Source organism: Cupressus sempervirens, chromosome 7, assembly GCF_028749045.1.
Source record: "Cupressus sempervirens isolate cs-2001-9-10 chromosome 7, ASM2874904v1, whole genome shotgun sequence".
NCBI classification, from domain to species: domain Eukaryota; kingdom Viridiplantae; phylum Streptophyta; class Pinopsida; order Cupressales; family Cupressaceae; genus Cupressus; species Cupressus sempervirens.
Window position 1 is genome coordinate 228,793,091 of NC_143124.1, and position 72,089 is coordinate 228,865,179.

General features: G+C 33.5%; 1 protein-coding gene across 1 annotated transcript; it reads left to right on the plus strand.

The window, feature by feature from the left end:
• Positions 1–26,294: 26,294 nt before the first annotated feature.
• Positions 26,295–43,454, plus strand: LOC149546335 (flavonoid 3'-monooxygenase CYP75B137-like). The gene is made up of 2 exons (XM_089793958.1): positions 26,295–26,681; positions 43,383–43,454. The coding sequence occupies exons 1-2, from the start codon at positions 26,295–26,297 to the stop codon at positions 43,452–43,454; spliced, it is 459 nt and encodes a 152-aa protein (XP_089650084.1).
• The last annotated feature ends 28,635 nt before the right edge of the window (positions 43,455–72,089 follow it).

Below are 72,089 nucleotides of genomic sequence, written 5' to 3' on the forward strand. Positions count from 1 at the left end.
CCTAGCTTATGCATTAGTATCTCTTTGAATCACTCCTCACCTTTAGCTTTAGGAATCCACAATCCTAGTCTTAGGGATCCACCAATCCAAATCAATCCACCAAGCCTCATCTTTCGAGATCCACAATCCTAGTCCTAGGGATCTCCGAAACCCATCTTCTGCCAATCTGACTCTTTGAAATCCTATTGCATCAGCTTTATAATCCCCTCATCCATCTTCCTATCCTGGATTCCTTTTTATCGCGCTCCGCTCCTTCATCCTCCTCCTTCCCTGAGATCTTAAGCTTGCTTCCTCTTGTGCCTCTGATTCTCCCTTTATCATTCTCCCGTAGTGAGAGTTTAAGCTAACTAAACCTCTTCTCTTAAGAATATCTAAGTCTTCTTGCTCATCTCGAATTCTTCTACTTTTCAAGAAGTCGTCGAGCCTCGCTTTATCTCCCCGCCTCCTTCTTGAGGGGGCATCTTGCAGTCCATTCTCTCCTCTTCTGCTCTAGCCTTGGGCATCTTATTTTCTTATCTTTGATGCCATGCCACTTGTGGCATCACATCAAAGAGGGGCAAAATGTAGACACCTAAAACCTTTAGAAAATAAAGTATTTTTATTTTTTGAAAAAATTCTGATGACATCATCATTAATTAATTAATTAATTATTTAATTAATTAATTTATTTTTATGCCATTAAATCCCTTTATCTTTATTAAAAATATTTAATTAAGGAGTCCCTCCCAAAAATGTTTAAATCTTATTTAAGCATTATTTCCTTATTTATTAATTATTTAATTAATAAATTGACCAAAAAACTCAAAATAAATAAAATATTTATTTTTTGCCCAAAACTTGGCCAATTTCTTTAAGACCACTAACCTCTTCCAAAATCTTCTAATCCTTCTTTAGTTTTGATTAAAGGCTAATCCCATCATTTCCTACCCCTAATCCCAACTCAAAATATTTAATTAAGATTAAATATTAATCCTCATGTTTATTAAAAAAGTTTTAATAAATATCTCCTCAACCCAAACCCTTGAAATAAATAAAACTTTATTTATTTCCTAAAAATCTAATTTATCCTCATCCGAAGAAGTTCTAGACTCTTCTAGAAAGTCTTCATCCTCATCCTAGGAAGTTCTAGACTATTCTAGAAAGTCTTTATCCTCATCCAAAGTCTAGACTCTTCTAGAAGATGTCTTTAAACCTAATCCTAATCCCCTCCTAACCTTGTCACATTCTCTAAACATGGGTTAAGACTTACTAACCCAAGCCAAAGTTAACAAATATCTCCTCCTTCACCCACCCTCATTAAATGCCATCCACTTGCCTATCCCTAAGCTAATCCTAAACCATCCTAATCCATCCTCTAATCATTTGCACAATCCTAAGCAAGCTTTTAAAACCCTCCTAATCAAGTCCAAGTCAAAATTGCTCTCATCTCCCTCAAAATATCTCAACCATAAAACCTTATGAAGCCCACTAGACCATAAATGACTCTTCCAAGCCCTTTCATTGCTCTTACAAGCCATTATGAGGGTCTTTATGAAGATTTTATCCCTTGAGCCTCCTTTGTTGACTCATCCTTCCCCTTTCCTCCATCCTCTCACCATGTGACATGTGTCACTCCTTGATTGGCTGTAAGGAAGCGAAATCCATGTGCTCTCCTCTCATGCAATCTGAGCCCTCCATGAGCTTTTTCCCATCCTTGCATCTTAGCCCTCAATCCCTCAAGCCTCTTGCCTATAAATTGGATCCTCTCCCAAGCCATTTTAACACAATCCATGAAGTAAAGTCATAATGTCATTTTAAGAAGCCATTTTACATCAAAACCATACACTCACACCCAAATTCCAACTCCATTTGAAGCCCTTTTTGAAGCATAAGCTTGAGCATACATCCTATCTATTTAGACAAAGCCACTCAACAAGAGAGCTTCTCATTGAGATAGCCCATTAATGGCTCATATTCTCAATTGAGAGCTCATCTTAGTCTATCTTGAAGTTTATGAATTTTGTTTAGTTTGTAGAAGCTTTATTTAAATTTGGTTTCTATTAGCATACTAACATTGCTCATATACAACAAGAATGTGTTGAAAGATAAAGAATAAATTTTAAGAGGAGAGTTTGATGAAATGAGAATGCAAGAAGGTGAGACTATAGTCTAGTATTTTACAAGAATCAAAGAAGTTGTAAATAAAATAAAAGGATAAAATAAAATTATTGAAGATGAGGCTATGATCAAAATGGTGTTAAGAACCCTACTACCTATCTATGCTATTATAATCTCTACTATACAAGAACTGAGGTGTTCTCTTGGTAGTGATCTAAACCTTGAAGGACTGAATGGTAGGTTGATTGCTTGTGAACTTTCAAATTTTGATAATTTCAAATTTGAGAATATTGATTCTTCCTTCAAAGCTCAACTCACACTTAAATAACCTAAGAATAAGGAAAAAGAAAAAGGTCAAAAATATTTTTGGTGATGGTGATATAGATGATGAAGAATTACGAAAATAATCTGCATAAGTTTAAGATAATGGATGATCCAATAAATGCATTCAAATGTTAAAGTACTAAAAATGTTTATCTATACATTTCGACCTTGGATAATTGATTCACCGCCCTTTCATCTTTTCTAAACATTCCAATATCTAGTGCCTTTATTTGAGTGTGCATGTAGGTTATGCGATTTGAGGCTCTTTTGTCCCCCACGTGGGTTTGGGTTCCATATATTCCAAAATTTGCTATAGATTGAAATCCAAATGTTTATGGATGAATTCTAATTGTGGGAATTATGGGTTGGCTTCTTTTTGAAGTCAACATACTTGTCTTGAGTATATCTATCCTCCTTTGTGTGCCCTCTCTACCTCTACTAGCAACTCCACTATTGTTGTCAATAGGTTGGATATAAGGATGACACAATCTTGTCCCCATCACATCTTTATTAGTTCAACAAGAGTTTCCTCCTATGAGATGGTGTGTAGGTGGATTGGAGATTTAGTTACCCTTGTACTAGTCACTAATATTTGCATGGATCACTTTTTTGAGGGAGTTTGTAGACCTATAATATAGTTGCTAAGGCTGAGCATTTTCTAAATTATGAGCATCCACAAGTTCAACAACACCCTATTTCAGAAGAAACTAACTTGTTATTGGCTTGGACTACTATGCCTAGAGATGAGGAAGGCTCTATACTCAAATCTTTTTTTAATAATATTGTTAAAGGCACTATGCTTGGAGTAAGGAATATTTGTCAGATAGTGTTGTGAAAGATGACATTGTTCACATGAAGTCATTATATACCTTTTTTGCATTACTATCTTTATAGCCTTGCAATCAGGTGAGTGTACCCTGGATGGATTATCATGAGGGAGAGGCCCAATTTTTTATTGTTAGTTTTTCTCATTGATATGCCTTTTTTTTAGAGGCTTTCGCTGTCACAAAAAAGCTTGTGTGGTGTGATATTTTACTAACTAGTCTTAAGATGTGATCTAATAGTTTTGTAGAAATCTATTGGATTATCCCCTAATTAGGGTAGGCTTAAATACAATAAATATTTTTCTCTTCTTGAGTCATGGAAATGATGCATTTTACATGTACTCTACTTTAGAAATTATTTTCTCTTGCTTGGCCCTTTGTTCTTTGTTGAGATTTCTTCATCTTTGTTATTGTAATTTGTGTTAGTGAAGGTTAGAATTTTGGAAGAAAATTACAATTCATGTTTCGTATGGTGTCTTTATGGCTTTTTAGACATCTCCTTAGAAGTGATAAAGTTTCATGGAATGTGCCCTCTCTGATTTAGAGATGGAGTTCTTTCTTGTTGGTGCAAGGTTCTTGGTCTTTCACATTGTGGTGGTTGGCAACAAATTGGATCTCCTCTTTAGGGTGTTCTTGGTGGTGGTACTTTTTTTTTGGTTATATAGGTGTTTATGGGATGGTGATTTGGTTGCTCCTTTGATGTTTTCCCTATTATTTTCAAATAATGGGTGATTTGTCACCTACTTCTTTAAGGTGGTTGTGGGGTATATTGGTCGCATGTTTTCCAAAGTACATGTTAGGGACTTGTGGTTTCCCTTGGTGGATGCTTTTGTGGTGATTGGTGGTGTGACATAAATAAGGATAAAAATGGAGCTTTAATAAGCCTTGAGAGATGGGACCTAGAGAAAAATAGAGGACTTAAAGAATAATCTAGACAAAGAAAGATTTCTAGGGAGTGAAAATGTGTGCTCCAAATCATCGAGAAGCTTGGGAAAATTTTTCTAATCTTTAGTGCTTCTCCACACTATGAGTTTGAGAAGGTTCCCATCCTAGTTTCTAGTGCAAAGTTTTATGCCCTTTAAAGATGAGTTGATAGAACTTGTCGGCTCTTCTAATTTTCTTGTTTGCCTTTAACTTGCACTATTCATCTTAGCTTTTAATGAAAACAATTTTGACTTTTTTATTGGCTAGTTAGCTACTAATTTTTTTTAAGGGCTTGAACTTCTCTTGGTTGTTTTTTGTGAAGGATGGATGCTAATTTTAGAGTTCTTGCAGCTATTGATGTGGGGTGTGTTTTGTTGGTCAAATGCCACTTCACAAAATGACTCAGAATTGAAACTTATCATCTTGAGACACATGCATATTCTAAATAAAAGGTTAGGAACACTTCAAACACATCGTAGGCCTCAAGATGACAACTAAGAACATATGCAGATAAGTGCACCAAGATGGTGTACAAAAAGTGGTGTATAAGTGGACACATTTTTTTTGAAATCTGGTAAATGTGAACATTGATGAGACTTTTGAGGGTCATCCTCTCAAAATGACAAAATATGTAAAACATATAAATTTTTGTACTGAATCTACTTTCTAAACTACTATAGTTTTTGTAAAATGGATAATATTAGGTGGGTCAAAATTGGCACACATGAAAAATAGTCCTTGACTTTTTTAGAAAACATAATATACCTTTTTTTGTGCAACACAAAAGATAGTTATATTCAGTATTTTGAAAATCCATTTTATAGGATGATAGGTAAGAGTGATAACATACCTATTTGTGTGTTCAACATAACTCACATCAAAATAATAAAAAATAGAAACTATTTTCGTAAAGTGTATAAATCAAGTGTAGAACAATAATATGCAATTTATTTTGAATTGGGTTAATTATATCAAAAGTTATTAAAAAGGGGTAGGCATATATCTATGAGGACTATCAAGACTGGTAAAAATAATTAAAGTGTACAATGATAATGTTGTCCAAAAATAGAAAAAAAATATGGTTAGAAACCTAAGATGACATGTAAGATTATGGTGGTGATTTTAGAAATACTCACTTTACCATTAGTAAACTTGATGAAGGTAAAGAAGAAAATTTATTTGAGAATATGAAAAAATGTGTAAAGGAAAAAAAATGGAGGGAAAATAGTCTCCCAAGCCTTTGGGTCATTTCACTTGGCTTTTACCAAGCCATAACCTGATTGGGTTTCAAAAATCATAAAGTACATTCAAAATTGGATTGAGTTTTGCAAAAATAAAAAATAAAGTATGCAAAAGCTGATCAAGTTTTGAAGTAGTAAAAATGTGCTCTATTCTAGGGGTCATAAATTTCACATATAGAGTTCGATTGACCCATTTCAAAATACTTTGCAAATCTATTGAAGAGGTCTACAAAATGATATAGATAAACCAATCCTATGAAATCACAATTTTATTTTCCATCAATTTGAATTAAGTATTTTCTAAAATAGGTAGTTTTTGTTTCCCAAATATGCAACCAATAGGTAGACACAAATGCTAACATATTTTTAATTCTCTCTATCTTAGACACAAAAAAATACATACACACTCACTAAATCACTAAATAATTCATAAGATATCTATCTTATGAATTCTTAACTTTGAAGATTCTCTCACTAACTCCTAACCTCTCTCTCTAACTTGTTACCCTTAAGTGATGTCTCTCTCTCTCTGAGTACCCCCTACCCCCCCCCCCCCCTCTCTCTCTCTCTCTCTCTCTCTCTCTCTCTCTCTCTCTCTAACTCACACACACACACACACACACACACACACACACACACACACACACACACACACACACACACACTCACTCACTCACTCACTCACTCACTAACTCCGAAAATATTTTTCTTAATAAAACCCAACTTCTCTCATTCTCTTCCCAACTCCTAACCTCTCCCCCTCTCTCTAATATTTTAACCTTAATTGTTGTCTCTCCTTGAGTAACCTCTCTCTCTCTCTCTCATAACTTTTGAGCTTTCACCTTTTTTGTCTCTAACTAAACTATAACCCCCCTCTCCTCCCCCCCTTCTTTCTCCTAACCTTCTCTATCTATCACTAAATAATAACCTCTCTCTCTCTAACTATCTCATAATTTAACCCCCCCTCTCATACTAACCCCTAACCACCTGAAAAACATCCCCTCTCTCTCTTTCTCATGAACTAATAACCTTTGTCTCTAACTTGTAATACTTAAATTCTATGTCTCTCTAAATAAGAGAGTGATAGAGAGAGGAGAGAGGGTTAGGAGTTAGTAAGATAATTAGAGCGATTAAGAATTAGTAAGAGAGAAATATTGGAATTTAATGAGTATGTGGGTTTATGGAAAAGAGAGGTTTTTAGAGTTAGTAAGAAAGAGATCTTAGTATTTTTTTTTAAATTTATTTATTAATTTATTTTTATTTTATGTGTTTGTGTGTTGAGAGAGAGAGAGAGAGAGAGAGAGAGAGAGAGAGAGAGAGAGAGAGAGAGAGAGAGAGAGAGAGAGAGAGAGAGAGAGAGAGAGAGATAACTTAGGGGTTAGTCATGGAGGGGATAGGGCTTAGTCAGGGAGGGTGTAGGGCTTATTCACAGAGGGGGTAGGTGTTAGTTAGAGAGACAAAGGTTATGGATTGGACATTATATATAGAGATGGATTAGGAGTTATTAAGAGAGAGATAGAGGGAGAGAAAGAGGGGGGGGTAGTTGGAGATAGAGGTTTAAGGATTATGAGTTAGATAGAGATTAGTAGTTAGTTTGAGAATGATAGAGCTTAAGAGTTAGTAAGAGACAAATTAGGATTTTTTTGAGTGAATGAGTGATTGAGTTTGTGTGTGAGAAAGAGATAGAGGTAGTGAGAGAGGGAGACAGGTAAAAGAAAGATAAAAACTATGATAATACTCTTACCTACCTAATCACTCCATGTTTGGAAAATAATGACTAACTAATTTAGACCATGATTGATTCTGATGGATGGAAAAGAAAATTTAATTTCCTACTATTTTTTTAGTTGTGTTATGTTGTATATCTCTTCAATAGCTTTCCAATGTACTTTGAATAGAGTCAATTAGAGTTTGGATGTGAATGGTATGGCTTCTAGAGTAGAGCCTATTTTTATTTCTTCAAAATCCAATCAGGTTTTGAATAACTTGATCGAGTTATTGAAATTTTTGGTTTTTTTCATGTGGTGTCAACTAAATTGTACACCATCTTGGCACACAAACTGATAGAGTTTCTTTCAAAAACAAAGACCATATAATCCAAGATCAATTTAAAAGAAATCAGTTAATAGGAAAAGTTCAAATGATGAACAATAGAAGGTTTTCCTTAAGGACACCAGATTTAAGGGTTAAATTTGCACAAGAAATTACTCAAGATTCATCACAAGTAGCTTTTCAATAAGAAATAAAAGATGAAAATTGGCTTTGGTATTTAAGATTTGGACACTCAAATTTTAGTGGCTTAAATTTGCTACATAAATAGAATATGGTAAAAGGTTTTCCATTGATAGAGAAAATAGATAAAGTGTGTGAGGGATGTATTATGGAAGGCTACAAATAGACCTTTCCTATTGGCAAGTCAATTAGAGAAAAGGCACCCTTCGAAATAGTTTACTTTGATTTTTGTGGACCAATGTAGACAAACTCAATTGGTGGAAGTATTTATTTTATGACATTTATAGATGACTACTCTAGAAAGACATGGGTTTATTTCTCAAGCATAAGTCTGATGTTTTTGATGTATTTTGTCAATTCAAGTCTTTAGTTGAGAAGCAAAGTGGATATCATATCAAAGTTTTAAGAACTGGCTGAGGTGGTGAATACATATCAAATGTGTTTCTCAATTTTTTCAAGGATTGTGGAATACAAAAGAAATTTACTGCAAAGTACACTCTGTAAAAAAATGGTGTTGTAGAGAGAAAGAATAGAACTATTATGTACATGGCCAAGAGTATGTTGAATGCTAATATTATGTCAAATGAGTGTTGGGAAAAAGTTATAGCATGTGCAATATACATAATTAATAGATACCCAACAAAAAAATGTTATGAATAAGGTTCTATAGGAATCATGGAGTGGAAACTAGTCTAATGTTTCTCATTTCAAAGTATTTGGATGTATAAGATATGCTCATGTCCCAAATGAGTTGAGAAAGAAATTGAACAAGGAGGGAGAAAAATGCATATTTCTTGGTTATAGAAAGGATACAAAAGCTTATAAGTTGTATTTAATAATATAATAGAAAAGTGATAATAAGTAGAGATGTACAATTCATAGAAGAAGCAGATTGGGATGAAAGCATGGAGAAAATAGTTAATATTTCAGTATGGTTTTTGCAAGAGGATACCAAAGTTATAGTTCCAACAAGTGCTCCCATATCAACTCCTTCTGTACCAACTCAAACTCGACAAAGTGGTGCACAAGAAATACCGTCTTCAATAAGAAGTCTTGGTGGAGGACCATCAAGCCCACATCATTCAAGATCTAGTCCCAGTGAAATATTATCAGTCTCAAGGAGACCAAGAACAAGAAGCTTAAGAGACATCTATGATCAAAATGAAGGTGAGAATAATGCTGATCCAATTTCTCTTTTTGAATTATTTTCACAAGTAGATGATCCAATTTATTTTGAGGATGCAATAAATGATGAGAAATAGAAACATGCTATGGAAGAGGAAATTGATACTATTGAAAATAATCATACATGGGACTTAGTAAATATTCCATAAGGAAAGGATAATATAGGAGTAAAGTGGTTTTATAAAACTAAGGTAAATGCAAACAAAGATATACAAAAGCATAAGGAAATATTTTTGGTAAAATGATTCTCACAACATCCTTGAGTTGACTACAATGAAACATTTTATTCAATGGCTCATCAGGAGATAGTGTGGACAATATTAACAATTGTACCTTAGAATAGGTGGTTAATATATCAAATGGTTTCAAAATCTTTATTTTTAAATGGTTTTCCAGAAGAAGAGGTATAGTTGAAGAAACTACAAAGATATGAGGTTTTGGGACATGAAAATAAGGTTTACAGACTCAAGAAAGCACTCGATGGACTCAAACAAGTTATTTGAGCATGGTATAGAAGAATTGGTTCTTATATCATAGAGGAAGGCTTCAATAGGTTCAATAGAAAGCCTATGCTACACATTAAGATGAATGAACAAGGTAAAATTCTAATTGTATATTTTTATGTTGATGATTTGATATTTATAGGTGATCTATTAATTGACTTGTTCATAGAATCTATGAAGAAGGAATTTGAAATGACTGATCTAGGTCTTATGAAGTACATTCTTGACATTGAGTTGAAGCAAGATGAGAATGATATATTCATCTCACAAGCCAAATATGCTAATGATATATTGAAAAGGTTCAATCTGATTAATAAAAAATCAACACCAACACCAGTTATGACAAGTTTGAAGCTAAGCAAGGATGATAGGGGATCAAATGTTGATCCAACATTGCAAAAAAGACTTATTGCTGGTCTAATGTATTTAATTGCCACAAGGATAGATATAATGTATGGCATGAGTATCATTTCAAGGTTCATGAAGTCTCCAAAAGACTCTTATTGGCAAGAAAGGAAAATTATTTTGAGATATTTGAATGGAACAAGAAATTATGGAATTTGTTATTCATGATTGGATGAGATCAAAATCATAGGATACACATATAGTGATTGTACTAGTAGCATTGACAATATAAAAAGTACATCTAATTATATATTTCATTTTGGAGTAGGTGCAGTATCTTGGGCATCCAAGAAACAACCTATTGTGACTCTTTCATTAAAAAAGGTAGAGTATGTAGCAGCAACAGGAGCAGCATGTCAGGCAATTTGGATGAGAAGAGTGCTAGCGGATTTGAGGAATAAATAGGAGGAAGCAGGAAAGATCTTTTGTGACAATAGCTCAATGATTGCATTATCCAAGAATTGTGTATTTCATAAGAGGAGCAAGCATATAGATACTAGATACCATTTCGTCAGGGAACTAATTAACAATGGAGAGCTATATTTGGATTATTGCAGATCTGAAGTTCAATATACATATATTTTCACCAAACCACTAGAACATGAAAGCTTTGAGCACCTACGAGATTATTTGGGAATCCTGAGTGGTGGTAGTTGTGATTAAGGGGGAGTACTGGAAATAGTAATCCCAATACACAATGCACTTATAGAATCAGATTTGAATTGCCTTATCATGTGGTCGCCTTCTCCAAGGTTCATCTTATCTATTATTCAATGTGATGCAAAATAATTTATTATATTACTAGTTATCCAAATGCAGCCATGTGAAATTGCAGAGCTGGACTTAAATGTTTGGATAAGAGTTTTCACTATAAATAGAGGCCCTTGAGCAACGTAGAAGGCATGGAAAAAGAAAATAGTATATCTATTTCTTATGAACTGCAGCTCATTCAAATAAGAAGACTAGGTTTATTTATTTTGTAATAGCACCAGTTTAGTTTCTTTTTCTGTCTATTGTATGAGCAGCAGTTCTAATTTGTAGAAGTGTACTTTGATTTGTAAGAGCAGTAGTTCTACATTTTTAATAAGCATTGAAGGTTATGGTTGAGTAATTTTCTTATGTGATAGAAAGAGTTAAACTATTCTTTGTAGATTTTTTTGTTTGAATTGATCAATATATGTTTCTCATAGAATGAAAAGATCTAAGCTCTATATTGATCAGCAAAGCCCGTATGTGTGTGTGGTTAATTTTTATATTTTCTATATCCATTCTATTCTTAATTTCCTTCAAATATTTACGTCATACATCTGCCCTTCTCAGAAACAATGCTCTCATGTCCTCGAAATACTCCACCGCGGTTTGGTTGGAACTAATGTTAACAGCTACCAGAATGAGGAAGCGTATCGATTTCCGCCTTTGAGCAATAGCATACAGATCTACGTAAGGAAAGGCTTTGATTCGATGAAACTGGCCGTTTGTGGACGTTGGCATAAGCTGTGTCTGTGCTTTCCTTCGTCAAATACAAGTTCCAGAAATACTCAGCCAACACTGTTTTCGTCTCACAATCGTATTCAGGTCTTGTTTAAACGTGGAGTTGGTTCGATAAGGACCATTTGTGGACGTTGGTGCAAACATTGTTTGAGCTTTCTCTCCTCAAATGCAAGCCCGGGTAAATTAACCGAGATGGAATTTGTTAAGCTGCCAACAGCTTCTGAACTCACACGGGCAGGCGCTAGGATTCTACCAGTGACCGGTGCAAATCGTCCAGAAAATAAAGGTTCAGGCATTAAATGGATAAGATTTGATGAGAGAACAGCAACACTCAACAGAACAGAAATGAAGGTAACACAACAGTATATTCAGTAATGAGCAATTTAATTGCAATGGAAGTGAGCACAAAAGGGAGGTACTATCCAAGACCAGTGACACAATATGTTATACTTATGGATGAGTTGATTGACAACGAGGAGGATGTTTCTATGTTAAGGAGGACAGGGGCGATTCGCAACTTTCTTGGAAGAAATCAACTAGTGGCGGACCTCTTCAACTCTCTAGGTTCAGGGACGACACCTTATCAATGGTGCAAAGTAACAAATGACGCCAGACTAGGGTTGCATAAGTACACGGGGAGAAAGTAGAAAATCCTGTGGAGTGAGTTCAAAAGTGCTTACTTCTCCAAGCCATGGCTGGTTTGTGGTTCTATTGCTGCCGTGTTGCTACATTTGATGACAATGGCGCAAGTGCTTTGTTTGATTATCACTTACAAACCAACGTCTTTTACTTTAAGTCCATCTGCCTTCCTCCTTTTCATTTGTGTTGTCCACTTTCTTTAATTTGGACATTTTCCATTTAGTCTATTCCATGCTTTTCTCTGATTCGATTCATTGCTGTTAAACTGGCCTCCTGGTCCGGGTCGATGGATTGCTATGTGAAAGCTTGTACATTTTTCGAGCTTGCTTCTCTGTCTGCAAATTTAATTATAACTAATGGACGTAGGAACTGTTAATGAGTCACATATATAAACTACGTAGCTGAATCTTCTTCTTTCTTTTATTATAAATTTATTTTCCACATATACTACCGCCTACCGTTTGCAAAAAGTGATCCAATCCTTTCATGATAAAATTGACTAAATTCTAAATTTTTTTTTTTTTTTGAAAATTTCATTGTATTCTTGTGAATCTGAAAAAAATCATATTTGACTTTGTTTTGTTTTGATACATTTTGTCTGAGATTAAGAGTACCTTAAAAAATAGCTAAATAGATAAGTTGCATGCCCATTCCAGGGCTTAGAGTTTATTTCGTTAAATTTGGAGTCCATTCAAACCCATCCATACATTGGCTTTTTTCAAGAAATTCATACTAGAAGTGTGGCGAAACATTCAGGTTTCTACTAAGGCTTTATTGTAAGGGTTAAGCTTTCACTATTTTAATTCCTATTTTATTTTTACTTTTGAGAAAACAAGTTTATAAGTATAATATAATTTTACCATTATCATTGGCCTATATCTATTAGAAATTTTGTCAATGGATAACATATTTCCTTGCACATTTGATTAAAATAATACATTTTAAAAATATATTTTATTTTTCTGTCTGTAAGATAGTTTCTCAATGTACTTCTATTTTTTCTGGAAATTGAGACTAGAGATTTATCCTTTAGATTATATTCTAAATATTTATACATAGAGGCTATAAACTTAATGCGAATATATTGTCGTAAAAGTCAAACATGTATAAATTGTTTGCCAGCACAAAAGTTTGCCATAAATGTTTGAAATAGCAACTTTGTGTTTTTTCATAGTAAGAAATATCATATGAATGTACTTTAAACACAATATTTAGAAGATTTCTTTTATTTTCATGAATACATTTGCATTCAAAGTTTGAAAGATAATAAATCAACTTTTGAAAAAACTAACTAGTTAGAAGGAGAAGAAATAAATTTGAGTATTCTAATATTAAGGACTTTTAAGAATCCTATTCTTTGTTTTGATCATATAAATTTTTAATTTTTTCAAAATGAATTAAAAATAAAGATAAAAAATTAATTGAGAAATTTAAGTGATAGAATGCTTCTAAAAGACCTTTGAACCCTTTACAAACTTCATGTCATAGAAGCAAAAAATTTAATATCTATTTCAATTTAAACTTGATGACAGATAAATTATATGATGAAGCAATGAAACCAAAAAGTTTTACAATTTATAATACTTAATATCAACCCCAACTCTTAAAGAAGAATTTGATTTATCTTATTTTTGTATATTTAGGCCTGTTTGGTTATCGAAATTAGAGAAAAATTGACATTTGTACTTTCAAAAATTTTCTAATCGACTATTTGAGTGTGCAAAATTGGAATTCGAATTGGGAAAAATTAGAATTTGATATCCCCATTTACCTCCAAATTCGGAATACCATCTTCCATCTAAATAGGTTAAATTAATCAAATTCTAATTCTAATTCCAATTTGATAAAAAAAAGGATTGGAGAATCAAATAAAATGAAAGTTAATTAAGTTGGTGGTACCATTTTGGGACAAAATCAAGATTCATAAGTCTTAGTTGCATACCTCACATGGGTTCATTAGTCTCTTCATGTTACAATCACATATATTCTTTTGGTTCAGTTTGTACAAGTTGTGGATATTGATTTCTCAATTTTTTCATTTATTGTTCTCTTGTCAAAGCTCCGTAGATTTCATTCTCTTCTCAGTCATCCCACTTCTCATATTTGTAGCTCTAGACTTGAGAAAACTACTTTTGGAAATGCTTTTGAGGTCAATGCCAATCTTATCCCTACCATCTTTCATCTTGGCTACCTTGACCATTAGCTTCTACTCCTCTTTGTTGTACTGCTTCTCAATCAATGTAGGCCTAGATAGGGTTTGCAACACATACTAATTGAACCGAGACTCTTGAATTCAATCGAAAAAGGTACTCACATAAAACAAGGAAGCCCAAAATTTCAGTAGCAGTGCTCTAATAATCCATATAAATTTATCACCCAACATACATATCGATACCTTGTTAAACTAATGTAGGAACATACTCTTGGTCACCCTCTCTACCTTCTTGTTGAAGAGATAGTGCCAAGTCAGAAGAACAAGCCCTAACTATAGAAAATTATGCATAGATTTCCCCAACCAATAGACAAAATAAAGGACCATTATGATCACTAAGGAGTATAGCACTGAGAATTTCTTCTCTAGTTAGAGTGACCAACTTGGAACCATTGTGAATTTCTGATCAAATTTGATGATATCACTAGCACAAATCTCAATTTGATGGTAATATCAGATTTTTGGGTTTGAACCAAATAGTTTCAGAATAACTAATTTGGAATATAAAATATTGTTGGTTTTGAACCAAGTGGTCCCAAACTAATTTTTTACAACAGTAATCTAGATTTGAAGTTCTAGAATTCTAAATTCCAACTCCCAAATCATATTCTAGCAACCAAACAGGCCTTAGTGCCAATACTTTTCTTAAACATTATATCCTTACTAACTTCTAGTCCCCAAAAACAACATGCATTTAAATGGTAGCCAATATGTAACTATGCATTCTAGTTGATAGATCTCCAAATTAATGACAAGATAGAGTAGAGTTAGATCTAAGAAATAAAAAATGAAGAGAGCCTAATCTACCATGCATTCATTTTAATATAAAAATTAGAGATATATGTGGTTGATTGAGAAGAATATGATGTTGACTTTGGTACTCAATTAGTGATAATGAATTGGCTACCACTAATCTAATTAGAGAGCTATGATAACTCTAAATACAATAAATCTATTAAAAAGATTGAATTACCCAAGCCTAAAATATAAAAGAAATGCTAAAAGATAAATAAATAAACATTAAATATTTGTAAATAAAATATAACTAAAATATACCCCTAATAAAATATAAGTCAATCGACACATTGGGTGACATGGCTAAAGGATGTGACTCCTAAATGGGGACGCAAATATTTATAAACATGGTGTTCACCATTCAAAAATTATCGAAGATAAAATATATAAGAAACCATACTATGACAAAAATGAGACACATGGAAAATATAGCCCAACTCATCGTGCGCAAAAAGGAGGATAACACAATGAAAGTGACAATGTGGCTTTATTAAAGCTTATAAGTTGTAAATACCCATAAAAGAACACAAGATAAGAATGGGACAAGACTTAGTAACTAAAAAATATAGAATAAATATAATCGGGAAATAAGGGAGCACTTAAGTGTTCGCATGAATACAAATCAGATTCTAAGGAGTGGTTAAAGGAGTTTGCAACATAGGAAAAATAATGAATAGCGTAATTAGATAAGAAATCCTTCCATAGTGATAAAAGGACAAAATTATAGGAGACCATATGCATGCAAGTATTTGGAATATTAAGTACAAAAGGTGGCTGAAAAAGTAAGGAAGTAAGGGGATCAATTAAGTAATATAAAAATAAGACTAATTTTGTATAATAGGGTGATCTATGTTAAAAACAAGTGGGAAAAAAACAAGGATATGTTAATATTAAGTACAAAAGGTGGCTGCAAAAGTAAGGAAGTAAGGGGATCAATTAAGTAATATAAAAATAAGACTAATTTTGTATAATAGGGTGATCTATGTTAAAAACAAGTGGGAAAAAAACAAGGATATTTTAATAAGGAATAAATTAAAGTATATTAACTAAAAATTTCATAGTATTAGGACAAATTTAAAATATTACTTATATTTCATACATATATATTATTCAAGAACTTGTATATCTTCAAAGTGAATATAGAATTCATCTATTTTTTTAGAGTAGATATACTCAAAATCATTGGGAAGTCAAAGAAATTAAAGATTAAATATAATAAGGGACATTACAATTGGTATCAAAGCATGATATTGCCATCCAATAGTGTGAATATGATTATAAGAATTCAAATCATCAAAAGATAAAACTATTGAATATATTTGATAATTTAGCCCAGGGACATGATTGCATAAATAATTTCATGAATACAAGTAATTTATTATCAAGATAGGAGAGGCAGAGTAAATCCTCATGAGATAGGTAGATTCCAAGGTAGGTAAAGACATAGGTTCCAATGGCTTGAGAAAATATTCCAAGATGGGTAATGATGTACCTTTCAAATGCCTTGAGAAAAGAGTCCAAGATAGGTAAGACCATGATTCCAAAGCCTCAAGGAAAGATTCTAGGATGGGTAGGAACATGCACTCTTAATAACTTAAAGGAACACACTCAAATGATTATCTAGTGCCCTATGACATCAAAATTTCCATTCTTCTAGAAGAGTTCATGTAAGAAGCAAAAAAGGATGTGAGTTTAATGTACTAACTATTAGGGTCTATTCACTATCCCCTTAAAATTGATTTAGTTTTAAATACATAAGTCCACCTTTCTATAGGTGACAATCACCATTAAAGAGTATACCATTGAAAATATTTATTACAATCAGTTACATGTTCAACTTTGACTATGAAATCTATCAATAAACCTATGATTCAAGTTAGTGTAGTTATTAAATCATCAAACACAATAAATCAATAAAAAATCATGTTGAATCAATTACATAATCTTAAATGAAGATTGATCTCGTGTACACCAATCGAATTAGCACATAAACAATTAAAATGATTCATTTATAATATTCAATACACTTAATCTTTAAACTCTTGATATATCCGGACTTGGAAATTCAATAAGAGTCACCAATTGATCATGATCTCTCTGATCAAATAAAGACTTGTAATTGCTTGAGAACAAGAAGATTTGAGAGGGTAGGACCATAATATCCCCTCTAATAAAAAAACTTAATATAAGATCATAATGGTTGAGTATAAATGAAAAAATACATTGTAAACGTCTCTATAATAATAGAAATTGTAATAGATAATATTTACTAGTTAGAGAACTATGATAACCCTAAATATGATATATTTATTTAAAATATATTAAAGCCCAAGCCTAAAATAAAAAAGATATGCTAAAAGATAAAGAAATCAATACTAAATATTTGTAAATAAACTATAACTAAAATATACCCCTTATAAAATATAAGTCAATCGACATATCAAGTGACATGGCTAAACGAAGGGACTCCTAAATGGGGATGCAAATATTTTTAAATATGGTGTTAACCATTCATAGAAATATTATCAAAGGAAAAATATATAAAAAAAGCATATTATGATAAGAATGAAACACAAGGAATATATAGCCCAAATCATCATGCACAAAAAGGAGGACAACCCTATGAAAGTGACAAAGTGGATTTCTTAGCTGATAAGTTTTAAATACCCATAAAAGAACACATGATAAGAATGGGACAATACTTAGTAACTAGAAAATATATAGAAGAAATGAAATTGAGAAATAAGGGAGCACATAAATATTAGCATGAATAAGAATCAAATTCTAAGAAGTGGTTAAAGATACAAGAAAAAAGAGTTTGAAAAATAGAAAATAACGATGAATAGTGTAAGGAGATAAGAAAGCTTTCTGTAGAAGGAAAGAGTCTACAACACAATCGTAAATTGTGAGCTTCTTATCCAGGAGATCTTTGGCTTGAATCTACTCAAGATTATCTAATAATCATAATAATTAATGACAAAAGATAATAATTAACCATGGCTTTGGCATCTTACCAATCAAAAAGAAAGAAAGCCTTCCATAAGGTTAAAGGCTAAAGTTATATGACACCATATGGATGTAAGAATTTGGAATATATAAATACATAAGGTGGCTGAAAAAGAAAGGAAGTAAGGGGATTGATTAAGTAGTAAAATAATAAAACTTATTTTGTCTAAGAGGTTGATCTATGTAAATGACAAGTGGAAGAATAAAAGAAAGAAGACATTTATAAGGAATAAATTAAAGTATATTAACTCAATTTTTCATATTATTAGGAAAAAATTATAATAGTAAATCAATTATCCTTAGGTCTAGATGTACCAATTGAACTTTTAATCACTTGAAATACTTTAGACCTAAACATACAATAGCTTAGTCTCTATAGAAAATAGTCAATAGCATAACCTTGTCGTCCACTATCCTAATAGTATAAAACTTGGAAAATGTAAACCATTAATAGTAAAGCATCTCAAATTACATCCACACAAGTATAAAATTAGGATTTAACATGGAAACCCAATTTGGCAAAGAACACTATTACCATGTCACCAATTTTGCACTCTCTTGAAGTAAGCTCTGTTAGGAGCCAACCATATTAAAGATTACAAAGAACACTATTAAATGTGCCCTTGTTCAAGGATTTAATCACCCTGTTAGGAGTGGCTTTATTAGAGTATTTAAGAACATTTGATTAGAATGTCACCTTGATTAAATGATTTACATGTGATTGTTAGGACAACCTTGACTAAAGGATTTCAATACTAATACAATGGTTAGAAAGTAACAACATGTTGATCTAACAAATACAACTCACTTTGCAAATTCAAATTACAAATTGATCCAATAGTTGACTCATTGTGTCATGACCCACTCCTTAACATATCGAATAAATCAGTACTAGACTGCCACCTGGACTAAGCCATTAAATTAATTGCTTGAATTAGAATAAACAATAACCTCCAAACTGTTATAATCGACATGCATATACAAATTTTTTGGGGGGTTGGGATGAGTGTGAAACTATTATTGGAGAAGTTGGGTCAGTTACAAGGGAAGAAGTTCAAGATTGCTTTTGGGAAAAATGACTGTGAACCCGCATAACCGAGATAATATCCCACTTGCGGGAATCTCTATCCTATAATAAACGAGAACTTATCAGAAAAGACCATGAAAGATAGAAGATTTTATTGGTATTCAATATATGGGGATATGATCTAATATTTTGTGGGTGGTGGTGCTATCGAAAACGTAATCCTGTATGGGCATATGGACAAGACCAACGAAATTAAGATGGTGATGTTAGGAGCATCAGGCACTACTCTAGCAGGAAAGAAGAAGAAGCTTCTTGCAATTGCCATGAAGAGAATAACCGAATGCATCCGTATAGTTCAACCTACCCTTCTCTCACAATGAATTGTTTAATTCAAAGAGGGACACACAGCTGAGAGGAAGGAGCAGAAGCAGAGGTAACAACTGGCATGGCCGGTCATCGACAACCTTCCCCTATTGGGCACCATGCGTCATAGCTTCCTCTATCATCTATCCAAGCAATACAAGCTTCTCATGTATCTGAAACATGGGACTATTCATACTGTTGTGGATTCTTCTCCTAAAGTTGTGGAGGCTTTCTTGAAGACTAATGATCTCAACCTTTTTAATATACTAAGAAACGCTTGTGCCACTTACATTGCCTATGATTCCAATGATCTCGTCTGGGCTCCCTACGATAGCTGGACGCATACGCCAAGGAACATATGTAATATTGACTTGTTTACCAATAAGGCTCTTGAAGATAAGCAGCCCGTTCGCTAGGCTGGGATTAGCCTTCTTGTTAAACTCCATACTTGCCCATGGGCAGCGTCACAAGAGGAGATATTGAAAACTGCAAATATTACCAAGTTCTAATCTTTTTGTTAAAATTTGTAACTTTCCTTTGCAAAATGATGAAATGCGTGTTTTCCAATACTAGATAAATGATAGTGTCTTTCATTTCTGGCTATGGGGATGACTAAATTTATGGTTTTGATTGAGAACATAGAACATTACCATACCCCAACTATTATCATCAAACAACTAAACACCATTCTTGAGGATCTTTTTCCATATGACTAATGGATTGGATATCATTTTATAGAGTTAGAAATTGTTTCTTTATAAATGGCAAAATTTGCAGTGTGCATGTAACTTATACTCTAGTCTAGTAAATGAAATTGATTGTGTGGCCTATTAATCTACAATACTTGTTATAAAATGTTTAATTGAACAGAAATACATTAGGGAAACGGTGAAGATTCTATACCATAACATGAATGTTCCTTTTCTTCCCCTTTAGCCGATTATCTATGAATAGGATATGCATCATCTAGTTCAAAGAGTATAAAATAGGATTATCCTAGTATTGTGTGTGTTTATCCAAAATACTGTGACCATTCTCTCTTTTATCAGCTGTCTCATTCGATGCATAGAAGCAAGTCTTTTATGCATATGAAGTCAAATTCCTTGTTACTGATGAGTGGATTTATTCTATTGAAACAATCTCTTCAAACTATTCTATTCTTGAAAGAAAGGATCACCATTAACTTGGTATCAATAAAATATAAAAATCTAAATTTAGCATTGAAGCATGGTAAATGTTGGATTTGATCTCCAATGTTGTTGTTAATAAGTTGTAGCTACCGTCCCTCTTATTCACTACTTATAACAGTTTAAAATATTTTTTTATAGGAAAATCTCCTTATGTTTCATTTCCTAGATGGAGAACTTCATCACACACATTTAATTATTATTACTTGTTGGATGTGTCAATGAGCTTCCTATGCATGAACAATAGAGAATAATTATTATTGAAGTCATCGATGTCTAAAGGCAACTCAGACATAGAGGAAGTGAGTAGGAATGTCATAGCTATGTATTCTTTTATTTGAAGATAATATTCTTGCTAGTAGATTAAAACAAATGTTAATATAATTCAAACTCTAGGTATGGTGTCCCATAAAAATAAACAAATATTTTACTAATAACACAATCTAACTATTGAATATAATTTTTGGGCATCTTGTATTCTATTATTTTAAGTAAATACAATGAAAATTGAATGTTTATGATTATTATTTTTGGTTAGTGCTCAAACACTGCATACATTTTTACTTTGGAATAATGTTGTTCAAAATAGGTGAAAGTTCCTAGTGATATAAAAATTGAAAGTATGCTTCCATCTGATAAACCAGGAAAGAATGATATGAATCCTTGTTATTTATTTCTCAAGAATATTATGAGAAGCATGAGGAATTTTGATAACATCTCCTTATTATTTGCATTTTAACGACTTGTTAAAACTAACACTATAATTAATGAAATAGATTAAAATGAATGCATTAAGTGTTACATTTACTTTGAACTGATGCATATATGTAGATAATGCATAGTGGAAATACAAATGTGACAGAAAATAGATATGTACATGTTGATTAAGAAATGTTAATAACTTTCTTTCATACACTAATGTAGATATCCATGTTGTTAGTGAATGGTATTTAGACCATTATTTTATTTTAACAACACGAATTCTATTACTCCTCTAGGTTTTACTTGTTTAGACTATCTCGTTGCCGAGCTAGGTATCTTTCATGTCAGGGAAGATTCTGGGGAAGCTTAATAGCTTCGTGGTAGGGTGGAAAAGCACTCCTACAATATTCTCGTCTTGTGTTCTTAGACAAGTTTTGGAGCTCTTTTCAACTTGGTCATCATGGTTTACCCCCTGGTCTCTGGTATCTGGTATTAGTAATCTGGTAACAAATTTACAATTTCTTTTAAATTTGAGCATATATGTATATGTAACATTTTGTTTAAAGTTAATGATAGTTAATCGACTAATGTTAACTAGTCAATATTCAAAAGACTTTGACTCTCATTGATTTTTCCACATATTACAGGGATTGCTGATGTGGCATTTGTTTTCCAAGGGTAGTCGTTACATATGGTATCAGAGCTCTTGGTTCCACACTTGGGCCTTGAGTTCACTATGTTAAACATAGAACTGTAAGTCAACTTGTTTACTCTATGTTGTATGAGTTGATGAGATGGGTTGCATGTTGTGTCTCTTAGTTATGATTATTATGACATAAAAGAATATGAAGTTTCTTATGCATGTCATGATTTGGAGTTAAAAATTTTAATCTTTAAAAGATTGTCAAATGAAAAGTTTATGGAATGACTAGTAAATTGCATACCTCATATATTTATGCTTAACTTTACTTTAAACCATGTGATGGTATAATATGTGCATTGGGTATTAAAATTTAACTATTGAGATTTTCAAAGGATGGTTGTTTTTTTTGCACTAGGTTATGAGAGCCTACCAAACGAAGATTTAGCTTGTGATAGCAATGCAAAATATCTTTTTATTGTGTAAATGACATGTGATGCACATGCGGTGCAAGAATTTATTTCTATTTTATGCCAGATTCATGAGGCTTATTGATTAACCTACTATAGTAAGTAGGAAGAACATGGATTTCAATTGCAAGAGTATTACATGTGATGCATGAGAAGTATGGTTATGTTCATATCATCTCACAAGGTGTTGTTAAACATCTACTCCCTCTTGGTAACTAGTGAGAGTCATTGTGCTTTAAGTGAAATGAGTTTTCATTTTATTATGTTCGGTTTCATGAACTTGGATGTGATGAAGGACTAGCTTGAAATTTTATGTTCTTTGTGACCACCAAGCCACCAAATTTTTATGTGAGCTATTTACTTGAATCTTGACCACTTTTATTTTGGTTGTATCTCCTTTTTGGACTTTTACTTAAGAATTATGAATCTTGTTTAAGATTTCTTTGATCTTGAGTTGGCTAGGCTATGTGCGCATATTTTTGATGTTGCTAGTCCTTTAATTTGGAAGTGATTTCATCTATCATGTTCATTGTGGAGCATTGATAGGATGTATAAGGCAGTAGATTGTGAAGAACATGCCATTCTTCCTTTTGCATTTATCTTATGCTATTTTTATTATTTTGGAAAGCTTACCTTCCATTATGGGTGTCGAATGTGGACAAACAAGGAAGGTTAGATGTTGTGTACTTTCCTTCATGGAAGGTTGTAATGTAGCGATTATGGGATAGATAGATGGATATCTTCATGTTTAGTTTCCCTATCAGTCAGTTTTGTAGAATGGATACATGTCTATTCTTGTTTCTTCTACAGGTAATTCTAGATTTTGAAAGTGCTTGGCCAAGCCATTTTTGTTATCCAAATATTGCATATGTGTACATGGTTATGCTTATTTGGTTTTACTACTTCATTTTGTGTTTAGACTACTAGGCACATGGTTGCAATGTAAAAATGTTACATGATTTATTTTATTTCCCAGCAACATTCTATGTTTAGACTACTAGGCACATAGTTGCAATGTAGAAATGTTAGACGGTCGCACCAGATCCATCCTACCCATCTTGTTTCAGGAACCTAGGCTTCTCGTGTTAGGGTTGGGGTATTCTTCATGTTAGGAAGAATCTTGAGGAAAGTATCCACTCTGTGGCTAGCAAGGTTAAAGTGCCTGGGCCATACTTTCATCTTAGGAAGCAAGTGGGAGATGTCCTACAGCTTTGGAGACTGAAGACCACAATGGAAATGTCATCTTAGTTCGATTGTTTTTCTTGTCATTTGAGAGGTACTTAATTATGGCATTATCTAATGATTTAATGCCATAAAGGCCATACATCACAACACGTGTTTATATGTTGGGTAAGAACACTATGGTGAAAAAATAGGCATGAGGGCCTAAGGTCACTCAATTGATAAAAGTTGGATTACTAATCCTTGCAGGTGATTGGTGAGCATACCTAGATGATTTACTTAATGGTGTTGATCATATGATAAGATGACACTGCACTTGTATGATGTGCTTATTGTTCCATGTCTGACGTGTAGGTCAACATTGTCTATGATGCCCATTGAGGTATGATGTTTTACATTATACTTTGTATATTTAGTAAATCATGCATTGGATGGATGGATTCCTTGGATAATGTCATGAGTTACATTTGTAAATGGATAATTATTGTTAACCCTTGATTATGACAGTGAAACAAATGTTGACTAATCAAACTATGAATTTTTCTTATGTATGTGATTCTCACAAATGATAATGTGATAGTTAATTAGTAGACATGGTTTTACATACAATAGGATTAAGTTGGACATGTAGGTCAACTTCTTCTGATATTTTCATTTATGGCATAGTCATGTGATATGTTGTGTTCAACAATTTGGTCGATAATTGGTTATGAAATGTAATTTTACTTACACCTATCATTTCGACATGTATGTTGGAAAGTAGAATGAAGTTGCAAACTTAATTGGAAGATATTGTATCTACTTGTTGAGTCAGCTAATTGGAGACAACTTTTGACTAACCAATTTGACTTTTTGGCCTATGTGGTAGTGTATGAAAATATGGTCTTTCTATGAGGATGCAAATGGGTATGTATCTATTTTGATAATATTTTTTAATTGGTGTTATGTATATGTGATGATCCACCATGCATGTGACTTTTACTTATAGAAAGTTGTTAACAACTTTTATTTATTCAATTTGGTCAATGAATAATGATCAACAATGTAGTCAACTTGAGTTATCAATTTGACTCCTATTAAATATGGTGTTCAACATAGACTTAGACCCTTTGGTTTACTTTTGTGTTTGGGATTTGGTTTAATTATCTATTGGTGTAGAACTTGGATTAATGTCTCACAATCAAATGTGTCAACTATGCAAGCATTTACATGCATAATGATGATTAAATGTTAATGATTACATTAATGATTTTATATATGCATGTCAGTATTTTTACTAATGATGTAATGAGGATGACTTAGATGTAATGAGATTTCATTACTTGATTGTGTTTCGTGGACACTAGTCTATTGATGTGGACAATTACTCACTTAGCGAGCACATGTTAGATGGTATGTATGGTACATATGGCTTGTGATTATAAGATGAGTTAAGAAGTCATAAAGTTGAACAAAAATTTTGACTACTAATATTTGAGTTGATCTCCTTGAGATACTAATTAGTATGGCAGGATGTGGATAAGAAATACCTACTAGCAATGAAAAATCCACAGATGATGTCAGGGTATGGAAAGTGCACAGGTATGTGTGTGATATCATGTGATTTAAGTCAATATGTAACAAATTTTGATTCTTCTTGAGATAAGAAAGTATATGATTTTATATTTCATTGGAAAGTCACTTTGATTCATAATATATGATGGATTGACATTGGGTGTTTTTTCCTGTAATGAAATAGAGGAAATGACACATCATTAGAAAAGGGGAATATTGTCAGAGAGAGGTAGTCTAACCTTGTAAACCTATAGAATGGTAATGGAATTCACACACTCACATGTGAATGATCTTGAAATGATTACTAATACATGTGCTTCTACAAATGTGTGTTACTATCTCTTTAGTTATTACTTCAACTATGTGTTAATATTCTCTTTGAAGAGATAGATTCATGAAAGTTAATTTGTTAATGAAATGTAGCTTTCATAAAAGAAAAAGAAAATTAGACTTTATTATAGTAGTTGAAAATCAATATATATATACAGAACTAAATGCAGATGCATGTGATATTGTGTAAATGGAATTTAGATCTAGCTCTTGTAGATTCATATCCTTGTTTATGTAAGTGCATATGATTTTGAATTCTTCTCTTCATATTTGCATTGGGACGATGCATTCTCTAAGAGGGGAAGGATGTCACAACCCACTCTTTAACATATTGAATAAATCGGTACTCGACTGCCACCTGGACAAAGCCATTAAATTAATTGCTTAAAATTAGAATAAAAAATAACCTCCAAACCGTTATAATCGACATGCATATACAAATTTTCTGGGGGTTTGGGATGAGTGTGACACTATTATTAGAGAAGTTGGGTCAGGGAAGAAGTTTGAGATTGCTTTTGGGAAAAATGATTGTGAACCTGCATAATCGAGATGATATCCCACTTGCAAGAGATTCTCTCATGTAATTAATGAGAACTAATGAGAAAAGGCCATGAAAGATAGAAGATTTTGTTGGTATTCCATATATGGGGATATGATCTAATATTTTTTGGGTAGTGGTGCTATCGAAAACATTATCCTATACGGCCATATGGACAAGACCAATGACATTAAGATGGTGATGTTAGGAGCATCAGGCACTGCTCCAGCAGGAAAGAAGAAGGAAAAGCTTCTTGCAATTGCCATGAAGAGAACAACTGAATGCATCCGTATAGTTCAACCTACTTTTCTCTCGTGGGGAATTGTTTAATTCAAAGAGGGACACACAACTAAGAGGAAGGAGTAGAAGCAGAGGCAGCAACTAGCATGGCCAGTCATCAGTAGTCTTTCCCTGTTGGGAACCATGCCTCATAGCTTCCTCTATCATCTATCCAAGCAGTACGAGCCTCTCATGTATCTGAAACTTGGGACTATTGATACTGTTGTGGATTCTTCCCCTGAAGTTGTGGAGGCTTTCTTGAAGACTAATGATCTCAACTTTTTTAATATACTGAGAAATGCCTGTGCCACTTACATTGCCTATGATTTTAATGATCTTTTCTGGGCTCCCTACGATAGCCAGACGTGTACGCCAAGGAATGTATGTAATATTGACTTTTTTGCCAATAAGGCTCTTGAAGATAAACAACCCATTCGCCAGGCTGGGATTAGCTTTCTTGTTAAAGTCCATAATTGCCCATGGGCAGTGTCACAAGAGGAGATATCAATTGACAACTATGAATATTACCAGGTTCCAATCTTTTTGTTAAAATTTGTAACTTTCCTTTGCAAAATGATGAAATGTGTGTTTTCCAATACTAGATAAATGATAGTGTCTTTGATTTCTTGCTATGGGGATGACTGAATTTATGGTTTCGATTGAGAACATAGAACATTACCATACCCCAACTATTATCATCAAACAACTAAACACCATTCTTGAGGATCTTTTGCCATATGGCTAATGGATTGGATATAATTTTATAGAGTCAAAAATTGTTTCTTTATAAATGGAAAAATTTGCAATGTGTATGTAACTTATAGTCTAGTCTAGTACATGAAATTGATTGTGTGGCCTATTAATCTACGATACTTGTTATAAAATGTTTAATTGAATAGAAATACATTAGGGAAATGGTGAAGATTCTATACCATAACATGAATGTTCCTTTTCTTTCCCTCTAGCTAATTATCTATGAATAGGATATAAGTCATCTAGTTCAAAGAGTATAAAATAGGATTATCCTAGTATTGTGTGTGTTTATCCAAAATACTGTAACCATTCTCTCTTTTATCAGCTGTCTCATTCGATGCCTAGAAGCAAGTCTTTTATTCATATGAAGTCAGATTCCTTATTACTGATGAGTGGAGTTATTCTATTGAAACAATCTCTTCAAACTATTCTATTCTTGAAAGAGAGGATCACGATTAACTTGGTATCAACCAAATATAAAAATCTAAATTTAGCATTGAAGCATGGTAAATGTTGGATTTGATCTCCAATGTTGTGTTCAATAAGTTGCAGCTATTTTCCCTCTTATTCACTACTTATAACAGTTTAAAATATTTTTTATAGGAAAAACTCCTTATGTTTCATTTCCTAGATGGAGAACTTCATCACACACATTTAATTAGTATTACTTGTTGGATGTGTCAATGAGCTAGCTATGCATGAATAATAGAGAAAAATTATTATTGAAGTCATTGATGTCTAAAGGAAACTCAAACATAGAGGAAGTGAGTAGGAATGTCATAGCTATGTATTCTTTTATTTGAAGATAGTATTCTTGCTAGTAGATTAAAACAAATGTTAATATAATTCAAACTTTGGGTATGGTGTCCCATAAAAATAAACAAATATTTTACTAATAACACAATCTGACTTTTGAATATAATTTTTGGGCATATTGTATTCTATTATTTTAAGTAAAGATAATTAAAATTGAATTTTTATGATTATTATTTTTGGTTAGTGCTCAAACACTGCATATGTTTTTACTTTGGAATAATGTTGTTCAAAATAGATGAAAGTTCCTAGTGATATAGAAATTGAAAGTATGCTTCCATCTAATAAACTAGGAAAGAATGATATGAATCCTTGTTATTTATTTCTCAAGAATATTATGAGAAGCATGAGGAATTTTGATAACATCTCCTTGTTATTTGCATTTTAACGACTTTTTAAAACTAACACTGTACTTAATGACATAGATTAAAATGAATGCATTAAGTGTTACCTTTTCTTTGAACTAATGCATAGTGGAAATACAAATGTGACAGAAAATAGATATGTACATGTTGATTAAGAAATGTTAATAACTTTCTTTCATACACTAATGTAGATATCCATGTTGTTAGTGAATGGTATTTAAACCATGATTTGATTTTAACAACACGGATTCCATTACTCCTTTAGGTTTTACATGTTTAGACTATCTTGTTGCCGGGCTGGGTATCTTTCATGTCAAGAAAGATTTTGGGGAAGCTTAACAACTTTGTGGTAGGGTGGAAAAGAACTCTTACAATATTCTCACCTTGTGTTCTTAGATCAATTTTGGAGCTCTTTTCAACTTGGTCGTCATGGTTTACCAGTTCTTATCTGGTATTAGTAATCTGGTAACAAATTTACAATTTCTTTTAAATTTGAACATATATGTATATGTATCATTTTTTTTAAAGTTAATGATAGTTAATCGACTAATTTTTATTGGTCAATATTCAAAAGACTTTGACTCTCATTGATTTTTCCACATATTACGGGGATTGCTGATGTGGCATTTATTTTGCAGGGGCAGTCGTTACATATTGGCTGGTCTCCATTAACGTCACTGTCACTAATTCACTTTGCATCTCTTCAACCAATAACTCTTCACCTCATCACTTCATTATTTTACCTTCTCAAGTTCACCAATACACAAAATCAACAACTTTCTTCAACCTTGTTAAGGTCTACACCAACTCTAGTAACATCTATAAGTTTAGCCCTTGTATATCCTTAAATAGGTAATTTTAACCTTTTGCTACTTAAACATCATAGTAGATCTTAGGTTTTTGATCAAAGTCAACACATATAATTTGAATCTATCCATCTTTTCATTTCCTCTTTCATCTTCTAGAAAATTCTCCAAACTTCTCCTTGAATTCTTGCATAGAAATGCTCAAACAAAATTTCCCTTAAAATAAATATTGTAGGTCATCCATCCTTATCTTCAACATGCTTTACATATTCCAAGAGATCAACTATGTTAGCTAGAAATCATGATTTCCTCATAATCTACCAAATGTTTTCCCTTGACCAACATTGGGTTTTGACACTCAGTCATCACCGAATTACTCATTCACTACTAACTATTTAGATTCACACATTCACTGACACTCATAAATAGTCGACACTATATTTTTCTTGGCATGTACTATCACTTACTGAATAGTAAAATCACTTGGCATAAAATTCAAGTTCTCTAATCTTCTTCTCCTTTTCTCAATCAAGCCTATGCATTTGGTCATTCTTTGATCACTTCATCTAAGATTCATTACAAATGTTTTCTTCACTCGGGTTATGATTAAATAGTCACTTTATTTTGTCAAAGTCTAACTAATAAAGTGTGCATTGTAGTTCCTTATAACTCAAGCTTTCCTCTAGGTCCTTTTGTTTTGTCCTTTTTCTCAAATCCTCTTTATCAATAATCTTGATATGGCACTCTACTCAAATAAAAACTGTCTTACCAATAAATTTTGACACCAATGACAAAATATAGATTTCTCCATTGTAGTTTCCAACAATCTCCCTCTTTAGCATTCATGGAAACACCTCTAGTTACCATGCAATCCAAAACATATAATACTTCTAGAATCTCCCTCTGTGTTTAGTATAAGATCTTCATTAATATCCTTAGTATCATTTTGATTCTCACCTTAATATCCAAAAATCTCTCTTTTTAGTTTCATTTTGATTCTCATCCATGCAACACATAGACTCCCTAGATCATATCAAATCATGAAATCAATTAGCCCCCTATTGTATTGTTGGCAACAATATATTCTCTCTCTTTGCAACATCTCTTCATAAATAAATCTCTCTTCATATGCTAGTTGTATATTATGTTTCTATTTGACAAAAATGACAAAGACAATTCATCTTTCTTATGCAATTTTTCCATGTAGATATCTTCAAGTTAGTACTTTTGAATCTTCTTTACCATCCATCATCTATTCTTCTCTCTTCACTACTTTAGGAATCTCCTTAAGTATGCTTTTATGCATCAACTTATAAGATTATTTAATTAAATAGAAAAGGTAATTATGAGAGCATATTTCATTTTATTAAATTAAATATCTCACCAAAATATCTCTTCAGTTCAAAAAAGGAAATTTCCAGTTCACTATTGATAGAAAATAAGTTAAATCAGTTAAGTTCTTATTCTACTCAAATTAAATCAGTTAACTCCTTATTTTACTCAAATTAAATCTGTTAACTCCCTTTAATTTGGGAATCTTCCTTTATGACTGAACTTCACCTTTAATCATGACCGTTGATTGAAATTGATCTCAACTATTGATGGATTCTAGGAAAGTCTATTTAAGAGACCCTCATCTCTTCATTTTGAAAAAGAGAGGTTAAATGAGAATTTGCATTGAATTGCTGCTGGATTGTGCATTCATTTGAGCTCCCTACTTTCATATTCATTTTCTAGTTTAATTCTCATTTAGCATAACATGCATACATTTTAGCATAGCTTTCTTTTACATGTTCTTAGATTAAACATGCATACTCCATTCTAGATTAATCTACATTCTCATATAGATTAGTCGCATTTTCTTTCAAATCCTTTGTTCTTAGAGGGTCTGGTTGCTTAACACCTCAAATCTGAGGATATCTAACAAGCAATTCCCTTTAGATAGAAGGCAACAGGTCGCCTTGCTGGCTGATTTTTGGATGAACAATCCAATGTTCATTCCGAGATGAATCCGCATACAATGACTGTGTTGAAGTGTGTGTATTAGTAGAGGCCGCATATTCATGCATACATTTTTGGCGCCCACCGTGGGGCACAAAAATCAATTTTTCTAGCCTCTTTCTGTATTTTTTAATCATTTTTTTGTTCTCTGTCTGTACTATTTTGTACAAATTTGAGAATCTTCGCGTGAGACTGTTTATTTTCGCACGAGGATCTAGAATCTTCATGCAAAGATTCTTTTTCATTGCATGAGAAAGTTCTTGGGGGCACAAAACTTCATGCCTAACATGTTTCTTTGAGCAAGCCAAATATAATTTTGCGCGGGTTGTAAAACTTCATCGCACAAACTTTCAGGAATTTCGCGCGAGATTCTGGTGACAGAGCTTTTTTTTTGCATTGATTTTCATGTTTTCTGGTATTTTTGCTAACTACTCACTGTTTCTAGTTTTTTTGTGTTTTCTAATTCTTTGGAATAGCATAACAGTGGTTTGCGGGACAATTGGAAAAGTATGATAAAGTTGCCAAAAATAGGTAAAACATCTACTAAGCATGTTGCGAGGATTACCAGGTAATTCTCTTTGACTGATAACACCTCATTTGGAGCTAAAATGAACATCTCTTGTGTCAAGCTTGTGTGTATTTCCTTTCATGTTCTCATTTTACAACACATGCATAATTTGATACTAGGTTGTGATCTCTATTAGTTTCATCTAGCAGGCTTAGTTTTTAGTGATAGATCTAATTAGCTATCTTGGGTTATTGGACTCACTAATCCGTCAGCCCCTCGTTCCACCCTGTGGTTGTAAGATCAGCACCATGTTAAAGGGGAGGGGTCTACAGGACAGAAGCATTAAAGGCTCCACAAGGTAACCCTTTTGTGCTTTCTAGAACTCACTAGTTTCTGAGTTGTGAACTTGTGTTAGCTTGTGTGAGGGGTTAAATGTTCCACATGTTTGGAATCACCTCACATTTAGTAAAGAATTAAGTGTACCACCTTGTTCTCTTTGATTGCTTTTAGATAGATTTACTTTTGGAAATTGACATTTGTACACAAATAGTAATTAAGCCCCCATGAACACTATTCGTGGATCTTGAGGGAGTGGGTTCCTAGTGAAACTCCTCTCTAATATGGATTCCTTGTAGGTGGGGAGGATACAATGAGCATCTCGTAGATAGATGAATCTTCAACTTGTTGATTAAGGCATCCTTTCTTCGGAGAGGTTGATAAATCACTGGGAGATGATATCATAGTTCTTTAAGAGATAATCTTAGTTTAGCATGTCAGATTAATCTATCTGCTTTGATTGGGCTAAAGGTGAAAAGGTGTCAAAACCTTGAATCTAGAAGCTAAGTCCCCTTGTGGTACACTATTATGAGTCGGTCACCTTTAGAGAGGGTTATCCATAGCAAACAATCCCTATATATGGAAAACTGTGATGATGAAACGTTGAACGCTAATAGCCATTTTTGACATGGTAGTGACAATTGCTATATAAATGTCCTTTGGAAGAAATCTCCATGGGTGTGGTTCATTGTGGGTTGTCAGATCTCCCTAGTAGCTCTTGAAGATTAAGTTCCTGGACTGTGTCAAAACCTCAGTGCACTAGGATTGGAGGTCACCCCTGTGAGTCATAAAAGTTATAGAGTCAAACCATTACTAAAAACCTTAGAGAGGCCAACTTTTATTTTCTAGGGATGTATGCATGATTGCAAAACCTTTTGAAAATATACACAAATAGCTCTCTCAGGGATTAGTACAAACTAAGTCACTTGATTGTTCATGTGCAAGGTTTCTTTTTCCCTTGCTCATTGTTTTTAGACATGCTTGAAATCACCTGCTTGCTGTTCTACATGCCTGTTTATTTGCCTGGTTATTGGAATGATTTTTTTTTTTGGTCAAAATCAGTCACTGTTGTGAAACTATTATGCCCTTTCATTCGAAATCATTTGGGTCTCACATGAAATCATTTGATACTCACACGAAGCCATTTTGTCCTCGCGCAAAATTAAACTGTTGTTGTGCATCTTCGAGCGGCCCTACGAACTTCTTTGTGCAAAATTAAATTTCTATCACTGACCTTCATGTGAGACAAGAACTTCTTTGCGCGACCTGTAAAGGTTTTTCGCACGAGACTTTGTATCAGCATTACCAATTTGGGTTTATTTTGGCTATTTGCGGCCTGCACACTATCATTTCTTGCATTTGTTTATCGCTTGCGATTTGCAAACAGTCCTGAAACAGAAAGACTTGGCTTAGCTGAAGACTTGTGTCTTATACCTTGGCTTGTCTCATCTCATAAGTAACTTTTTTTTTGTCTTTGTCTTAATGCTTGTCATACTTTGTGTCGCAGTGGTCATAATCTCTTGCTGTTCTAGCCTTTAAATCGAACCATTTGTGCCTTAGCGAACAACATTCTTGCTATTATCTTGTCCTTTTTGAGACTCAGTCTTAGTGTAGTCCTTGTCCAAGTTCTAGCTTCTTGTCCCTGTCTATGACTATCACAACTAGAAGCGACAATGTGTTTTATCCCGATAACCTTAGACGTGGTCATGCTAGGGGTCGTAATCACAGAAAAGGTCTCTTACCTTTCATTATGCAATCTGTATCCAATTTGGCTAGTGAGGCATCTTCACAGTCTTCCTCAACTGCTAGATCATCTCAAGTTCAATGAACATTTTCCAATTTGCAACAAATTAGGAATCCTTTTTACCAAGAGGATACTAAGACAAGTAGAGGTCCTGCATTCCCAAATACAATGTATGATCCTTTCTCCATAGACCCTTTTGAAACACAACATAAAAAAATTGAACATGTTCCAATAATGACTAATCGTGAACCTGAACATGGTAGTCATAGTCGATATCAAGAACCACCTAGGGATGACAAAGAGAAAGAGAAAGAATATGACACTGATGAGGAATAGGAAGAAGTGGAAATCCTCACTAAACACATAGCAAAATGTCGAAGAGACAAAAACTTTTAGAAGGTCATGGGAATCCTAATCAATGAAGAGAAAGAAAAATACTTTCTCAAACTTGCCTAAGAGGGAGCGAAGTTACCTTCTCATTTCAATGTAGAAACTATTGTCAAAACTGAAGAAGAAACTGAGACTTCCAAACTCCAAAAACAATTGAAAATTATGCAAGACCAAATGGTTCAATATGATGCAAGAGAAAGAGAAACCCACAAGGACATACACATTGGACGCTCTTTGTTCATTCCCATTTGACAAAAATATAAACATGCCAGCTTTGCCACAAGGCATAGAACTACCCAGATATGACAAGTACTTTGGTACTACTGATCCCCAAGATTACTTGTGGGAATTTTGTGCTTTATCTATGGAATTTATACACAATCAAATGTATCTCATGCTTTTATTCCCTAAAAGCCTAGGTAGTCAGGCTTTGGAGTGGCTCTCACATTTACCTCCTGGTATCAAGACATTTGATGAAATTGCTAATTCATTTGTTCAGCAATATTCTCATAACATTCAACATCCTATAAATATTCAAAATCTATTCAACCTTAAATAGAAGGTTGGTGAGCCTTTTCTCACTTTCCTCCAACGGTGGAGACAACTATACACTAAGTATTCCCGTAAAATCCCAGAAATGGAGAAGCTCGACATTTTCACCGATAACCTCTTACCTGATTTTGGGTATAGAGTCCAACTACAAGGTCCATGTACCTTTGAAGACATGATTACACAGGCTATCTATATCGAAGAATTTACAATCAAGAAAGGTGAGCTCACTCTTCAGAGAGACACAAAACAAGGTTCCACTTCCAATAGGGATAAAACCAAACATGTCAACAAGAACTAAGAAATTGTACATGATGGGGTTGTTGATAGTGTCATAGCTAAACCTACTAAAGTAGCATTTAATCTCACAGATTGCATCAAAGAGGTCAAAAATGTTGAGAAGCCTCCTCCTGAAAATAAGACATCTGAAAACAAATTGAGAAACTCATGGGCAACATGACCCAAGTGAGAGTTTATGCCTTTGGGAGAACCTTTGGATGTGGTTTACAAAACATTGTTACAACACAAGCTTATCTCACCAATGGATAACCCTCATCCCTATGATCCACAACCACATCCACCATGGTGGAATGAGACCTCATTTTTGTGAGTATCACCAAAACAAGGGACACAAAACCAGTAGCCTTATAAACTTGCGTCATAAAGTCTAGGACATGATTGATGCTGGTGAACTTGTGGTAGATGGACATAACAAAAACTCAGACCACAAGGCATTCAAAGAGCCTTTCCTAGCTTATGAAAAAGGAGAGACTTCGAAGCCAAAACCCTACAATAAGGTCAACTATACATATTCCAATGATGACAATGTCATTCACATGGTTGAACCTATAGATTCTGAATATTGCGATGTTATTACCATAACAGGCAAGCAAGATAATGACAAAACCAAGACACCATTTGTCTTGAGAGGCCCTACTTCCAATAACATGGATAATGCATCTTTGCAACACTATGCTAATGTTGTTACTCGCTCTCATGCAAAATTGGTGCTCAAAGGCCATGCACCTCCTACTTCAAATATTGAACAACACAAAGACAAAGCCCTTGCTGGTCCATCTGGTAAAGGTGCAAAACACACAACGAAATTGACTGCAACTAGTTATAGTGTTCTAGATTAGTTGAAACGAGCTAACACTCACATTTCCATATTTGAGCTGCTTAAAATCTCGCCTGCTGACAGGAAAATTCTAGACAAAGTCGTCATTGAGTCAAACGTTCCTCAAGATCTTGATCTTGAGAAATTTCAATCCATGGTAGGTCACCTGACCTCACCTTATCTTATGACCTTCTTCGAGGAGGATGAAAACTCACTAAATCACCCACACAATCAACCTCTACACATTGAGGTTATGATCCACCAGACACATGTTCGTTGGGTACTCATTGACAATGGCACTGTCCTAAATATTGTTTTTGCTACTCTTCTTAGATCATTGGATTATTTTTAGGACTCTGTTGATCCTTGATGAAAGATCACTATTAAAGAAAATGATGAAGTAGAACAAAAGTCACTAGGTCTTGTGACTTTACCAATTTGCGTCGGTCCTATCGAAAGGGATGTCACCTATCAGGTGCTTGGCATTCCCTTAGCCTACAATAATTTGTTGGGATGGCCATGGATACATAAGATGCGCGTTGTGCCATCCACATATCATCAATGCATTAAATTACCATTTCATGGTTCTGAAGTTACTATTCTTGCCACTACTAGCTACACCTGCAATATGCTAAAAGATGTTGATTCTTTCATCCCTGCTAATCATGAGTCTACTAATTGTCACGACAATAAGCTGAAACAAATTGAGCAGTCATTTAAATTAAAAGAAACTAGTATGGGAGAGTACCACATGGAACTAGTGTTGTCATTAACATCTCTTCCAGAGTCGCCTTGACATTTTGGGAGACCCTCAGAAGAAAAGAAGCCATTTTTGCTGACACCTCAGACCAAGTTTAATGGCTCTTTTGTCAAGGCTACAGTTTTCTTAGAAGATGAAAGTGAAAATAGAGCCATTGTTGCATGGATTTACAAAGAAGAGGCTCCAGTAGACCTAATAGAACAAGCTCAAGAAATCACTCCTAAGAAATATGGACCTGGTCTTAAGCTTATGAAGCATTTTGGTTACAAGGGAATCGGCCCTATTGGGTGCAATAACAATGGTCTAATAGATCCTATCAAAGAAACAGCTTGAAGCAACAATGACACAACTAGCCTAGGGTTTAAGAAGGTCCCTTTCCATTTGGGATCCAATAAATTCATACTTGTACTTGAGAGTTCATCTGAAAATGAGTCACAATCTGAGTCAAGTACTCAAGAGGAAGAATCTGATGATGAGGATTCCTACTCTCATCCTATTCCTTATGATCTTGCTAAATTCTTTGCTAAGCTAGATAACTTTGTGCCACGTGTTAGCACTATGGATGATACTAGTGATTCTTCTAAGCACAATACTGAGCAACTCAAATATCATTCAGAAAAGGGAGAATCTAGTCAGTCATGCCATATTGAGTATTTGCGTAAGAATCAAGAGGCTAAAGGAGATTATGTCCCTATCACTATTGGGGAGTTCTATAGTCTCTCACCATGTAGCATCAATTCTCATGAATATGAGTTTGACAATCTTTTAGAAGCTACTACTGATAAAGACATTGACCAAGTGCATGTCTATGAAAATTGAATTGAAGTGGGTGAAACATCTAGGGTTAGGTCATGGGGGTCTGATCCAGCTAGTGTCCTAGAGTCACCAATTACTAACATTCGTACTCTGAGGCATTTGAATACACCTATGGATGAGTTCGTCGTAGGTCTCAAATTGCTGGTCCATGCACTTAATGACTATACTATGAACGCAATTGAACCAGCCACTACTCTCTCACTCGCACATCCTGAGCTTATAGACTGGAACCCTAATGCATCTAACGAAGTCCCCACGTTCCAGAATGACTATGCTCTTGCATGTTACCTAAACGCTATCAAACCTGTAAAATATTCCACCAATGAGCAGAGCATCAACATGACTGAGGCTGACATCAAATATCTCAGTCACACAATTAAAAAGAAAAAATGCAAGAGCTTTGAAGGTGAAAACCACATTGTGGCAGTGTCGGATCCCAACAAAGTAAAAATAAAATATGTATCCAAGGGTGAAAACCTCTTTGAGGTGCCCGCAGATGAGATATTTGATGTCCTTCCCAGTCACTTTTAGGAGAGATCATTAGTGTTAATAGAGCTGACACAACCAATTAGCCTAGGCACAGAAGAAAATCCTCATGTGATACATTTGGTGCAGTCACTGTCACCTGAAGAGAAGGAACAATTCATTGCCTTTTTCAAGGAAAAGAAAATAATTTTTTCTTGGGCATATTTTGACATGCTAGGATTGGATCCTAATCTTATCATGCATCACTTGTCCATAGCACCAGGCATCAAACCAGTTAAACAAAAGCTTCAAAAAATGTACCCTCATGTTGCATTGCTCATTAAAGTAGAATTGGAGAAACTTCTAAAGGCTGGTTTCATCCGTGCAATTGATTATGCTGAATGGATATCCAATATTGGTCTTGTTTCCAAGCACGATAAATCTATCAGGGTTTGTTCAAACTTTCATGATCTTAACTTGGCATATCCTAAAGATGACTTTTTGCTCCCTAATATTGATATGATCATAGACATGATGGCTGGCTATGAGATGTATTCACTTATGGATTGTTTTTCTAGATACAATCAGATAAAAATTGTGCCAGAAGACCAAGAGAAAATGGCTTTCACATGTGCATGGGAAACCTTTTGTTGGAATGTGATGCCATTTGATTTAAAGAATGCTGGTGCTACATATCAATGGGCTGTTACTACAATTTTTCATGACATGATGCATAGAACCATGGAGGACTACATTGATGATACCTTGGTCAAAAGCACTAAACGCAATACTCATCTACAGGATTTGGGTCCCATCCTAGATCATATGGAAAAATTCAGTCTTCAGCTCAATCCTAAGAAATGAGCATTTGGTGTCACATCAGGGAAATTGTTAGGATATATTGTTTCTGCAAAGGGAATTGAAGTAGATCCAAAAAAAGTACAAGCAATAATGGACATGCCACCACCTTAGAACATTAGTCAGATGAGAGGACTACAGGGAAGGCTTCAATCAATTCACAAGTTTATTTCACAATTGGCAGATAAATAACAACCCTTCACAAAGACCTCACATAAGGGTGTGAAATTCAATTGGAGCCAGGATTGTGAGCAAAGCTTAACATAGATCAAATAATATCTTGTCAATCCACCAATCTTGATGCCTCCTATGCATGGGAAGCCTTTGCTTTTATACATTTCAGCCATTGAAACATCTTTGAGAATCCTATTGGCTCAAGAAGATAATGACAACAAAGAAAGTGCTATTTATTACTTGAGCCAAACATTGGTCTCTTATGAGAAAAACTACAACATTATTGAGAAAGCTTGCTTGGCAGTTGTCTTTGCTTCCCAGAAGTTGAGACACTACATGCTTGCCCACACTACATGGCTTGTGGCTAAAATAGATCCATTAAATTATTTTCTCAGTAAGGCAGCTCTTACAGGAAGATTGGCTAAATAGGTCATGATACTAAGTGAGTTTGACATCCAATATGTTGAATGCAAAGCTATAAAGGGGCAAGCAATTGTAGACCAGCTAGCTGAGGCACCCATGCAGAGTCTTCTACCAATAAACATTGATTTCCTAGATGAGTCAATTCTAACACTCACTCACCATACATGGGTTATGTTCTTCAATGGGTCCTTCACACAATAGGGATCAAGTGCTAGATTACTCTTCATTACACCACAAAGATACTTATTGCCCAAAGCATACATGATTTTGTTTCCTTGTACAAATAACATTGCTGAATATGAAGCTTTTATCAATGGTATGAAAATTGCAGCTAAATGGAGAGTAGATTAGTTGGACATCTTTGGTGATGCTCAGCTTGTTATCAACCAAGTAAATGATGTGTATCAAACAAAGGATGAGAAATTAATTCCTTACAAATGCATGGTTGATTATTTGAAAGAGTATTTTGCACACATCACCTTCGAACAAGTTTCACGCATAGATAATAAAGTGGCTGATGCTATGGCCACTCTGGCCTCCTTGCTACAAATGCCAAAAAATGATCTCTTACATGTGTTCTTGGTGGAAGCGTTACACTACCTAGCCTATGACACACCTAATTCTAGGATGATCTATTCTATTATAGGACAAGAATCATCCCGCTACCATCACATCTATTCCTACCTTTGTAATCAAACCATTTCCAAAGGTCTGACCTGGAATAAGAAACGTTACCTAATCCATAACGCTTCACATTATGTCATTATTGCTGACAATCTATATTGGAGAGGTCTCAATGGAACACTCCTTAGGTGTTTAGAACCTGACGAGTCCAAGCATGCACTAATTGATGCTCATGAAGGCATTTGCAGATCTCATTCCAATGGCCTGACACTAGCTCGCAAACTCCTTCGTACTGGTTACTACTAGCCCAAAATGGAGCAAGAAGCTGTTAAGTATGCTAGGTCTTGCAAGCAATGTCAGCTAGACAGGAATCTCATTCACACTCCAGCTAGAGAGCTAATTCCATCTACTACAACATGGCCATTTCAAAAATAGGCCTTCGACTTGGTGGGGCAGATTCACCCAACCTCTTCCAATGGACATAAGTTCATTATTACAGCTATAGACTATTTCATGAAATGGGTAGAGGCAGCCCCTCTCATAGTTGCTGATGGCAAAACTATAGCACTTTTCATTACAAACTACATCATCTATAGATATGGTGTACCATCCTCAATCATTACAGAGAATGGAGGATAGTTCAAGAATAAAGACCTTAAGGAACTGTGCAAGAAATTCAAGATCACACAACATTGGTCTTCCATTTATTACCCCTAGGGTAATGGCCAAGTTGAGGCATCCAATAAGGTGATCCTCAAAATTCTTCATCGCACAGTCAGTAAGTCAGGGAGAGACTGGCATCTCCAGATCAATCCAGCTTTGTGGCCACATAGGACAAGCATTAGAACTCCAATGGGCACAACTCCCTTTGCGATGGTCTATGGAGCGGATGCTATGCTTCCAATAGAGGTTGAGATTACTACCTTGAGAATCTCTATGAAAGGCCTTATCACTGATGATGACTATAGGATAGCTCAACTTCAAGAGCTTGTGTTACTGGATGAACGACAACAAGTGGCATGTGATCATCTACGAGCATATCAACAAAGAATGACATGAAGCTACAATCGGAGGATTAGGCCATGTGACTTCCAGCTGGGTGACCTTGTTCTGAGAGAGAACCCTAACAATCAACAACAACGAATGCAAAAGGGAAAGTTTGAACCAAACTGGCTAGGTCTGTACATCATTATTGTAGTATATGGATCTGGCACCTATCAACTTTCCACAACCGAAGGAGAAGTGCTTAAAGAGCCTATCTACACTCTCCACCTGAAGCAGTTTTATAGTTGATTTAATCACAGCAAGCTCTGTACATATCTATATGTCCTAAAAAAAATCTAAAAAATTGGAAAAAGTCCAAAAAAAATTGTTACCCTGGTGAAAACCTAGCAATAGGCACCTTGGTAACACCAAAAAAAAGTGAAAAATTCTCAAAAATACAAAAAAAAATTCAAAAAGAGAAAAATACAAAAAAATTGAAAAATGAGAAAAGTGTCATTGGTGAAAACCTGGAAACAGGCATCATGGTAGCAAAAAAAGGAAATCCTGCCAAGAAGGTGAAAACCTGGTAAATAGGCACCTCTTGTTTCCAATGCTCCATCTTTCAGTGCATCTTCTAGCTATTTTGTATAGTCGCTTTCACGCTTTTGCTTTCTTGCTTTCTGCTCATGTATCCATGGATTGAGTCTTGTCATAGGTCAAGGGCATTCCCCCCTTAGTGTCACTCTTTTTTAGATTCTCCTCATAGAATCTCCTTCATGACAGTCACTAGTGGTCCTCACTATGTCTACCTACTATCGCTGGTGTCACTATTTTTTTGAGATTCTTCTCATAGAATCTCCTTGACATCACCACCAGTGGTCCTGACTCTGTCTGACTACTATTGCTAGTGTCACTATTTTTTGAGATTCTCCTAATAGAATCTCCTTTGCGACAATCACCAGTGGTCCTCAATGTGTCTGCCTACTGTCGCTAGTGTAACTATTTTTTGAAATTCTCCTCATAGAATCTCCTTTGCGATAGTCACCAATGGTCCTCACTACGTTTGCCTATTGTCACTAGTGTCACTCTTTTCAAGATTCTCCTCATAAAATCTCTTTTGCAATGGTCACTAGTTGTTTTAGCTATGTCTACCTACTGTTGCTAAAGTTATGTCTCCAGATTCTTTTATGGAAGATCTCTCTTGTGTCAGTCACTAGTTGTCATAGCTGTGTCTACCTAATGTCGCTTAGTCCTTCTTAGGTTCTTCACTATGAAGATTCCTCTTTGACCTTAGTCATCAATCATTTTGACTGCATCTACCTACTCTTGTCACCCTACTGAAGAGGTTTCTTTCGAATGTATTTTGGACATTGGCACTTGACATCAATCCCAAAACATTGAACTCAAAAATGATATACTTGTTCGGATATGCTGAGCTTTTTCTTTGATTGCTTTGTTTTTGCTTTATCATATCTCCTTGAGCAACTCGATGATTTCATCTTTGATTAGAGAAGTAATGACTGGGGGCATGATCTTTTCTTTGCTTTCTATTTGCGGTTTAGTTCCAATAAGTTGATCTATTCCTATAAGAGGGGTGTCCACTATAAGAGCCTCCATCTCATATTGGATGGTCATGTGTACCTCAACTCCTTTTATATGAATACACCAATGATGTTGGTTCTTCTCCTTGTTTGTTGGAGTGAAATCTTCATGCTATAGTAAATACTGATACTCGTCCTACTAAGTGAACATACGGGTCACAATGAGTATGTCTAGCACACTTCTATCTCGGGTTACGAATGCAAGGGTCATTGTGAATAGAATGAATACTGAGTACTTAGCATAAGAGGGATCTCCCATGTGTTTGGTATGCCTATTATGCAAGCAACATTCAGGTCATCCTAGCATTTATGCTCTGATGCTTATGTTAAGTTGCTACATTAAAAGGGACAAATGTTCTATTCATTCTGGATTCTTGTGCCTTGACTGCTTACATTTAATCCCAACAACCCAATAACGTATGTTATATTGATATTTTCATGATTGCAATGTCAGTGGGAATTTTATAACATACGAGCTTTATTTTATATCCAGTGATGATTAAATATCGAGGCTTGGTAACCAGACCTAGGGTTACATTTAACATAGTCTTGCATTACATACTTCATTTGCATTAGCATGCAATTCTATGGTCATTCTGTTCATACTACACATACATCAGATTCCTCCACAGCTGCACAGGCATTTGGTTTGTCGATTCACACCCCTCAATGGAATACATGTGACTGTCAAGCAACAAAACACGCAACACTACGTGAGATGTCAATTCATACATATACATTCTATCTAAGTACAACATACATCTCATGTACATCAAAGTTAAAAAAAATAGACAATGACATGTACACAGGAATACTCAGCTCAAAATCTCATATATATATATATATATCAAAGAATGGGTCAGTACAAAAAATGGGCGCTACTCGAGTGCAATCGATAAAAAATGATACATGTGGTGCTGGCACACCAATTGATACATAGCCAAAGATCAAAATCAAAAATTAGGTACAAAATGTCTAACTCTGTCTCGAACCCTCACCTCAAGGAGGAGCAAGGGTAGCAGGTGGTAGAGGTAGTGGTGGCATATCTGGCCTGATAGGAGGTCATGTGCCTCTAGACTCTCATGCATACTAAGAGAATCACTAAACCTGCAATGTCTCATTCAGTATTGCGCTGGTATATGCAGCATAATAATAAGCTGCTCACACTGATTGAAAGCGGATCTCATCCTGCCCTAGCTCCAACCTTCGCTCTGTAGTCTCCGCACGCTCCCTCTAATGATCTATCTCCCTCTGTCTCTCCACTAGCTACGCATCTCAGACTGCTACTACAATATGCAACTCTCCCAACTATCGGGAGGCCGCACGAATCTGCTCCTGATACCTCTGTACCATGTCCTGCACCCCACCTACTAACTGATTTGGCATATCCTCATCTAACATCTTAGGTGCCTACTGTTGTGGTGGTGCTTGCGACTATGGCGGCACCTGCTGCTGCGGAGCCTCCTAATGAGGGACCTCCTCCTCTATCCTCTGCCTACGCCATTGGCTCTATCCACTCACACTACCCCCGACACTTGGGTCTTATCCCATCTAACATGAAGAAATTTGCATCTGCTGAACCCAGTGCCAAACTCATGACTGCTACTATGGCTAAACTGGCGGTTGTGGCTGTGCCAGCTGCTGCTGGGGTGCTTGTCTCTTTATCTGCACTGCCTGCCCTACCATCCCCACTAGATCTGTAAAATGTGGGAATGGATGGCTAATCAAAAATTCCTAATATGCAGGTGTCATCCCAACATCTACTATTGCCGATAGGTAGTCCCACTAAACTGTAGTTAGGCTACGAATATCTATCATGAATCACCTTGGATCCATCTGTGCTGCCCACCCCCACTTAATATCCTTCTGGAACTTGGCATTGGCGCAAAACTTAGGAAAAATATCTTGTGGTTGGCCATACTGCCACCACACTTGGGAGATCACAAATCTCTCCATAATAGATGTCGTCCTGCCCACCAATGGTCGAGAACTGAACATCCATGGTAACTCTCTGGGAGCATCATCCCAATCCTCTGTCTCTCACCAAGGTTGCCATACAACAAACACTAGGTCATCAAGATGTATTCTCCACTACTTTGTCTTACCCAGGTGGGCGTGGGTAATATGCCCTCGATATCTACATATGTAGGGCTCCATGGGCTCCCGAGCATCCTCAAAAATCAGCCTACATATAGGAAGATGCTCCTAGGCCTAGATCTACAAAACATAAACTCCCACTGCCATGGTCTTCTTCTTGTGGAAGACGACCTCATGCATCTCATGAAAAAGGTGAGCCAGCATGCACTAACCCCACCCAAAGATCTTGGGTGCCTCAACCATCGACCTACAGAGCATGACTCCCCACCTGCACTCCAAACCATGTTGTCCTCTATCAAGACATAGGTAACAGCTAAAAACTATAGCCAGCATAGCTTCCAACCTGTGTGTCAGTCCGTAAGTATGCATGAGCTCATCCCAGTTGATGGCCCTACCCCTTGATAGCTCTCTCTCGAACACAATTGATAATGCCTCTGTCCCTACTCGGGGCACTGTATCATAGATGACTTGAGTGTTGTGGAAAGGAATTCGTAAAATCCTCCATATATCCTCTAGTGTGATGGTCATCTCACCCATTGGCAAGTGAAAGGTGTTCATCTCCGAATGGAAATGCTCCACCATAGCTGTGAGTAAGCCGTGATTCACCATCATGGCTAGAATCTGGCAAAGAGAAGACAAACCCAATCGAGAAATGTGTGCTTGATCTGCATCATTAAGACTCCACAATAACTTCCCATATGGTGGGAAATGAGATCTAAATGCAACGTCTCCAAAGACCTCCTGCACGTACAAAAAGAAACAACAAACAAACGATCAGTATCAAGTCAAAATGAAGCATCAAAATGAACTAAAATGTAATTTTTAAGTGTGAAAATCAAACTGTTATACATAACTGTCATGGAATTTCGCACAAAATTCATGAAATCTCGCATGAAATTCTACATTTTTGCATGAAGACATTCTTTCTTCACGTGAAGAATCATGCATTTGCATGAAAAAAGAGTTGCTCACGTGAAGAAAGCAATGTTTTTGCGAGAAAAGAGGATTTCACGTGAAAATTGAATCACCTCGCATGAAGAATCTCTTCCTTCGTGCAAAACCAAATGCCTCCCATGCGAAGATCCTCACTGCCACGCGTGAATAAATAGACAACCTTGAATCTTCACACGATGAAAGAAGATGTTTGCATGAGAAGAGATTGGTCTCGCGTGAAGAAAGATTTGACCACTAAAAAACATGCTATAACTTGCAATAAATGACCTCAAAATGCATGAAAACAAAAGTATGAAGATGGGAAATGGATGACTCACTGGTGGTCCGTAGTCTGCTGGCCAACTATGTCATCTAGAGCGCTCAAAACGATGATATCTTATGTTCACTGCCATGTCTCTACCAGCTCAAAATCACTACAAGACAAAAGCACAAATGAATTGAAAATGACCCCTCGAGCTCTTATATAGCTATTGACCAAAATTTTCAAAGTGCTCAGATTTGTGCAAAAATACACTATTGGCTAATTGGACCATTCTGAATCTATTTTCGGGATCAAATTCAAAATCTAACACACCTAAGAGCCTCAAAAATGTGTTTTAAAATTTTAGGGACCGATGCAATCGAACACTTGTGTAGCCCAAATCTTTCTGATACTTTGTGATTCTTGGAATCCTTTCAACTTTTCATTCTCCATATTTTCAAAATTCATTTCAAAAATAGTCAACTCAAGTCAACTATGGCTAAATTTGGTCAACTTTTGGTCAAACTTGGTCTTTGCGATTTTGCAATCATTTCAAATCAACCCTGAATCTTCTTTAGATCGTTCTGATCTCTTCTAGATGTTGTTGAATCTTAGATTTCTTCTATATCTCATAATATACTACTTCAAATAATATTTCTTGTGTGTCATCTTTCGATTTTTCTCTCGAGGGGGCAAGATGATTACATCATTGAATACTTATTGCTTGGGGCATCTAGTTCCCATCTTATGTTCTCATCACTTGGGGCATCTCATCACTTGGGGCATCTTGTTCCCCTCTTTCTAGCATCATTGTCATTTGTTTCATCTTTTCATCAATTGATCAAACTTATAACAACTCTTCTCAGAGTTCGATGGATAGGTATTAGGACAATCTAAACCAAAACTCCTAAGGATCAAGCCTCATTCTAGGGATGATTCTACGACTCATGATTGGACCTTGTTATCTTTCTTTTTTTTCAATTTTAGGTATCTAGGTGTTCTGTCTGGATCCTTAAAGATTACACTCCATTCTGGAGATAGTCTTTTAAATGCTATCAATCTTAGGTATCTAAGTGTTCTATCTGGATCCTTGAAGGTTAAACTCCATTCTGGAGATAATCTACTAAATGCTATCAATTTCAGGTATCTAGACGTTCTATCTGGATCCTTAAAGATTACACTTCGTTCTGGAGGTAGTCTTTAAAATGCTATCGATCTTAGGTATCTAGGTGCTCGACTTGGATTCCTTGGGATTAAGCTCTATTCTAGAGATAATCCTTAAAAGCTTATCAATTAGCTTCTGTTTCATCACCTTCAGAACCAATCTCATCTTCGCATCATACTTTCTAATTTTCTTTGAATTGAACGTTCTTCTCACACATTCATTCAAAGAGGGGCAAAATGTAATACCCCAAAATTAGCTCATTGCCATCTCAACCAATTGTGGTCTATTTCTGATCAATCCTAAAGTCCTATTACATTTAGGCAAATTCTTATTCGGTTACTTTCTACTTGACTTAATTGTCAGATGCAGAAAACCTTAATCTGCATACATCATGCTTATTATTTAATTCCTGTAGTATTTACTCATATTTGTCACATTAAACCTATTGATTAATATTTAATTTAATTACTAAGTATTTATACTTTAATTAAATTAAATTATATCCTAAGGCTAATGTACTATGGAATTAAATTTATTTTATTTAATAATGTGCCTATTTTAATTAATTCAACAAAATTATTTAATTAAATGGAGAATTTACTTCTAATTAATTAAACAAAGTTATTTAATTAATGGGAAGCCATTCCTAATTAATTAAATGAAGTTATTTAATTAAATAAGAAAAGTGTCTCTAATTAATTAAAAGGTTATTTAATTAAATAGAAAAGGTAATTATGAGAGCATATTTCATTTTATTAAATTAAATATCTCACCAAAATCTCTCTTCAGTTCAAAAAAGGAAATTTCCAGTTCATTATTGATCAAAAATAAGTTAAATCAATTAAGTCCTTATTCTACTCAAATTGAATCAGTTAACTCCTTAATTTACTCAAATTAAATCTGTTAACTCCCTTTAATTTGGAAATCTTCCTTTATGACTGAACTTCACCTTTAATCATGACCGTTAATTGAAATTGATCTCAACCATTGATGGATTCTAGGAAAGTCTATTTAAGAGACCCTCATCTCTTCATTTTAAAAAAGAGAGATTGAATGATAATTTGCATTGAATCACTGCTGGATTGTGCATTCATTTTAACTCCCTACTTTCATATTCATTTTCTAGTTAAATTCTCATTTAGCATAATATGCATACATTTTAGCATAGCTTTATTTTACATGTTCTTAGATTAAACGTGCATACTCCATTCTAGATTAATCTGCATTCTCATATAGATTAGTCACATTTTCTTTCAAATCCTTCATTCTTAGAGGGTCTGGTTGCTTAACACCTCAAATATGAGGATATCTAAGAAGCAATTAGATAGAAGACAATAGGTCGCCTTGCCGGCTGATTTTTGGATGAACAATCCCATGTTCATTCTAAGATGAATCCACATCCAATGACCATGTTGAAGTGTGTGTGTTAGCAAAGGCCGCATATTCATGCATACACTAACAACATCTCTTTAGTATTTGAAAGAAACATTCTTCTCCATCATCATTATTCTAGTACAATCCATCATAGATCTATTTTAGCTTTCAAGAATCCCATTTTGTGGAGGGGTCCTCGGTGTAGAAGTTTGTCTTTTAATTCCCTTGTCATTGTAGAAATCATTGAACTCATTTGAGGTAAACTCTCCACCTCTGTCAGATCTCAAACATTACAAGATTTTATGAGTTTCCTTTTCAAATCTTGCAAAATACCACTTAAATATTTGAAAATATTTTTTTCTCAAATAACATCATTGTCATCATTCTAGAGTAATCATTAAGAAGTAGAATAAAATACTTATCACGTTTCTAGCTTTGCACATTAATTGGTCCATACAAAATAGTATGAACTAATTCCAAAATTTCTTTTGAAGTATGAGTCTTACTCTTAAAAGTAGATTTGTCATCTTTCCTAACCGACATTGTTTGCAAATCACATTATTAGGGTTCTTCAGTTTTGGCAAACCTATGACTCTTTTTATCTTACTAATACTAACCAAATTGTCAAAATTTAAATGAAATAACCTTTTGAGCCAATACAATTGTACAACAATAAAAGTAGCTTCATTCATGTCAAGATAAAGCAAATTACCTCTAGTCTAATCACCACTTCCAATAAGTTTTCCATCTGTGTCATAGATCTTGACCTTCCAGTTTCCAAATTCAACTTTACATCTTCAACTATTCAATTGTGACACTCTCAACATATTATAGTTAAGTCCCTCCACATAATAAGCATTGTCACACATGATCATGTCAGTTATTCTTATCAATCCTTTACCTTTTGTTAGATAGGGTGCATCATTTCCAAATCTAAATTTATTTCTATTATAGTGTTCACAGGTAATGAACTTACTTTTGTCACCAGTCATATGATCAAAACATCCATAGTGAATGATCCATCTATCACTTTTGGTTACATAAGATACTAGTGCAATTGGTCAACTTCACTAGAATCATTTTTCATAGAAACATAGAAAACATCATCATCATGATCATTAGATTCATCATTATATTCTTCTTTAGCAATGTAGCAAGCTTTCTTTCCTTTTCCTTTAGAGCCCTTGTTACTCTCATGTTTTCTACTTATTTATTTGTCTTCATTTCTATTATTTGTCTTCTTAGGACATCTTTCTACAATATGACTAACTTCATTACAATTAAAACATATGATAGGTAAATTATCTTTGTACTTTCATTTGCCTTCGTGAAATTTCCTAACTAGCAGTGTTTCAAGTTCTTCTAGTTCTTATCTTTAGGTTCTTTGAGTTTCGGTTTAGCTTTGAAAGAAGAGTCAACATTCTTCAATTTGAAATTATCAAAATTTGAAAGTTCAAAAGCAGTAAGTCTACCAACTAGTCCTTCAAGGGTAAGATCACTACCAAGAGTACACCTTAGTTCTTTTATAGTATAGAATCTAATAGAATAAATAAGTAGTAGGGTTCTTAATAGTTTTTTGATCAGAGTCTCATCTTGATTAATTCACTTTGATCATCTTACTGCATTTAAAACATCTTTGATTACAGGAGTATAGTTTCACCTTCTTGCATTTTCATATCATCAAACTTTCCTCTTAGACTTTCTAGCTTGACTCTTACCACATTCTTGTCTCCTCCATAGATCTTCTGTAGAGCATCCTACATATCTTTGGAATTAGTACATTCATTGATGTCATCAAAATCTGAATAACCTAGGGAATATGCAATCTCTATAATTATCTGATTATGTTCTTTCTTTTCTTTTAGTTGTTGAGTAGTAGGGTCTCTAATTACTTCTACATATGTAGTGGTTATGGTTGACTGTGCAAAATCTCCAACTCCACCTAGATGTAGCTTGATCAAATTTTCCATGTACGAAAGTTTTCCTTGTTTAGGTTGGGCACCTCCTTTATGTACATCATGATCTTTAGCTTTAAGTACCTTCAAACTATTTCCTCACAAGCACCAAGAGATCTAATACCATTTTTTGTAACAATTTAGAATAATTAAGGGGGGAGGGGGGGTCAATTAGTTATCCAAGGTCCAAATGTAAAAATAAAACTTTTTAGTACTTCAACCATTACATGTACACACATTGATTAGATCATCCATTACCTCAATTTTATGCATATTGTTATACTACGTCAAAATAAACCTTGTAGAAATGCAAACTTTATTTAACACAAATTCAATCATAAAACCTGACACAAGGATTTAACGTGGAAACCCAATTTGGCAAAAACCACCAGTAACATGCTATCAATTTTCACTCTTTTGAAGTGAGCCGTATGAGGAACCAACCCTGTTAAAGGTTACAATATGCATTGTTAAATGTGATCTTGATTAAAGGATTTCAATCACACTATTAGGAATGAGCCTTGTTAGAGGACTTTAGAAAATTCTATTATAATGTCACCTAGTTAAAGGATTTAATCATGACTATTAGGTCAACTGTAATCCAAAAGATTTATCTAGATTGATACAATTGTTAGAAAGTAGCAGGATGAATTGATCTGATAATTAAAAAATCACTTGCAAATTTTAGATCTCACATTCAGTTCTCCATTCTACTTGGCATTCATTCTTCTTTGTCTCTAATTTTACCCTTTAAGCCTTCACCTCCTTAAGCCTTTTTTCTAAGTATGTTAACTACACATCCATTCCTTCAACCACTATATCAAGAAACACCTCCAAAATTAGACTCGAACTTCTCTTTGTTTCTCTTTTATCTGACAAATTGCTTCTAGCCTTGTATTCCCTTATATAGAGAATTTTGAATTTTTGTCACTTGATCATAATCCTCCATCTTAGGGTTAAGGTGGATTCAATGAATCTACTCATCTATCCATTTTGTTTCCTTTTGAAAATTCTCATACAATCCTTATTAAATTCATCTCAAAATGGTTTATCTTGAATTCTCTACCACTAGCTCATCAATCTTATCTTCAACATGCTTCACACAAGTCAAGAAATCAACTTTGTAGGCTCAGATTTGTCAAATCTTTGATCAAACTCATTTTACTATCACTTGATAACAACTATCTTTTGATGCTTGGTCAACACTAGGTTACTCAACATGAACTAAGTCTTTGCTTGGTTAATACTACCATTCTCTAACACTAGCCACATAATATATTTAGCTCAATCACTACTGATATTTTTCTTTTCTCGGCACACACTAAATTTCTACTTGGTCATAACTATCTTTCTTCTTGGCCTGACATAAATGTTCAACTTGCATTGTGTTCTTGGTTAGGCTTGGCAAACATCTTATTTTTTCTTAGTCTTTTTCTTGTCTTTGTTTCAATACCCTTTCATTTTAGTCTTAAGTAGATAAACAATACACCATATCACCGAAGACTTATTTGGTCTTAGTGCTCCTTTTATACACCATATAACTCAACCTTTCTCTAGGTACTCTTGTTATCCTTTCTTTTCAAATCCTCTTCATCAATCAATCAAATAATAACATTCTCACCAAAGTAGGCAATTATCTTACCAGCAACTAGCATGTTTGACATCAGTGACAAAATAATGATTATTCGCATGATAGGTTTCAATAATCTCCCTCATTTTTATACTTTAACAATCTACTTTCTCAACATGAAAGTGTTGTAGTCTTCATATTTTGTCATGTATTCAACTTTGTTCTTTTGTGCATATTCATCAAATTTTACATTTGCACTTTCCACAATTTATTAGTGTTAAAGTTCAAATACTTGCTCTGTGTATAGTGGAATATCCTAGGAATGTTCCTTCATTGCTTTTAACATCAAGTTTTTCATTTCTATTTTCATTTAGTATGTAACACTTACTTCCAAAAACTTTAAAATACTTCACATTAGGTGCATATCCATACCATAACTCCAAGGGTGTAACATTTGTACCTTTCTTGACTTGTACTTGGTTCAAAGGTTAGACAACTATACTTACAACTCCTCTCTAGTATTTCTATGACACATTCTTCTCCGTCATAAGTATACTACCACAATCCATGATTGATTTATTCCTCCTTTTAGCTCCATTTTGTGGATGGGTTCTAGGTGCTAACATCTAGCTTTTGATTCCTCAATCATTGCTGAATACATAAAATTCTTTAGAGATGAAATATCCTCCTCTATCAAATCTCAAGCACTTCATAATTTTACCTATTTCCCTTTCAAAAATGCCACTTAAATAATTGGAAAACATCATATTTTTGGTAAGAAACATCACAATCATCATTATAGAATTGTCATCAACAAATAGAATGAAATATTTGTCTCTACAATAGTTTTACACTCCAATAGTTGCACAAAGGTCAGTATGAATGAGTTCCAAAATATCATTAGATGTATAAGTTTTTCTTTTGAAAATATAGTTTTTCATTTTTCCCAATTGAAACTATTTGCACATAGCATTATCAGGTTTCTTTAGTCTTGGCAATCCTCTTACTCTTTTCATCTTACCAATGCTTACCAAACTATCAAAATTCACCTGACACTACCTCTTATTGTTGGAAATATAAGGTTCACAAGGTTGTTGAGAGGGAAGGGGTGAATCAGTAACTTATAAAACTTTAAATTTATTTCATCAATTAAACCATCACCATGTCATTAGATCTAGTAGCATGCATGAAAGAATGAAAGAAACAAAACGTTCATAACACTTCCACACAATATTTGGTGATGCACAAACCTTCCAAGTAAAAGGTAAAACTAGGTTGGGGATGATACCCGCAAGCTTTAGTAATATAGTATAAAGTTGGCCCATTGAGGCTTATAATTGATCATTTCTGATGATCTACCTATTAGGAGCAATGAGGACTATTAGATCAACCTTGTAAAAGGATTTTACAAACATACAATGAAGTATGCATGCTATTAGGAGATTTAGAAAATGATTGTGAAGTGCACCCTATTAAAGAATTTGATTGAAGCACCTGTTAGGATGAATTAGTGACTCATCTTTGATTTCCAACTTTGGTTTGCTCAATGAGATTTCTTGTAAAATAATAATCACCTTACTGTGATAGACAAGTCTCTAATTTTCGTTATATTGCTTGTAGACTTCTTAAATTCACACTCATATGCTTCTACTCCTTCATATTTGTATTATGATATACTAAATATGATATAATATATTACACACACACACACACACACACACACACACACATATCCACTTTATTAACTTTTGGAGTCAAGTACGCTACCAAATTCATCATATTTCACAAAGTCAGCCCAATTGCTATAGCTTGGGTTTTAAAGACAAACTCTGGCACTTAGTTAATGTCGAAGCTTAGCCCATAATGATCACTTCGAGTAGCAAGAACTCAATCAGCACTGTGTGATTTGGTGAACATTGAGAAACTTGGTAGTTACTAGAATGTTTGGTTCACACTACATGACTTGGTCACCACTAACTAGATTCTCTTTGTTAACATTGTGAACTCAGTAAACATTAAAATGCTTTCTTAGCACTATAGAGCTCAGTTAACACTGAAACCTTCATCACTTACATTGGTAAGCTTGGTAGTAACTACTATGCTTGGGTGATACTAAAAATTATCTTAGATGCTCGGTAGATACTATGAAGCTTGTCATGAACTACAATCTAATTAATTATTTTGGTAGCAACTAAAATGCATGGTTAACACTACTGGAAGCTCGGGAACAACTATAGCACTTGGTAGCAATGAAACCAATTAACTAAGTGTTAAGTCACTAATAGACAAATGATGTGATCATAAGTTTAATAATCTCCCCCTTTGGCATTAGTGACAAAAACACCTATCATACCAAAAAATGAATACTCAAAATATAAGTCAAAAACTTTCCTTATCAACAATATGAGTCTTCAACTCGGTTAAGACTAATATTTTCTCCTATAACTTGGTAACCACTTACTCTATTTTTTTATTTTTCAAAATTTATTTTTGTAAACATATTTTCTACTACCTATACATGTGTTACCTTTCTTTATTACTACTCCATCATACATATATCTCTCCCTTATATATCTAGAGTATAATAAAATTTTCTAACTTTATAATAATATTCCCCCCTTTTTGACATTAATGCCAAAGATGCAAAATCTTTATATATTAATACCAAAATGTTAAAATAAATCACTATGTACTTTCGAAATGATTGTCATGGCCTTGTCCCAATTCTCTTGTAATACCTTGGAAGTATGGAAGGATATCTACACTTCTGCTAAAAGTTCCATCATGTGGTCATCTATGGAGAACTTATTGTCATGGACCAATCTCCTTGCATGTACGATATGTTTTTGCATTGCATGCATGTTAAGAAGAATCATGCCTTGGATTTATGCAAGTTTAGCTCTAATTTTGGCACCTTCCCTTAACAACTCTTCTTGTAGATCTATTAAGTATCTGATCTTTGTAAAGTGTGTAGAACTACAACTAGGATCAAGTGATAACTTATGTGTACTTGCCTTCATACCCTCTTCTATCTTGGATAATTTATCTTTCATATCCTTTGTAAAGATAGATGTGTCACTCAACTTGACAAGAAAAGAAACAATATTATTTACATGTGTTTCCAGTGTTGCAAGAATAGTAGATAACTCTACTTGATCAATATAAATATTCTATGCTACTTGCTCCAATAATTTATTTTCAAATTTTATCTCTTCTCTTTGCAGTAGTTTTTCCTATCAATTTAGTTCTTCATTGTATTTCTAGATAATTTTAACTAACTAATCTAGAATGAGCTGATTCTCATCAACTTTAATGCTCAGAGCATTTAGAAATATGCTCTTGATGTCCTCAAGGATTTGATTTTTTCTTCTTCTCTTCTCTAAGATTATTTTTATTAGCCCTCTTCTTCCAAAGTTCTCCAAGGGTATCCATTTAATTAAGTGTCAGATTAGAGAGTGTTAGATTATAGTGACTGATTAGGAAAGTACTGTAGATACTTCATAAATTAAAAAAAATTGGGTTGTGGTCGACGTTGTGGTCGACATATGCCCGATATGTTGTAACACTAAAGAAACATAAAATTACTTGTATAAAAGGGCTTAGGGTTAGGTATTTTCATTAAGTTGTGATGCAAAATTGGTTCTTGTGGCTATATTAAGCTGTAAGGGATTATAGATTGTAATCAGGTTGTAATCATTGGATTGTAATAATATCAAACTTGTTGTTTGGTGGACGTAGCCCAGGGATTGGGTGAACCACAGTAAATCTTGGTGTCTTGTTTTCTTTTCTATGTGATCTATTATTTTTTGTTGTTGGTTATATTTGCATGTAATTATTATTTTCTGTCTGCAGTTTAATCCTAACAAGTGGTATTAGAGTGAGGTTATTTTTTAGTTATCCTCTACCAAAAAGTCTCATGGTTGAGTGGGAATCTCATGGTTAAGTGGGAGTAATGGAAGGTGAGGGTAATCTAAGGGTTAACATGTTTAATGGGAAAAACTTCCAGTTATGGAAGATGTAAATGGAAGACTATCTTTATAAGAAGGATTTATGGAAGTAGTTGGAGGGAAAAGCCAAGAATTAGGGATCTATGTCAAATGATGAATGAGATCTTTTGGATAGAAAGACACTTGGAAGCATTCAATTATGCCTAGCACCATTAGTGGCATTTAATATTACAAAAGTGAAGATGATAGAAGAATTGATGCAAACCCTAGCAAAACTATATGAAAAGCCCTCTACTTCAAAAAAGGTATTTCTCATGAAGCAAATATTCAATATTAAATGGCAGAAAGTAGATTTGTTATAGATCATTTAAATGAGTTTAATACTATTACTAGTCAATTATCTTCTGTGGGTGTCAATTTTGATGAAGAAATTAGGGCTCTTTTGATTTTGTGTTCTTTTCCTGAAAGCTAGAATGGCTTGGTAATAGCTGTGAGTAATTTTGTTCTTGGATCTAGTACCCTAAAATATGATGATGTGATTGGTGTTGTTTTGAGTGAGGAAACTCATAGGAAAACCTTAGGTGGTTCTACATCAAGAAGTGTGTTGAATGCACAAAGTAGGGGTAGAATGACTTAGAGCGGAAATAACTCTGGAAATCATGGTAAATCAAAAGGAAAGTCAAAGGGGAGGAGGTCTCAATTGAGAGGACCAAATGACTACTGGTACTGTGGAAAACTAGGGAACAAAAGGAAAGATTGTTGGAATCGAAAGAAAAATGAAGGAGATAAACCAGATGGAGATAAGGAGGAAAATGTGGTAAGTGACAAATCCAAAGAGGATGCTTTGCTTCTGCCTTTAGAAAGTGTTGATGATTCATGGGTTTTAGATTCTAGCGCTTCATTTCATGCTACACCTCATAGAGGTTATTTTATTGATTATGTCCAAGGGGATTTTGGACTTGTTTATTTGGGGGATAATGAACCCTGTCAGATTGTTAGAAAGGGAATAGTTAAGATTAAATTGTAGAATTGGAATCATTGGCTACTACATGAGGTAAGACATGTTCCAAGGCTGAGTAGGAATTTAATTTTAGCAAGGCAACTCGGTGATGAGGGTTGTGTAGTTACTTTTAATGATAAAAATTGCAAGGTTTCAAAAGGTTCCCTTATAGTAGCAAAAGGTGTGAAAGTAGGAACCTTATATCTTTGTACAGTTCATATTGTTCCTACTACTTTAATTGTTTCAGAGAAAAATGAATGTTCAAGAACAATTGCTATAGTTGAGCAGGGAGGACAAGTAGCTACTACAAATTATGATACAGTGTTGTGGCACAATAGGCTTGGGCACATGAGTAAGAAAGGTATGAAAGTACTTCATTCAAAGAAAGTTTTACTAGGTCTAAAATGTGTTAATATGGATTTCTATGAAAGTTGTGTGTATAGAAAACAAAAGAGAGTGAGTTTTTTGAGGACTAGGAAGGAAAAAAAAAAGGAGAAATTAGAGCTTGTGCATATCAATGTATGGGGACCAGCTCAGGTATCTTCCCTTGGAGGCTCTCATTATTATGTTACATTTATTGATGATGCAACAATAAATGTATGTGTTTATTTCCTTAGACAAAAATCTGATGTATTTCAAACTTTTAAGAAATAGAAATGCTTTTTTGAAAATGATACTGGTAAGAAATTAAAATGTCTTAGATCTGATAATGGTGGTGAGAATTGTAGTCATGAATTTGAATATTATTGCTCCACTAATGGTATTTGTAGATAGAAAACTATTCCAAGGACTCCACATGAAAATGGAGTTGTTGAATGTATAAACAGGACTATAATGGAGTGCACAAGGAGCATGCGGTTGCATGTTGGGTTGCCCTTACACATGTGGGTGGAGGCTATCAATATTGCTATATATTTGATTAATAGAGGTCCCTCTAGTCCTTTGCGTTGTGGTATTCTAGAGGAAGCATGGATTGGTAAGAAGGCGAGTTATTCTTTTCTCAAAACCTTCGGTTGTGAAGTATTTGCTCACATAGATTCTAAAAATAGAACGAAGCTAGGAGCTAAGTCAAAGAAATGTGTATTTGTTGGATATGGCATTAAAGAATTTAGTTATAGGCTTTGGGATTTTGAAAATTAGAAAATTGTAAGGAGTAGGGATGTCACATTAAATAAGAATGTGTTGTACAAAGATCTATTGCAGCAACATGATAAGAAAGAAGATGATTATGTAGAGCTAGATGATACTCCACAAGATGATATTCTAGCCATTCCTCATGATGTGCAACAACTGTAACAACAAATACCACACACACCGGTGAATGTTAGATGGTCAACAAGGAAAATTAGACATCCATAAAGATTTTCTTCCTCTTTGTATTCTATTTTACTTACTGATGCTAGTGAACCTAAAATTTATGATGAAGTTGTGCATATGGATACTAAGATTTAGTGGGAGTTTGCAATGAAAGATGAAATGGACTCTTTGCTGAAGAACAAGACTTTGGATTTGTGCAAGTTATCTGCAGGTAAAAGTGCCTTATAGAATAAGTAGGTTTACTAGTTGAAAGAAGAGGAAGGAGGTAAAAAAAGATTTAAAGCCAAGTTAGTTATGAAAGGATTTGTATAGAAAAAGGGCATTGATTTTGATTAGATATTTCCTCTTGTTGTTAAGATGACATCTATCCATACTATTTTAAGTCTTTTGGCTATTGAAGATTTTCATTTGGAGTAGCTTGATGTTAAAACAACCTTCCTTCATTGTAATTTGGATAAAGAGATATGTATGGCTCAGCCATGGGGATTTGAGGTCAAAGGTAAGGAGAACTTAGTATGCAAATTGAAGAAAATTTTATATGGCTTGAAGCAAGCACCTTGACAATTGTATCTAAAATTTTTAGTGATAGGAAGAATACAACATTGACACTATCTTAGGCTAATTATGTGGAGAAGGTGTTGCAATGTTTCTCTATGGAGAATGCTAAAGCTGTCAGCACACCATTACCTAGTCATTTGAAGTTAACTAAGGAGATGTGTCTCAAGACATAAGAAGAAGAGGATAAGATGTCCAAGGTACCCTTTGCTTTAGCTATAGGAAGCTTGATGTATGCTATGGTATGTACTAGGCCAAATATTTCACATGTAGTGGGAGTTGTTAGCAAGTATATGAGTCATCCAGGAATTGAGCATTGGAATGTCGTTAAATGGATTCTTAGATATTTGAGAGGAACATCCAACAAGTGTTTACATTTTGGGGGCTGTACTACTAATTTATAGGGCTATGTTGACTCAGATTTGATAGGGGATATTAATACAAGGTGGAGTATTGTAGGTTATGTCTTTGCTATTGGTGGGATAGTCATGAGTTGGGTTTCTAGGTTATAGAAGTTTAATGATTTATCCACTGTAGAGGTAGAGTATGTAGTTGCTATAGAGGTAGCCAAGAAGATGATATAGCTTCAGTTCTTCTTGGAAGAATTGGGACATCATCAAAAGGATAATTATTTGTTCATAGACAATTATTTATTCATCATCCACAATGTGATATCCTTTACATTTAGTTGGCATTAGAGGAGAGTTTGATGACTTGGTGTTCTTCATGATTTTCTCAATCCTTTTTCTTCCTTTTTTCACTGCCTGGGGAAACTTGATTTTAAGTTCTATCCTGGCCTTAGCCTCTTCATATGTTCCAAAATTTGTTGCCTTAGGATCCACAAGCTCATTAAAGAGAGCCTCAATAATAACATGTGTATCATCTACGTTAACTTCATAACTCAAAGGTTTTAACCATGCCACTCTTGGCCTAATTGCTTGAATGTAAACCTTATCACAATCTACTAGAAAATAGATATCTTGCTCATAGTCTTCTACTAGTTTCTTGGGAGTCCTATATCTACTCTATTTCCTCTCTTTGAATGTTTCAAATTATGCATCGATTATACTCTCAAAATTTTCTCCCATCTTTTCTATGAATTCATTAATTTTGTACAATACTTGAGTATCTTTCTTTCATACCATAGTTTGTTTAGAAGGGAAAAACTTTTGCACATAGAAGAATAAATAGGTTAAAAGAGAACCAAACTTACATGGATTATTCTTGGAGACTCGAATAATCTCCATGCTTTTTCCTAACTGATTCAATAGTAGCTTGGCAAGGTAAAAAGAAGGTAAAAATATAAGTTGTTATTTTCCACCTTTAGTGCTAGGTCCACTGCTTCATAGGGAACACTATTTAGTTCAATTGAATTATATATCTTGTGAGTAATCATGTGTATCCCATATTTTATTTCCATGTCTATAATACCATTTAACTTCATTCCTCTACCATCTCACTTTGAAAGAGTCTTCTCTATCACTTCTGCCTGAGCTAGGGTTTTAGTCATCTTAGCTTTATTCAACATTGGCAATCTGGTAATCCTATCTATCATCTTCTTACTAATTTGGATAGGGTGATCCAACCAGAACTACATTTTGTGAACTCTTCTCAAGATATATTTGATCCACTTTCCTTTAAAATCTTGTGGTATATGAATAATCTGTATCAAACCCTTGATTTCCAAATGCTTGTGCTCAGGTTTCAAAAACCACACATACAAAGTTTGTTTAATGTCTAGTTTATTTCTAGGGTTCCAAGCTCTTGAATTGAACAATGATAAAATGAGTTTATGTCATGAATAAGAAGGACCTTTCAAGGGATTTTAGACTATGCTCTGACTAGGTCAAGTGCCTTTGCAATTATTGGTGTTAGTTTTAATGTGGGAGCCCTGCAATCAACTCCATGACTCAACATCTCTGAACCCTTTTTCTCTTTTACTCTTGAAGATGTCATTGCCTCAATTGATTCTTGAACACAAAAGCAATCTTCACCAAATACTGCTCCAAATAGCTCAGGGGCTCTGAAATTTTTCCTCACTATTAGCTCTAGAACTTCACGATGAAATGATTTGATTAATTTTATCCTTTTAACAAAAATTTTCCTTTACAATCACCATTAATAGTTCATACAAATGTTCACTTTGTGATAGGATGTTCTCCACTTAGTTTGATCTTTGCAACTCGAGAGACATCTTCCACTCAGCAGGTTCTCTTGACTCAGTATGAACTACCATCTTAAAAGAAACTTTAAACTCGATAATGTTAGTACCACTCAATCTCAACTTGGTATTCAGTAGAGTCACCAATTCAACATTTACATCTAGAATTTAGTCTATCTAGTGCATCCCAACCTTACTTAGTAAGGTCTTGAACTTCTATCATCACTTGATGATCCTTGCACATCTTAAATGTTGATATGGATCTTTCTTCTTGCTAGCTAGAATTGGTGTTAGATGACTTCTTTAGAATTATAGTTCTAGTGATCTCAATAGGTAAGTAAGTTGAAATGATTATGCCACCCAACTCATTGACTTGGGTGTCAAAAACTTTAGTACTTTGTCTTGCATTCTCTAGAGATTTATGTACCCATTGCTGCCTCATTTGTTTTTTGATGTTGTCAGCCTTGGCTTTCTTTTTATCTTCAATTTTTCCTTGATTCATATAGTTCTTGGCAAGATGTCCAAGTTCTATACATACAAAACATCTCTTTGTAGTGTCTCTTTTCCTCATGTGATGTTTTATGCAATTTGCTCCAATGTTCCCATACTCACCATAGTAGGGACATCTACACCATGATTTGTAATCCCATCCAAATATTATTTTCACAATTTGTTTTGTTGGGTTCCAATTCTTTATCTTGCATTCAGAGGATTTTATGTCCTTGATTATTGCAATTGAAATACTTACCTTCAAACTTTGATTTCTCTATGTACTCACTTTCTCTATGCCCATGCTTATTGCAATTGTAACACTTTTTATTCAATTTTTATTTTCGATTACTACAACATTTTTTTGATGTATGGATTAGTTTCCACAGTGATTGCAAGTAGGTATTTTGTTCTTCTGAGCTCCTTGTTGAGATGATTCACCTTCTTCTGTGTATCCTAATCCAACTTTGATTTTTCTCATTCAATTGATTCATTCTTTCTTGAGATTTCATCATCCTCTCATTGATTTTCTTTTCAATGCTAAGATGATTATGTAGTCTTTCATTTTCTATCCTCAGGTTGATAAGCTCTAGATTTACATCATTGAGTTGATCAACCAAATATGTTTGCTAAAGGGATAGTTGATGAATTTCATTGTTCTTTTCTTTTATCTTTTCATTCAACAATCTTTTTCGTTCATTGACTTTTTCCTTTTGTTCCATGTTTTCACACATTCTAATTGATTTCATTTCTTGTTCTCTTCTCAGCTTTCTGACTTCATCCTAAAGAGTGATATTTTTTTCCAGTAAGTCTATGATTACTACATCAACTTTGTCTAAACTTTCGTCTTGACATATGTTTTCAATCTTTTCTTGATATTCAATTTTGTACCTATATCTTTCCTTCTTTTCAAAGAGTGAGCGAGTTGCTCCTTTAATTTCTTGATTTGTCCCATGGCCGTTTGTAGATCCAACTTCTCATTCTCAATATATTTGTCTTTCATGTATGCGTCCATTGCCGCTGATCTTTCCTCAAGATGTTAAATGTGAGACCCAAATTTCTTTGATACCAATTGTTGGAAATATAAGGTAGAAAAGGTTACTAAGAGGGGAGGGGTGAATCAATAACTTATAAAACTTTAAACTTATTTTATCAATTAAACCATCACCATGTAATCATATCTAGTAGCATGCATGAAAGAATAAAAGTAAGAAAACATTCATAACACTTTGACACAATATTTAGTGATCTAGAAACCTTCCAAATAGAAAGTAAAACTAGGTTGGGGATGATACCAACAAGCTTTGGTACTATAGTATAAAGTTTTCCTAGTAAGGCTTATAACTGATCACTTCTAATGATCTTCCCTATTAGGAGAAATAAGGACCATTAGGTCCACCTTGTCAAAGGATTTTACAAACATACAATGAAGTATGCCCTTTATTAGGAGAATTAAAAAAATACTATTAATTCCACCATGTTAAAGGATTTGACTAAAGCACCTATTAGGATGAATCAGTCATTGATCTCTAATCTACAATTTTGATTTCTTAAATGAAATTAAATGTAAAACAATGATCACCTTACTATGATAGATAAGTCTCTACTTTTCCTTATACTACTTGTAGCCTTCAATTCACACTAATCAACTTGTACTCCTTCATATTTGTATTGTGATATACTAGATATGATATAATACATTGCATATATATATATATATATATGTATATATATATATATATATATATATGTATATATATATATATATATATATGTATATATATATATATATATATATGTATATATATATATATATATATGTATATATATATATATATATATATGTATATATATATATATATATATGTATATATATATATATATATGTATATATATAGATATACATGTATGTATGTATATATATATATGTATAGATATATACACACACACATACATATATATATACATACATATATATATATATATACATATATACATACATATATATATATATATATACATACATACATATATATATATATATATATATACATACATATATATATATATATATATACATATATATATATATACATACTTCATTAACTTTTGGAGTGAGCTACAATACCAAATCCATCATAATTAACAAAGTTGGGTTAGTTGCTGTAACTTGGATTCTAAAAATAAACTCAGTGATGTTCTAACACTTGGTAAACACTATCAACACTCGAAAAACTTTGGCACTCAGTTGACATTGAAGTTAGGCCCATACTGATCACTTTGAGTAGCAAGAACTCGGTCAACATTGTGTGACTCGGTGAACACTGAGAAACTTGGTAGATACTAGAATGCTTGGTTAACACTACATGACTCGGTAAACATTGACTACATTCCCTTTTTTAACAATGTGAACTCGATAGACACTAAAATTCTTGGTTGACACTACAAAGCTCAGTTAACACTAAAGTCTTCATCACTTACACTAGTAAGCCCAGTAGCAACTGCTATGCTCAGGTAATATTGAAAACTATCTTAGATGCTTGATAGATGCTATAAAGCTCTTCATGAACTAAAATTTGACTAATTAGCTCAATAGCAATTGAAATGTCTGGTTAATAATGTTGGAAGGTTGGTAGCAACTGTAGAACTTGGTAAAAACGAAACCAATTGACTAACTATTAAGTAACTAATAGAAAAATGATTTAACCATAAGAACAACATTTATTCCATTACCATAAATCATCATATTGAGCAAACACAAATATCTCATAAGATAAATCTAGTTAGAATTACAAGTTACCTCTTGTCTGATAACCATTTCTAATTAGTTCACAAGTAGCACCAAATATCTTGGCCTTCTTGTGATGAAATTCAATTTTATATCCTGACTTGTTCAACTATGAAACAATACAAAAATTATAGTTAAGTCCTTTGTAATGTCCCATTTCAGGACTATTATTTATTTACCCTTTAATTCGTATAAGTTTGATAATATTCTATATGATATCCCTTTCATTATTTGATATATATATATATATATATATACACGTGTATTTCATAGAGTCATGTCCTTTCATTATTAATATTAATATTAAATATTATTTTAATGATTATATATATTATATTAATTATATGAATCATCTTTCTTATAATTAATAATACTATTTAATTGTTTATAACATTATTATTAAATTAATATATATAATAAAGATGTAATTGTCATATACTATAGTACTTAAATAGTTAATATGTATATATTAATTATTTATAGCATGGTATTTAAATATCTAATTATATATATAGATATATAATAATATTCATATATATATGGATGTATGTATGTATGTATAGTTATATAATAACATTTATAATTATACTATTATGATATATAACAATTTATATTTGCATCTTAGTGTAATTATAATATTTTATATACAAATTATCAATTATTTTAATATTATAAACTTTATGTATAATAGTTATTTATTATTAAATTTTATGTCAAAATGGGGATATCACAATCCTCCCCTCTCAAATTCGCTTGTCCTCAAGAAAAATCATTCATACACAAGCTCCTTCATAGATACAAAACATATTTGCATACAAAAGGCCAAAAATATTTATGAGCTATACATCTTTATGAATGAAAGCACAAAGAAAACACAAAGTAGACACATGAATGCATGAAAACACAAAGCATACATGATGTAGACAGATGAAGACATGAAGCATACATGATGTAGATACACAATACACACATTATGCAATTCCTTGATTGTGAACCGACAACCAAAACAAAACATTAACTAGTACACATTTATATATAAATTTTCCCTTTAGGATTTCCTTATATCAATCCCCTAACAAGGTATTTATAGTCTCAATTTAGAGAAATTTGATCTTATAGTGACTTATCAATAAAAAGTATAGCTCATTATAATATTAACTTATCATTTCATGAGTATGGGAGGAGAAATTATAATAGGGTGCCCTATTACCCAATCATGCGTCTCACCATTCCCCCTTATAAGATAATCATCTAAAAGATCATTCCTTTGTATGATGTACCCTGCGATATTTGCTCCATCATAGGCCTTACCTAGTACCCTTGGATGATGTAGCGCAATGCCCATCTCACCGCAAGCCTTACCTAGTACCTCCAAATGATGTCACCCAACCCATTCCACTATCAGCCTTATCTTATCTTGGAAGATGATGATCTTAGATAATTTAATTAGTTTTACTTAACAACATTATTTGTGATAGTGATTGAAAACTAATTTCACTTAGAATTCAATATTAGAAATTTGAAAACGTAATTCTCTTCAATCATTATTTAATTGTAAGTGATCCTTATATGATCATACATGATTTTTATATTATATTTATTTCAACTAAAAGAATTTTAAATCTCTATCATTATCATAAGAAACACCAATTAACTCAATTCTTGTAAACCTTATATAATTAAAATATTCAATTATATAATATTATTCTATGTCTTCACAATATTTAATTTAATATTGACTATTACTAAATATCTATTTATTCTATATTTAGATATGCATTAACCAACATATAAAATTTACCTTTCAATTATATATGTATCTATTTATCCAAAAATTAGAAATTCATCAATTTCTATTTTAAAAGTTGACATAGATATACTTACCTCATTCATGTATTGACCACCCTACAATTTTGGCTTTTTGCTAACTTCATTCTAATATTCTCCATGTAATTTCTTTCACGTGGAATCTACCTCCTCCATTTCTATTTTTATTTCCCCTTTTTCAACTCCTTTGGCTTAGAAGTTAATTTCCAACATTGCAATTTCCAAATGGGAGTATGCTAAGTTTTTAAGCATCATAATTTATTTTCATTCGGTGTTCCCTAAATCTTATTATTGCTGATTAGATTCTATTCTATTAACATAGACAAGGATCTATGGTTTGTTATTGACTTGTACAGTCCTAACATGATATTACATGGTAACATTTCCAATGGTCTCATATCTAATAGTAATGTGGTGAGTCTTCCTTCACACGTGGTATTTAATACGTTGCTCCTTATATGAAATCTCACTTGCTCGATCATCCCTAACGATTTGGTGACATCATTAGTGGGATAAGCTACTTTTCTTAGTTAGGGAATTTTTTTTTGAATATTTCCTTTGATATTCAATTATTATATCTCTATCCTCCACAATATATTTTCTATCTATTTCTCCATGGCATATATTCTAAACCTGCATACATTGTATAGACTCCAATTTATTCGTCATTGGGAATTTTTTTTTAATAGTATAGTTTCAAGTCTTTCTCTTCTATGCGAGGTATTCAATTCCTTTAATTTTGTCTCTCATTGCATTCCTCAATCATTTCCCTCATGAAACTTTTCTGCTAATGAGTTGGTATGACTAATGTGACGCAAGCCCTCTAGATGATTGTGCCATCTCATTACACTCTACCTCAAATAAATCATTGTAAGTGCAAAACTATCAACCATCCAATATCAGTTGTGTTGTTTAGAATTTTCATGAAAATTAGCATTGATGTTGAAAGCCTTTTTAGTTGAAGCCATTACTCAATGACTAGTTGCTAAGTAGTTATCATTTCAAATCCCACATGCAAAATCCATCATTTAATAATTGAGCATATGCAGGCATCTCATAGTTGATTGTGATTAATGTGTTCGCCAATGAACTGGACTAATAACTATTGTTGATTCTATGTTTTACTTGTTCAACTACTGACTTATTGAAATATTAATGTATGATCAACTATCGACTTCCTTTTTTCTGATATTTCTAAATTTACTTACACAAGCTGGAAGGATGTTTACACTGATACCACTTCTAATGTCTCATCTTAGGACTATTATTTATTTATGCTTCAATTCATATAAGTTTGATAATATTCTATATGATATCCCTTTCATTATTTTATATTCTATATATATCTATGTATTTCATAATCATGTTCTTTCATTATTAATGTGAATTATATTATACATTATTTTAATGATTATATATATTATATTAATTATATGAATCATCTTTCTTATAATTAATAATACTATTTATAACATTATTATTTTAATATATATAATAAAGATGTAACTGTCATATACTATAGTACTTAAAATAGTTTATATGTATATATTAATAATTTATAGCATGATATTTACATTTCTAACTATATATATGTATGTATGTATGTATGTATGTATTTATGTATGTATGGTTATATAATAATATTTATAATTATATTATTATGATATATATAAATTTATATTTGCATCTTAGTAAAATTATAATATTTTATATACATTAGCGATTATTTTAATATTATAAATTTTATGTATAATAATCATTTATTATTAAATTAGATGTCAAAATGGGGATATCATATCCTTCAACCCAATAACTATTATCCCACTTGATCTTATTAGTCAATTGTATTGATCCTTTACCTTTCACAAGAGATGGTGCATCATTACCAAATTCAACACAACTACCCTTATGATATTCCATGGTTTAAAACTTACCTCTATCACCAGTCATATAATGTGAAAAACCACCATCAATTATCCATCTATCACCTTTACTCACATATTAAATTAATACAGTTTTCCCATCTTCGTTAGAATCTTCTTTCATAGCAACATAGACAAATTCTTCATCATTACTATCAGACTCATTATCAGTTACTGTTTCAGCAATATAGAAAAATTGCTTACCTTTGTCATTGTATTCCTTGTTTCACCTATTGTCTTGGTCATCTCTTCTACCTCTATACTTTCTTTTCCTTCTCTCATCCTTGTCTTCTTTATTAAGAGATCTTGCAGCAATATGACCAACATTATTTCATGAAAACATATTATATGAAGTTTACCTTTGTATTTTCCTCTAACTCTTCAAAGTCTTCTAGCCATCAGTGCTTCAAACTCATCAAGATTATTATTGGAAACATCACTATCACACATTTCCTTTTCCTTTCTTACTAATAAGAGATTGAAATTTCAAAGAAGATTCAATAATAGTAGGAGTTAAATTATCAAAGTTTGACAATTCAAAAGTAGTAAGCCTACCAAGTACACCTTCTAAAGTTAGGGTATTACCAAGGGTACATCTTAGTTCTTGTATTATAGAAAGTCTAATATCATAAAAAGGAAGTAGTGTTATTAGTACCTTAATGATCATAGTTTTATCATCAATCTTTCCATTTGATGCTCTCATATCATTTACCACTTCTTTGATTCTTCCACAGTATTGAACAATGTTCTAACCTATCATTATCATTTCATCAAATTTTTCTCTCAACATTTATGTCTCCTCCATAAATAGTCTATAATGTATCCCACATTTTCTTAGCAATAGTATACTCCTTTATGTCATCAAACTTAGTATAGCTTAGAGATGATGCAATCTCTAAGATAGCCTACTTTTTTCTTGCTTCTCTTTTAGGTGTTGAGCTATTAGAGGCCTTAGTATATCCACATCTTTATTTTCCAAATACTGTATTCCTCCTTTTCCAATTCCTACCAGATGCATCTTCATCAAACTTTTTCATGCAGGGAAGTTCTCTTTATTCAAACTTGGTACTTCCTTTTTGTACATCTTGATCTTTAGCTTCAAGTACCTTAAAAAAAATTTGTACAAGAACCCATGCTTTGATAAGAATTGTTAGAATGGTTTAGAGGAACTAAGAGAGGGGGTGAATTAGTTATCCTTAGGGCTAGATGTACCAATTGAACTTTTAATTACTTGAAATACATTAGATCTAAAAATTCACTAGCTCGACCTCTATAGAAAGTAATCAGTAACATAAAATTTCAATCCACTATTACAATAGTTACAAACTTATAGAATGTATAACATTAATAGAAGAACATCTCAAATAACATCCACACAAGTATGACACTAGGATTTAATGTGGAAACCGAATTTGGAGGAAACCACCAATAATGTGTCACCAAATTTTCACTCTCCTAAAGTGATATCTATTAAGAGCCAACCCTATTAAAGGTAATAAAATACTTTGATAAATGTGACCTTTTTAAAGGATTTAATCACCCTATCAGGAGTGGCCTTGTTAGAGGACTTGAGAAAATTTCATTAGAATGTCACATTGAGTAAAGGATTTACATATGGTTGTTAGTTCAACCTTGATTAAAGGATTTCGATAATAATATAATGGTTGGAAAGTAATAGCAGGTTGATTCGAGAAATACAGCTCACTTTGTAAATTTAGATCACGATTTTGTCCAACAGTTGACTCATTGAGTGACCTCCATTAACATCACCATCATTGATTCACTTGGTACCCCTTCAATAAATCACTCTTCACCTCAACACCTCACTATTCCACCTTCTTCTCAAGTTCATCAATCAACAAACTCAACAACTTACTTCAACCTTGTTAGGGTCTCCACTAGCTCTGCTAACCTCTTTATGTTTAGCCCTTGTACCTCTATCAATAGTTAATCTAATATATTTCTACTTAAAAATCACCATAGATATTAGGGTTTCAATCAGATTCAACACATATTTCCTCTTTTCTCTTCTAGAAACTTTATCAAAATTCTCCTTGAATTATTGCATAGAAATGCTCAAACATGGTTTCCCTTGAACTAAATATTTTGGTCATCCATCCTTATCTTTAAGATGCTTTATATATTTGAAGAAATCAATTGTGTTAACTAGAAATCATGAAATCCTCATAGTTGGTCAAATAATGTCCCTCTTCCAACACTGGGTTCCATCACTCAGTCATCACTAGATTACTAAGTTTCTACTAACTCTTCTTCTTGGTACATTTACTAAAACTCATTAAGTACTAATCATTAGTCAAAATTATATTTTTCCTAGCCTATAGTGTCACTCAATCAATACAAGATCACTCAATATAAACTTTAAGTTCCTTAATCTTCTTCTCTTTTTCTTGTTCAAGCCCATTCATTTGGTAATTTCTTGATCACTTCTTCTAGGATTTAGTACAATTATTTTCTCCACTTTTATTATGATTAAAAAATCACATTATCTTGTTAATGTCCAATTGATCAAGTGCTCATTTTAGTTTCTCATAACTCAACCTTGCCCCTAAGTCCTTTTGTTATGTCCTTCTCAAATCCTCTTTGTTAATGATCTTGATATAGAACTCTACTCAGATAGAAATTGTCTTACCAATAAGGTTTGACATCAATGAAAACGTAACAACTATCTCAATTGTAGTTTCTAATAGGAGGACTCAAGTTAATTTCTTCCATAGGAGACATATCAGAGAAGATCATATGACCCACCCTCTAAAAAATGACGAAATCATGAAATCCATGTACTACTACTATATAATCAACCCTAGATGTTAGAGATGATTAATGAATATTGAACAACATTCCTCCCATGGGAAAGAAACAACACCATAAATGTGGGAAAGCTTACATCCCATTCTGGATAGAAGTATGTTAAAAGCAAGAAGAATCTCTCTAAATGTTGCACATAAGCCAAAAACTAAAATGATGCTTATGATTCATTTCAATGATATTCAAAGATATTTTTGAAAATAGATTGATACAAGTACAAGAATGTGTTTTAGTCATTGTCTTGTCATTGATGCCAAACTTGCTACTTACTGGTAAAACAACTTCTTAGTTGACTTAAGTACTATCATTTGTTTGATTGATGAGGAGGTTTTGATCAAATAAGATAACAAAAGCACCTAGAGGAAAGGTTGAGTTATGATATGTAAAAGGAGTACACAGGTCAGTTAAGACAATGATTTTATTATGCATTATTTATCTACTTAAAGTTGCAAAGGTTAGATACAATGACAAAGTCTTGAAGAACATGAAAGAAGAATCTAGTCTGCCAATCTTGACCAAGTGGATAGCAGGTGTTGAGCAAAGTTAGTGCAAGCCAAGTAGAAAATCTATTGGAGCTGAGTAAAGTGAAAGTTTAGTGTATGTTGAGTGATATAGTGTAAGCCAAGTATAGTTTAGTTGATGCTGAGCACCAATAAACATTAGTGTTTTCTAAGTGATCTAGTTGAAGATGAGTGGAAGAAGAGTTTGGAAGTTGAGTGACAAAATATTGATTTCGAGTGCTAGTATTCAAGTTAAATCATGGATTTGATAAATTTGAGCTAACTATTTTGCCTTCCTAAATTTTGTGAAGCATGTGGAAGATAACTATGATGAGTTGGTGTAACAAAATTCATTGTAAACTATTTTGAGGAAAATTCAAAGAGGATTTAAGAAGAAGTTTCAAGAAGGGACTAAAATGAAAAGATAGGTAGATTCATTGAATCCTAGATAATCCTACCTAACCTTAAAATGGAAAATAGATGATGAACAAAAAAATGCCTTAATTTTCTATTTATAGAGATGGCTAGTTAGAAGAAAGGTTTGTCAATGTTTGGAAACCTAAGTTAGAGAAGAGGTCTACAATATTTTTTCATTTAGAGATCGAACATAAGAGATTGCTATTGGTAAGCAAAGAAAGAAGGCTTAAGAGTACGAATGCTTGAATGGTGAACAAGCTATTAGAGCTAAAGTGTGTGAAAGACAAGTAGAATAGAGGACTAAAATATATAAATGTAATCTATAGATGAGTTATAATTTGTTATCAAATGAAGCCTTACTATTAGTTTCTAATCATTGTACTAGTCTAAGGTAAATACTTTGGATTAAGTTTGACCTAATAGTCATTTGTAAATCCTTTAACCATGTGACATTCTAGGTGAATGATCTAAAGTCCTCTAACAAGGCTCACTCCTAATAGGGTGATTGAAATCCTCTAACTAGGTCACATTTAATATTGTGCATTGTAACCTTTAATAGGGTTGGCTTTTCACATGCAATCACTTCAAAAGAGTGAGAATGAGTAGCATGTTACTAATGGTTTTTCCCAAATTGAATTTCCATGTAAAATTATTTTGTTAAATGTGTTATTGATGTTTTTATGTTTCATGCTTCCATTTTTGTAAAGTTGATTTGACATTAACCTACAAAGTTTAAGTAATTGTATC

Excerpts from the sequence above, each read along its gene's own strand:
- LOC149546335 (XM_089793958.1), top strand. The coding sequence starts at position 26,295 with ATGCCTCATAGCTTCCTCTATCATCTATCCAAGCAGTACGAGCCTCTC. Across the intron at positions 26,682-43,382 it reads ACAACTATGAATATTACCAG|CATAATAATAAGCTGCTCAC; the intron begins GTTCCAATCTTT and ends TGGTATATGCAG.